The sequence below is a fragment of the Dipteris shenzhenensis genome, chromosome 16 (assembly GCF_047967505.1).
Source record: "Dipteris shenzhenensis isolate YYH24624 ecotype China chromosome 16, Dip_SZ_1.0, whole genome shotgun sequence".
NCBI lineage: Eukaryota > Viridiplantae > Streptophyta > Polypodiopsida > Gleicheniales > Dipteridaceae > Dipteris > Dipteris shenzhenensis.
The window spans coordinates 47921825-47993913 of record NC_141611.1 but is presented as its reverse complement, the minus strand read 5'-3'; the positions used below and the strand labels follow the sequence as shown (position 1 = coordinate 47993913).

Below are 72089 nucleotides of genomic sequence, written 5' to 3'. Positions count from 1 at the left end.
ATGCTCATCATGTATGTGGGCATATGCTATGCAACCAAACACGCAGAGATGCCCAATGTGTGGCTCGTGTCCAATCAATGCTTCATAAGGTGTCATACCCTGAATCAGTTTGGTCGGAAGCCGATTAAGCGAATAGTTTGTAGTGGCTATTGCTTTTGCCCAATATTGATTCAGAAGATGATTCTCACTGAGCATTGCTCTGTCTACTAAAGTACCATTCTTCCTTTCAGCTCTTGCATTCTACTGAGGAGTATTTGCACATGTGGATTGTCTTCAAATGCCATTACTTCTGCAAAAGTTTATGAATGCTAAAGACATGTATTCACCTCCTCTATTTGATCTCATAACTTTGATCTTTCTGCCTATCTGGTTTTCTACTCTAAAAAAAACTTTAGATTTCTCTTTCAAAACTTAGACCCAACAATATCTGCTGTAGTTGTCGATAAAAGTCAAGTAGTAAAGTGAACCATTGATGTTGTGGATCTGGGCACAACCCCATACATCTGTATGAATCAAATCAAGATACATCATGTTCGAGACGTACTTCTACCAAGGTTAATTGGTCCGCTTTTGTTTGCAAAGGAACATTCCCATCAGACACTCACGCATTTGAATGGTGTACCCTGATGTGTGTTTTGTAACCCTCATGCATGAAACTTTTCCAAGAAACTAAAGTTTTGGAATTCCAATTGCCATATTTTGATTTCTGAGCTCTATTAAGCTTTTGAAATTGATAGGTCCATATCTCTTCTGCCATTTTGCAGAAAGTGGCATCTGTTGCAGTTGAGCTGACATGGCAGCCAAATCTGGTACTATAGCTCTAGTATTCTAAACAAGCATCCTTCCTTGATTGCTTTTCCTACTAGTTGATATCTTCTGGATTTGTCTCTGATCATGCATTCATCTCTGTAAAGGATGACTCGATAGTTGTGTTATGCCAGTTGACCTACTGACAAGAGGTTCTTGCTGAGCTTTGAAACATAGAGTACATCTTTCACCAATCCTTTCATACTAGTGAAATTGTTCATAGGGATAGTGCCTATCCCACTTGAACTAAATCTATCTGTCGTGTAGATAACATTCTTCCAAGTTCTTTTCTTCTAATGGTTTCATCTCTGTGAACCATTCCTAATGTTTTGTCATATGAAATGATGCACCGTCATTGACGTACTAAGGATCCTGATCTGGTTGATCGACTTGACAACTAAATTCCTATTTTGAATTGCAAGCAATGTCAAGAAACACTATTTCAGTCTTTTGCATATCCTTGCTTGCAAGAAACAAGTTCTCATGTTCATTGGCATAACGACTGTGACTAGAATGTCCACTCTGCGATCATTTTCTCTTACATGAACAAGTCATCACATAGTCCAAATGTCCCTTGGAGTTAGTCAGCAACTGAGGAACTTACTTCCTCAACAAAAAAATAGCAATTCTAACTAGCGAGTTTATGATCATACATAGGAAGTCAACGCCATACTACCCTAGGGCAAATGGCTTGGCTGAGAGCTCCAACAAAACGTGCTATAAGATCATCACCTGTATAGTAGAGGCCAGTTGTACCGATTGTGAGCTTAAGCTCACAGCCACATTGTGGGCCTACAAAACCTCCTACAAAGTGGCCACACATTCTACCCCCTTCAGCCTAGCCTTCAGGGTGGAGGCAATGATGCCAATGGAGTATGTAGTGCCTAGCCTCCTTCATCTTACTATTAAGGAAATACTTACAGAGAATGCATTAGCAAAATGGCTAAGTGACCTCGAAAAGTTAGAAGAGAGAAGGTTGTGTGCAGCCTACTCTCTCTGGGTAGAAAAGGCCCGACATAAAAACCAAATAGCCACCCTTGATGGGATAGAAATGGATTGCTACCTTAACGGGAGCAAATTAAAAAGATACTACGGGCCACTCACTCTCTCCACCCTTCAAGCCATGCATAAAGAAAAATAACTTAAGGCCGAGGTGGCCAAGATGAAGCACCAGGCCATTGAGGAAGCCAAAGCCCATAATGCTAAGCTCCAATAGCATAAGCAAATGACACTACTTAAGGCAACAACTGAACAGGTGGAACTAACGAATGAGCTAATAATAGAGGCAGCTAGGTTGCTTGTTCAATTGCAGGTTCCATGCATGTGCATCTTCATCTCCCACGAGGTATGGGAAAAGCTAAAGTACCCCTAACCCTCACCATTGCTTCAGTAAGAGCTATAAATGGCCAACTCCTACAAGCCTTGGGTTTTGAAAATTTAAGTCTAATGGTCGGTCACCAGGCAGTGGAAATATGATTTTATGTTCTTCCCACAAAGGCAACTGACGAACAGATTATCTTGGGAAGAACTTGGTGCTACACTATGAACTGTCAAATTGACTGGCGCACCCGATTGCTTCACTTACAAATGGTGGTAGAACAGCGGTAGTCCCGCTGTGTGGACTGAGTCCTGCTTCTTCAATTCCACCCTTGCCGGTCCATGACAAACAAAGCTACACAAGAGGGTGACGGACCAGAAGCCCCATCCATCTCCAACCCCCCAACAAAAGTCCAAACGAGTGGTAAACTGGCGCCATTGCCCATTTCACTGCCACTACGATTCTCCACTCAAGAGATTTGTGAATAGCAAGTACAAGTGGCTATCCTCTATGCCCAACATCATCTCTGGGGCTACAACAATGAGGGCACTTTGTGATCCGGTGATTCTCTCCATAACCATAGCACTTGATTGGTGCTCGATATGTGTTGGCCAAACTTGATTTGCATAGACAAGTATTAAACCTTCTGCTCCTTCCACATAGTACACTGGGTACTTAGCTTCATACTCGAATTGTGAATCTACTTCCTCAGCTTCAGATTGTTGTATTGGAACTACCGGAGGAGCTGGATTTGGCACTCTTGGATATGGTCATGGATTTGGAATCCTGAGCAATTGCAAGACTTGGGTCTCGATGGGAACATGATTATGCCTCGAAGCTGGGGGTGCTTGTGCAAGTGCCAATTGCCTGTACACTAGGATGTGGCATTGTTGAGGTAAAGGCGGGTGGTTGTGCATATTGAAGATGCAACTATTTTCATCATGGGGAACCACGCAACCTTGGTTTCATTTGATTGATCTCCTCCAACTCGCCATGCGGCATCAAAATGCTAGAGGAGTCTTGCTGGATCACCCCAACCATTGTATTTGGGAAGTTCGAGTTTGCCTAGGGGGCACTTGCCTTAATTGTTATTGTTGCGACCAAAATTGTTGCGAGGGTTAAAGAAATTATTCCATCTGCTTCAAGTTCAAGGTCACCATCATCGTGAGATGGCATTTTGCCATGTCATGTCGTGGAGGAGTCAAAGGGATTGTCTGAATTTCAATGGGGGAATTCAGGTCAGAGGGTTATCGGAGGCATTGGCCGAAGCATAGTTGCATGCAAATTTGTCGAGATGTGGATCGCATACCTCCTCCGCAAGTCTAGGTGTGATGTACGAAAGGAATAACTAAGCAAAGTATAACATGGGTTTCAGTAAGTCCTTATACTCAACGAGGGCTTCCCTTGCACGTGCATCACTTTTGATTGCAAGATTCTCATTTCTCCGCACTATCCTTGCTTCCACAATGGTGCCTCCACTCTACTCCACAATATGCCCATCCTCCCTGTTACTCTCTTCTTTTTCTCCTTAAGAGTTTTATGTCTAAGCCCTTGATGGGCAAACCCCCCTCATTGTTTGGCTGTATTGCTCTCTTTTCTCCATTGATTGGGTTCTCTTTTCCCATCTCTGTCTTGGATGCTCGTTCTTAGCTGGGATGATTACTTGTTGGATGGCCGACTAGTTAGTCAAATAGACCTTGCATTTACTAGCACTGGTAGCTATTAGCCGGTGTTGATGGTCACACTTCCCCTGTGAGATTGCACATATTTCTTGTCACTACCATCTCAAGTCAAGCCATTACTTTACTGTTCACATTTTGTGGGACTATACCCCCCGTGTCTTGTCTGCCCTTAGTAGCATATGTTGTGCTAGCTTGCTCCATGCTTGTGCCTTGTACCTTCTGATTTTACTATTGGTTCTAGGTGTACTTCTTTTGTTTAGGTTGTCATTTTCAAAATGGAATTTACTAGACAATATCATATGTGCATGGTGATTCCCTCATACTTCATAGAAACATTAATTGTATAGCAATGTTTAAAAATAAATTACAAGTAGATTGTCTCCATCACTTGTCTTCTAGAAATCATACAGTTTTTTTTAAAAAATAGTTGTAATAACAATAAAGACATAGTTGTCTATGGTTATAGTGTGGCTGTTCTCCACCTATGGACATAAACTGGGACGTATCATTAACATGCATTCATTTTGTCTTTAGAGTATTTTGTTTTGTTGATGTAGCCTTCCACACTACCACTTTCTGCATCACCTATAATCATCCAATGCTCTTCCCGTATTAGTACATTGTGATTGTTGCATACGATTACACTCTAAGTTGTTTGGGAAAAACAAAAGAATCTCGAATGGCTTTCCCATATATATTTGAATTAACCTCTCTTTATTTGCATTGAGTTAACTGTCCATATTTCAAATGATTGTAATGGCTTTGATAGTTATGTTTCTTACGTTGGGATTAATGCAAAGATAATTGATCACTATGAAAAGTAACATTTGAAATTCACTCCCAAGTTTCCCCCTAAAAGAAAAAAGATTTACATGAGAATTATCACGCTATTTTATGGAGAGATGTGCTTACACAAAAAACCAAATATATTATGAGATATTTTACCCATGATAGCTAATTTGTGATATTTTGCTTGGAAGACCCTAGCCATTTGATTGAAAGGTTTGAAATGTCCTAAGATTCACCCTAATTCTTGAAGTGGATTGGAAATCTAGTTAATGAGAGATAAGGATAAGAGAGAGACCAATGCGAGGTTCAAGACAAAGTATATGATATATGAATCAATGGGGATGTCATTTGGTCACTGCAATGCACTGCAACTTTCAATCGACAAGTGAATCATGTATTGAGGACGTTTTTCAGCAAGTATGTTATTGGTTATTTGAATGACATCTTATCAAACTAATAGAGGACAAATTCATAGTTCAACCATGTTCCATCTCCATAATGCAAGTTGTCATGAAAACTTGAAACTTGCAAGATTTGCATAGATACTTGTAAGCTCTCATGGCCTATATTGGGTAATGGATCTTCTTTTAGCACTCACCTTTTATACTCAACACCCTGAGAGTGCTCTCAACGGAAGTAAGAACGGAAGAGGGAGAGAGAAACAGAGAGCCACACAAGTTTTGGTGGGTGCAGAACCACCTTAATCTTCTTTTTCACTCATTTATATATGTGTTTGAGTATTGTACATAACCGGGGTAAAGGCACAGTGACCTTTAACCCCCACAACCTCCCACTTAAAGGACAATGTGCCTTTAAGAGAGAACAACGAGTGAGCATACTATCCAATGCCCATCAATACACGACAATACTCAAACCGCTGACTAGGTAGACTCTTCGTCAGCATATCTGCAGGGTTATCATCTGTATGAACCTTGACAAGCTCTATGCGCTTGTCCTCAAGTACCTCCCTGATGAAATGGTACCTGACCTCAATGTGTTTGGTCTTTGCATGAAAGACTGGATTCCGTGCTAGCCGAATAGCACTCATGGAATCACTATGCAATGTCGGTACACCTGTCTAAATCCCCAAATCTCTCACTAGCCGATCAAGCCATATAGCCTCCTTGCAACCCTCTGTGGCTGCAACATACTCAGCCTCTGTGGTAGACAAAGCAATGCACTTCTGTGCGCGAGACATCCACGACACTGCACCACCTGCAAAGGTGAACACATAACCAGAAGTGGATCTCCTACTATCCACATGCCCTGCATAGTCTGAATCTGTGTACCCAAGTACATGCATGTCTCCTCTACCAAAGCAGATGCACCTCCCAATGCCTCTTTCCTGGATTAGCCATATACCGGCTAACAACTCCCACTGCAAATGCAATGTCTGGTCTAGTAGCTATCATAGCATACATAAGACTCCCAACTGCTAACCGCACCTGGTCAAGGAGGAGGACGGAACATACTGATTTTACCTAACTGATTCTCAACCAAGGCCAGCCATTTCTGAAATACCTGGAACACATCACTTTTCTGAGCTATAGCATAAGCCCACACTTTCCTAGTTGCATCATCAATGAATGTCACATAGTATTCAGCCCCGCCTAATGACCGTGTAGGCATGGAACCACATACGTCTGAATGCACCAAATCAAGCTTTTCAAACTCTTTCTTTCCCCTTCTTTTATGGGCTAATTTAGTCTGCTTCCCATAGAGATAGTGCTCACAAAATTCAAAATCAGAGAAACTCAAATGCGGTACATAACCCAAATGGCATAAGAGTTTCATTCCATTCTGGCTCATGTGGCCCAATGTGCAATGCCACAAAGAAGTGCTTGGCTGCTCGGTTATTGCAACAACATGATCAAATACCCCTGATACATGTAAGGGATACAAAGTCCCACACTTGGCACCCCTGGCCAAAAGCATAGAGCCCTTTTGAAATTTCCAACTTTGAAAGCCAAAAGTGGTGTGAAAACCAGCATCATCTAGCTGACCCACTGAAATAAGACTCTTGGTCAACTTAGGCACATGTCTCACATCTTTCAAAATAAATGCAGACCCATTTGCAAAAGAAAACTTTATGTCACCTACTCCCACTCACCTACTCCCACTATGTCACATGCATAGTCATTTCCAAGATGCACACAACCTGTCTTTCCACTGTCGTAAGTGGAGAACCATTCCCTATGGGGAGTAACATGGAATAAAGCATCAGAATCCAAAATCCAATCCTGGGAATATGCATCATCTGAAGTGGTAAGCAACTCTGCAGATAAACTAGACATGAAGAGAACGTCATTGTCACTATCATGTGTGACTGCATTGATCTCCTCAATCTTCACTTTTCCTTTGTCCTCCCTTGGACTCTCTTCCTTTTGATTTGCACCCCAATTTGCATTCTTTTTCTTATCCTTTTGCTCTCTTTTCAGCTTGTAGCAATCCTTTTTCATATGGCCCTTCTTGCCACAGTGGTAACACTCAATGTTCCGTGCCCTAGATTTGCTACGAGACTTCCGTCTTTCTTGGGACTTCCCCCTAAACTATGATCTGCCCCTTTGCACATTTAAGGCTGCATCCTGCTTGTTGCCGTCCATAGACTTCCGTCTAATCTCCTCGGCCAACAAGCTACCCACAACATCATCAAATTTTAGTACTCCACCAGGTGCAGAGTTACTGACAGCTGTACGGAAGGTATCCCATGAGGATGGCAATGAACATAAGAGAAGTATTGCCTTAGTCTCCGCATCAAAATTCATCTTCTGAGCCTGAAGCTGGCTGAAAATAATATTGAATTCTTTCAAGTGAGAAGCAATGGAGACCCCTTCCTTCATCTGCAACTCAAACAACCTCTTCATGAGGTAAACTTTATTAGAGGCAGTTTCCTTTTCATAAGTGGCACACAGTTTCTTTCACAAATCTTCCGTAGTCTGCTCATTTACTACTGTGAAATAAACTGACTCTGCAAGATGAAGTCTAATAGTAGATTTTGCTAATGCATCCAAATCATTCCAATCATCCTCAGACATATTTGCAAGCTTAGCTTCAATCCCTGCCAAGGGTTTAATGTGCTTCTTTTGAATAAGCACATCCCTTATTTGTTCTTTCCACAAAGAAAAGTTTGTCCCATCAAATTTTTTAATGCTGTAAAACTTCTTTTCAAACATGGAAGAGGATGCCATGATGCAAATAAAGCAAAATCCCAAATGCTAGTGCCTATAAGAGAGAATCACACCAAATACTAGGTGCATCCAAATGTGTATGCCACAATAGAGTGAAATATCACCAAAACTCAAAGCTCAAAGCATCAAAAGATGCATCTGACTCATGTGCATATACTATGCATCCATATGAGCAAATCTGGCCTAAAAGAAAATGCCAACTGCAATGGCAATCCAAAATGCCAATAAGTGCCAAATGACTCAAGCATAAACACCGTCCATTAGCATATGCATCAATAATATCTCATCCAAGAGAGCATAGCACTATCAATGCATCACCTGCAATGTGTCAAAGCTATCCCTCAGCATAAAATAGCATCCATGTGCAAAGCATCCATAAAAATAGCATCCTACAAGGCAATTTGGGCCTATTAGCGCATCCAATAAGGACCGCAATGCATCCAAATGGCCTATAAATCATCCACTGCAACCCAATGCACACCACGAATGAGTGCACACTGCTCAAAGTGCAACCAGAGTGATCTGCATAAGGTATGCTTAAGAAATCATGGTCCCACAGTAATGATCGCTACTAAAAATAGAACCTGAGATGCCTCAAAACATGGGCGCCATTGCATGATCGGACTCAGCAAGAAAATCTGCAAATATCTCTCTTCTTCCAGAACTCCAACATCCCAACCGATGAGTGAGAAATGGGAGTCAACACTTATCCACTGCCATGTGGCATAAATCTAAGTTTTCAAAAGCTTAGAATGAAAAATGCATAACAGAGAGACGAAATCGAATACACAGAGATCTATAACTTTGAAAATCCTCCACCGAATCGTGCCAGGTAGGGGTTTTTGGGCGTCCGAAACGCAATGGGACAGACGGTTTTGGAAACCGTGGTCTCAATCACTGGGCCCAACACGGACTAAAAAACGTTTTTGGAAACAGAGCTGTTTGTAAACTCCACCGGAGTGCGAATAAGGAGCAACATAGAAGTTTTAGAACCTCCTGAGTCCACCGGAACTGACAAAACAAAAGCAAGCAATAATTGCCTCTACAAGTCAATACGGAGTCTCTGTCATCGAACGGAACAGGAAAAAGCTCCAAAAATGACTTTTTCTTTGAAAACACTTAACAGGCTCTCAAAACCACTTCGCAAAACCAAAGTGACTTTTCCAAAGGTTCCTCCAAGGTCTCTGCACACTCGGATGCAAGTAAAGTCACCCACAAAGCTTCCCACAGAGCTTCTCCTTCTCCCACAGAGATGCTAAGCTTTAAGCATTCACGCACGCTCAGCTAGATCACTCGGGCTCTGATACCAGTTGAGAGTGCTCTCAACGGAAGCAAGAACGGAAGAGGGAGAGAGAGAAACAGAGAGCCACACAAGTTTTGGTGGGTGCAGAACCACCCTAATCTTCTTTTTCATTCATTTATATATGTGTTTGAGTATTGTACATAACCGGGGTAAAGGCACAGTGACCTTTAAACCCCACACACCCCAACTATAAGGGCAATGAATCTTCTTCCAAGCTATCATGTATTATAACAGTGGTAACAAAATATAAACAACGGTGCTCTTAGTGTTGCACCTTTATAAGAAGCCCATTGGGTCATTTTTGTTGCTTTTGATTTGAGAGGTAATTTTTCTTAATCCGAACCCATGACCTGGCATAGGGAGTGGTTCTTTGTCCTTGCATTCACAAGGCAAGGAGCTAGATGGAACTACTCTTGAGCTGTAGGTGCCTAAACTCTCTCGAATGCAAAAATGGCTTTTGTCCTTTTTTTCTTTTGCATGCATTCTGTATCACGTAACATGCATGCATTATCTATCATGCACTATATGTTGTATACCACCAATGCTACTAACATGTGTATTGTGTAAATGCAGATATTATAATTTTTTTGTGAGATTGAAGGCTACACTAGCTATAAGCTCAAGTGCATTGTGCTAACAAAGGCACCATAGAAGCTAGTTAACCAAGTGCTAGGTTGCATACTTTGAAGAGCAAAGTTATAGAGAAGTAGCCACCCAAACTCGTGTGTGCTTGCTAGCATTTTGAAATAGGACTTTAATGCATTGCTTTGAATTGAATTGAATCCCTCATTAGCAAAGTCTACACCCGATTTGGGGAACCATGTGCTACAAGGCTACCGGATGTATTGCTTTGGATTGAATCCCTCATTAGCAATGTCTACACACAACTTAGAGAATTATGTGTTGCAAGACCGCCATTTGCCAACAATGTCCGTGCATTGAAGATGGGGAACTATGGGATGCAATACGGGCTTTCCATAAAAGTAAAGTTCTATGATTTGACAAGAAGACCCTCATGATCGAGAGTTGGGAGTGGATTCCATCATTAATACTTGGATGGTAGTGGAGCGATCTAAGCAAGATGAGAAAGGAAGGCACTATCATCTTAAAAGGGAAAGTGTACAGATGTGACTCACAAAAGCTACAACAACAAGCTAGTCACATAAGAAATGTTACTTTTGTGACATTTTATCATAGAGATATTTGGCTTGGTGGAAAGATTGGATCTTGAATGTATGGGGCTATCTATTGGGCTCACCTATTAGGCTATCTTGGCCTATTACAATACATATGGTATGCTAGCAAGTGGTACAAAATGGGCACTCTCGAGACTCGTAGCATGAAGAGAGGCAGCCATGCAAATAGCACACCTTGTCCTTGTACGAATTATTTTTGTGGTCACTCAAGAGGATCCCCTCTGAACCATCACACCAAGCCTTTCCCAAATTTCCTCGAGCTTCCATTTAATCAAGAAACTCTGTAGGCATTAGGTTGATTGACACTTGGAGGGAGAAGCAGAGATGAGGGTGTAAGCAAAAGGCAAACTAGAGGATGCAATCAAAGGAGGACACGTGATATATAGAATTGATTTCTTTTGTGCCAATGTGCACCATTTGATCCACGATCTTCTTGTTGGACTAGGATGCTTGCATCAAGCCCAATGGTTCAATATAGACTTGCACCCTGACAACATCTTGCTTGATTTGACTTCAAATGATGCATGTGAGGTTGGAATCATTGATTTGATAATAGCACAAGATATCTTAGAGGAGTGTAGAGCGGCATGTTATGGGTTTTTGTACCACAAGGGAGATACAATCCACAACCTGACATGTTTGCCCTTGGTTGGTTTATCACTAAAATGGTGCAGTTTTTGTTGATTCCTATAAATATTTCAATGAGTGTTCACATGCTTGTCCAATCACTTTTACAGCTCGATTGTGTTGACATAAGAAAGCCATAGGAGAGGCTTACACTTGACGTGATATGCAACGAATCTAGGTATTTGACTTTAATGGGTAGTTTTCTATGTCGCCCATCGAAGATACCTTGCTCTAAAGCTTGTAGACTAGTTCTTTGTGCATACATGAAGTAATAAAATCAAAATTTAAGTCTCATTTTTAAGCCTCTTAAGTCTATAATTTGCATGTCACAGTGTCAAAGGGTGACCTTCAAAGCCAAGTTCCAAGCGCTCATGGTAAAGATAAGGGCACTACACCACTCGACCATGGCCACATTGCCCATATACTATACAAAGTTATTATGATTATTGGAATAGTTGATGAGTCTGTAGTAACAAAAGCCACAAATATGTGGCATCATTTTATTGGATGTCTCTAGGAATCCCACTAACAAGTGGATAGACCCTCCCTCTCAATTTAAAAGATATAGATTTAAGTTTGAGGAATTCTTGCATGTAGACGCAGATACTGAACTCATAATGGAGCTATGATCAAAATATTGGCTTCAACACCCAGAGGCGAGAGCCAATACCATTGGCTCAATCTATCCTTGCCCACTAGCACCAATTCTTGGGTATCCATAATTCCTATAATGATTAGTTTTGCGTAATGCATCAGAGGGACACGGTCCTTCCACAAACCCTACTCTTCACTGGCTACCTTGTCTCTACGACACAAGTGCCTAGCTCCAAAGTAGTGCAAGAGAACATCCAACCTTCATCATCGAAAGCCCCTCATTTGCCACCAAGTTGTGAATAGAGGCTTGTTTGTGTAGATTTAGAACCGTGAGGACATAGTACAAGTGAAACTAGGGCAAAATGTTGGCCTCAAGCTACTAGTCCAACCCAACTCAAGTCCAAAAAACCAATTATGGGCAATCCAAGAGCTACCGTCGAGAAGCCAAGCGGGGCGACCACGAGCATCAAGGAAGAGACAATATAAGCAATGCCATGGAGCAAGCATTTAGAAGTGATTTTATAGGTTCTAGGTATGAGAATAGAAGGTTTTACGCTTTCTAGGTTTTATGGTTTTACAGGTTCCTATGTTCAGGAACAGAAGGAAGTTCCTAGAACTGACTAGTCTAGGGTTGTAGAGTATTTAGATATGGAGTCCAAGCTTGAATGGGCTCACACCCCTTGCTTTGTCAATTATCTAAGTTTGAGTCGAGTAGGTTAGACAGGGTCAAGCCTTACTTTTAGTCAGTGTTGTGCCTCAAGCCAAGATGAGAGAGAGTGAGATTGAGTCACACATACAATTCCTACTTGCATATTCTACATGCAAGTTTTACATACGATTCCTACATGCAGTTTCTATATGCAAGTTCTACATATGATTCTTACATGTAACTCCTACATGCATGTTCTACATGCAAGTCCTACATGCAACTCCTACATGCATGTTCTTCATGTAAGTCCTACATGCAACTCCTACATGCATGTTCTACATGCAATTCCTACATGCGAGTTCTATATGCAAGTTTTACATGTAGAGAGAGAATGTCTTACAATTCCTACATGTAGAGAGAGAAGCTCTCCAACTTGTATAAATGCCCCATAATGGAATGAAGCCCACACTCTTTGGGGCATTGTATTGAGTTCTACTTTGGTATTCCAAAAAATTGTCTCCAAGTGTTCATGCTTCCTTGCACTTCATGTCCAAAAGCATGTCCTCACCTTGCAACTCCTCCTCTCCTCTCCTCCAACCTTGCAACCCTTCCTCTCCCTCTCCTCCCCCCAACTCCTCTTCCTCCTCCCTCCTCCTCCCTTCTTCTCCCTCCTCCTCCCTTCCCCTCCCTCCTCCTCCTCCCTTCTCCATCCTCTCCTCCCTCCTCCACCTCCGTTCTCCTCCCTCCTCCTCCTCTCTCAGGTAATGAGTAAACATACTCAAGTATGTGTAAAAAAAAAACTACCATGAACTTTCATAAACATAGCACTCAAGGGCAAGGAGAGTAAATAAACATTTCAACTCTAGCAAAAAATATCAACCCCAAGCATCAACCTTGGGTTACTACCTTAAGAAATTTTCTTTATTTCTTAAAAAGAAGCCACTTGAAGAACAAATCAAGCTATCTCATGGACACCAATGTGTAGAGCTTGCAATTTCAAACATTTCACCTTTTTATAGAAGAGCAATCCAAGCAAACAATTAAAAGTTATGGTATGGGAAGGTTCTAGGGTCTAAAGCAAACCCTAAACGCCTCCCCCCTCCATTCCCAACCCACCCCCTCATTCTTCTTCTTCCAAAATTGGCCTCCATCCTCTTCCCGATTCCGAGCCCTATGCAAGACCCTCCTCCCTCTCCATCAACCACCACCCTACTCCCATCCTCATCGATGAGTTGTTTCGAGCTCATTGGAGTAACCTAACCATCGACCCACCATCCATTTGCCCTCAACAATCCCATTACATCGAGAAAGACTTGGGAGAGTGTTGTAGGTGGTCATCTCCTCCTCCCTTTTAATTTTTGCAAAGTTTTTTGTCCATTAAGTTCCCCCCCCCTTCTCCACCCCTCCTCTCTCCACCCCCTCCCCCACCCCTCCTCCCTCTCCTCCACCACCACCCCTCCACCTCCCCCCCCCCTCCCTCTACCCCCTCCCTCCATCACCCCACCCCCCCTCCCATCGCCACCTCCATCCCCACTCCACCCCCCCCCCCCCCCCCCCTCTACCCCTCCTCCCTCCACCCCCCTCGACTAGCACCCCCCCTGCACCCCCCCACCTCATCTCTAAAGGGCCCTTGGGGCCCTGCCTACTTGGCATCTGCCCTACAAGTGGCACCCACGCATAGCGACAGTGCCATGCCAGCTCAAGGTGAAAACTGCTGCCAACGGGTCGCGATGCCTGCCATCACCCGCCCCGCCCTGCCTCCCTCTCTTGCACATGCCCGCAGTGCCCGTTGCCCAACAAGGCTACTCCGTCGACACTCCGATCGGCTCTCGACGACCCTGACCTTTGCGTTGCCATCTAAGCACCCGGTCTCCATTGCACCTCTACCCTGGGCAACCACCTCGCCACCCTCCCATCCCCTCCACCAATCCCCATAGCCCCCTTCCCTTGTAACCACCTCCCCACAACCCCCTTCCCCTCCTCTCTCACCACCCTCCGGTGGTGGCGCAGCCGCCAGTAGATTTCACAAATGGGAAACACCAAACTAAAGGGAAAATTTCCAACCCATTTCACACCATTTAGGCATCCCAAGCACTCGCTAATTTGTGCCCCTGTGTGGGTCCCTTTTCACACTAATTCGCTCATAAATTTCCATCGTGACCTCCGATTGACGATCTGTCTGCACCGACACATTTCCACACTCACGTGGGACAATCCTAGGCACATTATTAACACGATGGTTCCTAATACACTAACCCATTTGTAACCCCCCTAACACACAAAGAAAAGGTCTCCGTCAAATACAAGCGTGAAGGGGACCTTTTCTTTGGGTATGACATCTTCCGTTGAGCCTTATATTCACTGGAGTCTTTCCTTCATCTATTTTTGTCTTTCATGCTGTGTAGGTAGCCCCAAATCTTATACACCCACTTTATTGGAGATAGGGAAGCCAAGCTCAGTTCGCCTAATGGGAGTGTAGATGGGTTGGTGATTGTGTTTCTGTTCCCAAACTAATATGTGCTTCTCCCATCACTCCTATAAGATACTACCAGGACAAAATAATAAACCTGTGCTCAGAACATAGCATTTCACACCTCTAGCCCCATATGCTGAACCTGAGCATATTTATAAATACCACAAAGTTCAAATGGTTCACCAAGTAGACTAAAAATCCAACAACAGAAAGGCAAATCATAACGCCTCAAACATTGGCCGACATAAAAGCCTCAAGGAGCCTGCAGCACCACGCAAGCTAAAACTCTTCGTCTCAAAGACAATCATTATGAAAGTCTTCTATTACTTTTTTAATTTTTATAAGTGTTCTGTTATATGGATATATAGATGCAGACAAGTAAATCACAACCGCACAGATGCATAGATATGGAGTTTTTCTAACATTGAATAAGCCAGAGCAATCACTAATCAAAAAGGACATTCAGAAGGCCAATTTTAGTTTCACTTCTTTTCCTGTATGTTACACAAATGTTTCACAAGAAATTCCTTTATTTACAAATTTAATTTAGTTGGTACATCAAAATGCTGGCCCACATTTGTGAGAATCCATATACAACAATTTCTTAAACAAGAAAGACTATGATTCCATCAAAATGCAAGCAAGAATCATCTAGGTTGATAGGAACCTATTCATGTGGGTCAACATCAGTCAGATCGTCATTTTCTCCAGCACGATGTTCGCTACTATCATCATCTGTATCACTCGGTGCATCTGCAACCTTTCCAAAAGTTTCATTCTCGGTTGTCTTTTTAACATCTGTGACGTGCCCACCCCTGATATCTGTTGCTGGCAGATTTAGATTAGTGGCTGAATGTGGCTCTTTATCATCACAGCCTCTGCCACACCTGCACCATGCACCATTACATGATCAAGAAGCTGCAGAGAGCAGGCAGCAGCACAAAAGGGTTGGGTGGAGGGGACATGGCATTTTCTATGTGATATTTTTCACCTTTGCAACTATTGAATACATCCAAATAAGCTAAAGAGCTCAGACCACAATCCAAAAGCAACAATAACCTTCCCCAAAAGAAAGGAGGGCTTAGAGTGCATATCAAATTCAAAAGAATCTCAAAAAAATGAAGTCTATACTAAATGATTATACAGGCCATGCTACTGTAGATGCTTAAGACCTCCAGATGAGGAATAAAACAGCGTTTCTGGTAGATGACGGCAAGCCTATGACTTTTAGTGCCCCGAAAATATCAAAAGAAAACATTTCATCCGTCATCAAGCAGATCCAGTTCACGAGTTTTTGAATCACTGTAGACTAAACAATAAAAATCAGGAAAACCTGAGGTTTTGAATGAAGTGTCAACTCACGACAATGGGACGACTGTAATCAGCACTGCAATAATGTGTAGCAGTCTTATGGAGGCTCTACAGCGTTCATTAAATAGTCATAAATAAGTGAGGACGACAGACACAAGATAATTTAAGTCTATAGTTAGGCGAGCTGAGAAACTCGAAGGAAAGTTGAAACATATGAGCTCGTTCTACCCTCAGTCCCCTGTAAGGTCAAGTGGGTGCCCTCATATCTGTTAGCAAACCGAGAGTCCGCCGCCTCCTACCACTCAGCCTCTCTATCTCGCAGGAGAGGGGGCACTCTCCCTCTCTAGAAAGCCTACCTACACCTCAGAGCCTAGGCCCGCAACTTAGCAGTGCTCCTCTATACGGGCTTTCACTATCCAAAGAAACATCCACCTTACGGGCAAGCTGATGCTCAGTCAATTCCCCAAAATTATCATCTTGAGGGAAGGCCTACTTCATGATGTTGATCTTGAGGGAAGGTGTTGAGAAACCACGCTCAACAGTATGTGATCATATGTGCATAGCACTAACCCAATAGAGTGCTGCTATAAAGGAAAGGGTTAGATGCCCTAACCCTAACCCTAAAACGGTTTGTATATAATACAGTTAGTCATTTGTGGTGTGCTCTCTGGTTGTGCCCTCTCTCCTCATCTCCACTCTTCTCCTCTCCCCTCTTCATATTTTGTCATGGTATCAAAGCATCATTGCCTTCCGCTGAGGCATTGTGATCCACGCGAGAGAGATTGAGAGAGTGATTGAGGGATCGAGAGATTGAGTGTTCTCTTTTGTTGAGAGAACTTCCGCATTGAGAAAATTTCCGTCATTGATTTCCGTTGATTGAGAGTTCTTTCTTCCATGAGAGAAAGAGAGGTATTCATTCCATTCATTACTTTGCCGATTATTGAAAGAGAAATAGTGAGGCATTCTTCTTGAGAGATCTGTTCTTATGAGAGAGAGAGAGAGAGAGAGAGAGAGAGAGATGCTTTGAGAGCTTTGGGAGAGTTCTAAGAGATGGAGACTCTATGCTCTAAGCATCCCCAACAAAGGGAAGCCTCTACAAACGCCTACCTCGACTAGCTTCAAAGGGTGCGGCCTCTACATACAGCAAAGCCTCCTTCAAAGGCTTCAAAGGCTCCAAGCTCACGTGACATCTCCATCAAGCGGCCCTTCTATTCCAGCCTTACCAAGCCTCCAACAACCTATGGGCTCCTAAGATGCACCATCTTTCACAGCGCACCGACCAAGAGAACCATAGCGAGCAACAATCCACCCCGCACGTAACTGCAAGCTCCTACCTACAACGACCATACAACGTCCAAAGCGGCTCATTGAGAGCAACGAGCAAACGACGACGACCCGGGCCAAATCGCACGAACAACTGCATCTGCAACACGACCAAAGCCTCTGCACAACGTCTACTCCTCTCCATAGCCGCCTCTCTACAACAAAGGCAACTCCTATAGCCCACGAGCCCATTCATCGGCCACGACTCCACGAAGCAAGACGGAGCTCGCTACATCCATCGACCTCGACAACGACCAGTAGCCTCCTAACGAGCACCCGCTCTCCATCAACTCCTTTGAGGCACCCTACGACATCCACGATCTCCAACGCCTTCCAGACAATAGCAGGTAGCTTATGCAAGGCAAGCTCATCGCAGACTAGCAAACACACCTCCAACGCCATAGCCAAGCTCCTCCACCAGCCGGCACTCAGCAACTAAGGCTTCCAACTCACCTTCAACAGAGCTAGGCTCCACCGACTGACCAACTCCTACAAGCAAGCAAAGAAAGGCTCAAGCCGAATGCCACAACACAACCACACCTCCAACAATCCTATGCTCACAGCTTACTACCAGGCGCCATGCACACGTCTCTCCACAACGCATAGCCAGCGAGCTTCTACAACCCTCTCCATCACAGTGGCTCGACGACTTAGCCTCAGCCTCCACGCTTGACTGAGACTCACAGCACACATGCTCCATTGAGTCTCCTCCTCAACAAAGCGTCTCCAACAACGACGACGGAATCTTCAAGGATTTCGTCAAATCTTGAAGACGAAGAGAGCTCCAAAGCAACCAATCGAAGCCATGCTGAAAAATTCATAAATAGTTTCTACTCGGAGTCGGTGCCTACGCTCACATGCGGTTTCACATCATCGCATTACCTGAAACCTGACGTTCCACGGTTCAGTGAGCAGACTTCAGAGTGTTCGAAGGCATTGACCAATTGTTCAGTGGAAAGATAGCACATTATTTGATTTCACACACACATGCCATCATTGTAATACTATTTGGCTATTTCACGGCATTGTGCACTTTATTCAAGCCTTGTAAAGCCTCTTAGCTATACCCGGCATCATTTGCCACAAGCCTTGTAATAGATTGGATTATATATTGCAATTCTATCTTCACTGACAGTTCAGATTTCACTTGACATAGTGAATGTTTTGCAGTTGATTCGGACAATGATTTCACAAACACTTTGAGTACATTTGTTGCACCATGTCTACGACTAACAACTTCAATTTGGAGGCATCTGCTAAGGTAGACAACTCCAACTATAGCACATGGAAATACCGAATGGAGATCATTCTTGTACTTCAAGACAAATGGAAGTATGTCGATGGGTCTATACCTAGACCATTGGACGATCCAACCAGCAGTAGCTCTACTCCACCGATTGTCGTAACACCAGCAGCAGGATCTACAACGGAATCTCCAACTACACCAACAATGACTACACCTGTAGCAGATTCTGCCATTGTCCGAGCACAGGCAGAATGGGACAAGAAAGACAAGTAAGCATATCATCTGATCAAGCACAATGTGCAAGATGTCATGCTAGGACAGCTTAACACAGTCAAGACATCAAAAGAAGCATGGTATATGTTTGCAGCTCTCTACGAGTCTAAGAACACTTCCAGGATTCTCACATTGAGAAACCAAATCAACAAGAGTTTTCGCAACAATAATGAAACCGGTCATCCTTACGTACTCAGGATCAAGGATTACAACAATCAACTCGCAACAACAAGAGAGACCATGAATCCAACAAAAATGGTTCAAGTCATCCTGAATGGACTAGGAGACTAAACTAGGAGACGGAGACAGAATGCAACAAGAAAGACAAGTAAGCATATCATCTGCTCAAGCACAATGTGCAGAATATCATGCTAGGACAGCTTAATACAGTCAAGACATCAAAAGAAGCATGGGATATGTTTGCAGCTCTCTACGAGTCCGAGAACACTTCCAAGATTCTCACACTGAGAAACCAAATCAACAAGAGTTTCCGTAACATAGTGAAACCACTGTAGTCATCATCAACAACAAAGTTAGCATCAAAGTCAGAATCAACATCAACATCAACATCAGCAAAAGGAATGCATCCACCAATGTGTCAAACATTCATTGCAACTACTATCATAAGTTTAGACACTATGAAAGAGATTGCCGCAAGAAGCAGTACGACCAAGGCAGTCAATCCAACAGTAATCGAGAAAATTCTCTGTCTGATCTCATAACTTTGATCTTTCTGCCTGTCTGGTTTTCTACCATGGCTTTGAATTCTTGAAATCTGAAAAAAACTTCAGATTTCTCTTTCAGAAAGTAGACCCAACAATATTTGTTGTAATCATCGATGAAAGTCTAGTAGTAAAGTGAACCATTGATGCTGTGGATCTGGACACAACCCCATACATCTACATGAATCAAATCAAGAATACCTCGTGTGAGAGGTACTTCTGTCAAAGTTGGTCCGCTTTTATTTGCTGAAACGACATGCTTTGCAAACCTTTTCAAGAAACTGAAGATTCGGAATTCCAATTGCCATATTCTGATTTCTGAGCTCTATCAAGCTTTTGAAATTCACATGTCCATATCTCTTCTGCCATTTTGCGAAAAGTGGCATCTGTTGTGATTGAGTTGACATGGCATCCAAATCTGGTATTATAACTAGCATTTTGAACAAGCATCCTTACTCGATTGCCTTTCCTACTAGCTGATATCATGTGGATTTGTCTCTGATCATGCATTCATCTCTGTCGAAGATGACTCGATAGTTGTGTTCTGCCATTTGACCTACTAACAAGAGATTCTTGCTAAGCTTTGGAACATAGAGTACATCTTTCACTAATCCTCTCATATCAGTGAAATTGTTTATAGGAACAATGCCTATCCCTTGAACTAGATTCGGTGTATTATCTGCCGTGTAGATGACATTCTTTTAAGTTCTGCCCTTCTAATGGTTTCATCTCTGCGAATCATTCATGATGTGTTGTCATATGAGATGATGCACTCGATGTACCAAGGATCCTGATCTAGTTAATCGACTTGACAACTAAATTCCTCTTTTGAATTGCAAGCAATGTCAAGAAACATTGTTTCAGTCTTCTGCATATAAGGAACATGTTCTCAGGCTCATTCGCATAACGACTGTGACCAGAATGTCCACCGCAATTATTTTCTCTTCTAACTGCGCTCATCTTGAAGAGACTTGACTAGCATCAAGGAAGGACACTGGCAAGGAGAAAGATAAGAATTCAGAAGCAAGTACAAATCCAGAGCCTTCAAAGGATACTAAGAATACCCCTCTGAATGAATAAGAATTGTTCGTAAGAAAGCCACATATCTGCTACTGCTGCAAGGGACCTGGGCATGTAATCAAAGAGTGCCGCAAAAAGCAAAGAGATGACAAAGAGAAGTCCAGCCATGAAAATGAAGCTAATCTCATGTATTTAAAAAGTCTTCTCTAACCGGCGTGATGCATACCCTTGTATTTAATCAAGAGGGGGTATTAGAAATGATGGTGATCAAACCTTACTCGAGATTAAATTTGTGGTCAAGTAATCTTTTGTGTTAATCGATTTGAAAGGTAACGAGATGTAAGGCACAATGTGTGACGAATTGATGATGGCTACTCATACTCACCGCCCATAAGAATTAAAGTCTTTCTCTCTTTAAAAACCTTTAAGATTAAGGTTCCTAAAACTGAGTGTGAGCTGCGTGGGAAGGTGGCGAAATCAATGGATGATTCCTACCTTGATTGATGGAGGTCACCGCTTGTGGAGCGTGCCTCTCCCTTCAGATATATGTACCTGTGTGAGTGAAATATATCTAGAGTGTCTTCGTGGATATTTGTATTGAGTTGATGCTTGAGAGAGGGAGAGAGTGCTCTACAAGTTTGTGATTACTTTATCTTCAACGTTATGCTCTCTTTGCTTGCTCTCACTGCTTATGTACATAAGGGTCTGCATATCATGGTGACCTAAGGTCGCATATACTTTGTGAGCTTCCAATTTGTTTACATATATATTTAAACACACACACACACACCCAAAAGGGGTCCCATTGTTGCCTGCAAGCTAATGAATAAACTTAAGAAAATACATTTATTTGTATATTTATATTTATATCTATATATGTATGTATGCATGTGCACAAACATCTTCATAACACAGAAAATATCCCAATCTTTAAAATTAAAATTTTTATAAAGCAATCGAAATAATAAAGAAAAAAAGGGAGTTTGTAAGACGCTTTAAACAAACTTATGAGTAAATGACAAAAATATAAACTCAGTAAGCAAAGCTGATATTATGTTCTCATCAGATACAAAGTATAAACTGCCATCTAGGTTTCGAAAGATCCCAGAATCTCTTGGGTAAACCCAATGCTTACTAATCTTTGAAATCGTGCGCGTGCGTGCGTGCGTGCATGTGTGTGTGTGTGTTTGTACATAGAAATGAATTTCACCCAAAAATATTGGGTACATATATTTGTGTGTATATGTATATATGTGCACACACACACATGTAAGTATGTATATGTATGTACGTACACACACTCTTTTTTTTATGAGAAGCACTATCTCATTCATAAAAAGCTACATTCATGGCTCCCTAGAATGGTGTAGCTACTATTCAAACCTAAAACCAATTATAAAACACTTCCATCTGGGCCAGAAGAAAATCTCCAAGAGAATGTGCATCTTGGAGAGTGCGATGCAAAGAGGAACGAAAAAAATGATTAGCATCCACTGAAGAGTCCCTGTACAGTCGATTGTTACGAGTATGATATAAGGACCACAAAGCCCAATAGCGACACCACCAAAGAACTGAACAGAGGCCGGTGTAGAGGCATATCTATCAAACACCAAGAACTGCCCGCCAAAAGAAAGCCTAGGAAAACGAACACGAAGATAAGCTCCCAATCTAGTAAAACGATCACGAGCAATAGGATAGGTCCAGAGAAAATGTAGGACAATCTCCCTCATATGCACATTTTTTTTAATGGTGAAAACTATATTTCTTTCTATTACAAATTCAGTCCCAAAAAAGGGACTTTCAGCTACAACATAACCAAAAAAACTCAATATATGACAAAAAAGCACGATAATCAATATCCTGACCTGCAGACAATCAAAGAACAATTGCTGTAAGGATGCTAGGGAAAAGGTGTACTTGGCAAGAGAGGGACCACCAAAGACCCTATAATTTCGATACTTGCCCAATAGCAAACCCAAGAGAAGAAGAGATCATATCCCTTATATATACCTTTGTAAGACTAGAATAAGTCCAAGAGAAGAAGAGATCATATCCATGCCTAATAGGAGAACCCCAAACAACCGAAAGAGCTTTCCAAAGCAAGTTGTAGAAAAGCACGCCTGTAAATGTTGATGCAAAAGTAACAATAAATCACTAGTTTCTGCGGAATGCTAAAATAGATGACGCATAGCCTCCTGTGGGAACACACATCGTCGACAAAGAGCGGGCGCAACATGACGACATGCAAGATCTGTCAAAGGAAAGAACCCCAAGCAAAACTCACAGGAGGAAAACCAATTGCCGATGAGGAAGTTTACCCTTTCCTCCATCTCATAGTACGAGTCAAAGATCAAATATGATTTGCATGAGTTGAAACCCAAGGAGGCAGGAAAAAAACTTTATACAAGCTTGCAACTGTAACATCTGCCAAGAACAATGAACGACAAGGTGGATCATTCGAAATAAGGGCCCAATCGTTGAGGCAGTGTATTATCTCACGACGAGGCACTGGCTGAAAATCATGTCTCATCTATGAAAGTAAGTGCCAGCGGGATCTATAATGCTGTCCCAAACCAAACCTTGTGGTGTTATCTTTTCCTAGGGTGGTCACACTTTTTTTTTTTTTAAAGTGAAATCTTTATATTTCTGTGTGGGAAACCTCAAAAGAGGTAAAAACACACCAATAAGTACAAGAAAAAAGATTTACAAGTAAAACCTCAGAGCAAAAGTCATGAGGTAGCCAAGTAAAAAGTTACATATCAAGCTGGAGGAGAGTCAAACACAGCATCCTCCAGCTTCAAATTGTTCTGCTGTAAAAACTGATGCAGTGATGAAACCAGACCATCAATAAAAACCAGCTGTTTTTTGCCCTTATGATTCTTCTTGATATAGGCTGGTACCCGAAATTTTTGAATCAGATGGTCAAAAACCTGTTGTAACATGGGATGAAAAGATTCCAGTAAAAAAGGTACTTCTGCATCCCTGACAGAAGAAGGCTCTGGCACAGGCATCAAAGGCGGAGAAGCTAAATCAACATCCATATCTTCCGATGAAAAAGCTGCATCTGATGAAGGAGGGTGCAACATCGGAACTTCATTCGGAGGATCAATCTGAATATGAGCAGGGGCACACACCACACACACACACACTTTTTTTTTTGTGAAAAACACACACACACAAAGAAAGAAAGAAAGATATATTAACGTCTCCAGGAGGCCTCACAGGCTTATGAGACAATACAATCCAAAAAGAATAGCCACTGTATCTAAATAATCAAAGGGACGAGGGAGTGCACAAGGCAACTCTCGACAGTGCATATGGCATCTCCGAAATTATCATAGAGTAGCTACACTCGATTGTAAAGATAATTGACCGATAGGACAACGCACCATTTAAGATAGAAAGAATTATCACAATACCAGCAGGCCGCAACTTGGATGAAAACTTCACAAGGTGAAATTTGCATGTCCGCTAATACGGCAGAAGCATATACCTAGATGAATCCAGGAACATTCCCAAACTCATCCTCTAAAAACACAACATAGTGCAATTTCAATCTCATGATAGTCACTCACAAGCTTGAAAACCATAAACTCCATCATGCATAGCAGGGACTAGCTACTATGACATCCCCACTGACATCATCAGTGCCCAACAGTGGGTGTAGACCATAGTATAAAAATATGCTCTCACACATACAAATCCACACACCCACACATACTTGAGCATCCATTTATACAAAGTCTTCGTACTGAGTTTCTGTCGACACTCCGGAGGTGAAGGACAGACTCAGCCATGACGAAGGCTAGCACTAAAGGAGAAAGGCTAATCAAAAGGTAGTCCAAAATCTCTTCATTCAAGCTACAACTGCTTGTGAAGTCTAAACATTTTCATTGTAGTCTCTCCCCAACGAGCATCTAAATCTAAATCTAGCTGATAGGACAACGCACCATTTAAGATAGAAAGAATTATCACAATACCAGCAGGCCGCAACTTGGACGAAACTTCACAAGGTGAAATTTGCATGTCCGCTAATACGGCAGAAGCATGTACCTAGATGAATCCAAGAACATTCCCAAACTCATCCTCTAAAAACACAACATAGTGCAGTTTCAATCTCATGATAGTCACTCACAAGGTTGAAAACCATAAACTCCATCATGCATAGCAGGGACTAGCTACTATGACATCCCCACTGACATCATGAGCGCCCAACAGTGAGTGTAGACCATAGTATAAAAATATGCTCTCACACATACAAATCCACACACCCACACATACTTGAGCATCCATTTATACAAAGTCTTCGTACTGAGTTTCTGTCAGCACTCCGGAGGTGAAGGGCAGACTCAGCCATGACGAAGGCTAGCACTAAAGGAGAAGGCTAATCAAAAGGTAGTCCAAAATCTCTTCATTCAGGCTACAACTGCTTGTGTAGTCTAAACATTTTCATTTTAGTCTCTCCCCAAGGAGCATCTAAATCTAAATCTAGTTGATAGGGCAACGCACCATTTAAGATAGAAAGAATTATCACAATACCAGCAGGCCGCAACTTGGACGAAAACTTCACAAGGTGAAATTTGCATTTCCGCTAATACGGCAGAAGCATATACCTAGATGAATCCAGGAACATTCCCAAACTCATCCTCTAAAAACACAACATAGTGCAGTTTCAATCTCATGATAGTCACTCACAAGGTTGAAAAACATAAACTCCATCATGCATAGCAAGGACTAGCTATTATGACATCCCCACTGACGTCATCAGCGCCCAACAGTGGGTGTAGACCATAGTATAAAAATATGCTCTCACACATACAAATCCACACACCCACACATACTTGAGCATCGATTTATACAAAGTCTTCGTACTGAGTTTCTGTCGGCACTCCGGAGGTGAAGGGCAGACTCAGCCATGACGAAGGCTAGCACTAAAGGAGAAGGCTAATCAAAAGGTAGTCCAAAATCTCTTCATTCAAGCTACAACTGCTTGTGAAGTCTAAACATTTTCATTGTGGTCTCTCCCCAACGAGCATCTAAATCTAAATCTAGCTGATAGGACAACGCACCATTTAAGATAGAAAGAATTATCACAATACCAGCAGGCCGCAACTTAGACGAAAACTTCACAAGGTGAAATTTGCATGTCCGCTAATACGGCAGAAGCATATACCTAGATGAATCCAAGAACATTCCCAAACTCATCCTCTAAAAACACAACATAGTGCAGTTTCAATCTCATGATAGTCACTCACAAGGTTGAAAACCATAAACTCCATCATGCATAGCAGGGACTAGCTACTATGACATCCCCACTGACGTCATGAGCGCCCAACAGTGAGTGTAGACCATAGTATAAAAATACGCTCTCACACATACAAATCCACACACCCACACATACTTGAGCATCCATTTATACAAAGTCTTCGTACTAAGTTTCTGTCAGCACTCCGGAGGTGAAGGGCAGACTCAGCCATGACGAAGGCTAGCACTAAAGGAGAAGGCTAATCAAAAGGTAGTCCAAAATCTCTTCATTCAAGCTACAACTGCTTGTGAAGTCTAAACATTTTCATTTTAGTCTCTCCCCAATGAGCATCTAAATCTAAATCTAGTTGATAGGGCAACGCACCATTTAAGATAGAAAGAATTATCACAATACCAGCAGGCCGCAACTTGGACGAAAACTTCACAAGGTGAAATTTGCATGTCCGCTAATAGGGCAGAAGCATATACCTAGATGAATCCAGGAACATTCCCAAACTCATCCTCTAAAAGCACTCCAGAGGTGAAGGGCAGACTCAGCCATGACGAAGGCTAGCACTAAAGGAGAAGGCTAATCAAAAGGTAGTCCAAAATCTCTTCATTCAAGCTACAACTGCTTGTGAAGTCTAAACATTTTCATTTTAGTCTCTCCCCAATGAGCATCTAAATCTAAATCTAGTTGATAGGGCAACGCACCATTTAAGATAGAAAGAATTATCACAATACCAGCAGGCCGCAACTTGGACGAAAACTTCACAAGGTGAAATTTGCATGTCCGCTAATAGGGCAGAAGCATATACCTAGATGAATCCAGGAACATTCCCAAACTCATCCTCTAAAAACACAACATAGTGCAGTTTCAATCTCATGATAATCAATCACAAGGTTGAAAACCATAAACTCCATCATGCATAGCAGGGACTAGCTACTATGACATCCCCACTAACGTCATCAGCGCCCAACAGTGGGTGTAGACCATAGTATAAAAATATGCTCTCACACATACAAATCCACACACCCACACATACTTGAGCATCCATTTATACAAAGTCTTCGTACTGAGTTTCTGTCGGCACTCCGGAGGTGAAGGGCAGACTCAGCCATGACGAAGGCTAGCACTAAAGAAGAAGGCTAATCAAAAGGTAGTCCAAAATCTCTTCATTCAAGCTACAACTGCTTGTGAAGTCTAAACATTTTCATTGTAGTCTCTCCCCAACGAGCATCTAAATCTAAATCTAGTTGATAGGACAACGCACCACTTAAGATAGAAAGAATTATCCCAATACCAGCAGGCCGCAACTTGGACGAAAACTTCACAAGGTGAAATTTGCATGTCCGCTAATACGGCAGAAGCATATACCTAGATGAATCCAGGAACATTCCCAAACTCATCCTCTAAAAACACAACATAGTGCAGTTTCAATCTCATGATAGTCACTCACAAGGTTGAAAAACATAAACTCCATCATGCATAGCAAGGACTAGCTACTATGACATCCCCACTGACGTCATCAGCACCCAACAGTGGGTGTAGACCATAGTATAAAAATATGCTCTCACACATACAAATCCACACACCCACACATACTTGAGCATCCATTTATACAAAGTCTTTGTACTGAGTTTCTGTCGGCACTCCGGAGGTGAAGGGCAGACTCAGCCATGACGAAGGCTAGCACTAAAGGAGAAGGCTAATCAAAAGGTAGTCCAAAGCCTACTAGGTAGTCCAAACCCTACTTTCTTATTTCAGTCGGCCGATTGCCTCTCTATCAGCGTGTGCTAGGAGAAAAAGTGCTACTAATTGCATCAATACTCTTCTGCTCGACAAGACGCTGAAAGTGGATCTCTCGAGTTTTCCGTGTCCGTCATTTCTGCACGGGGATCTTCTATGCCACTTGTGTGAGGATTCCATTTTGGAGGCTCCAGATCCAGGTCCGCTGTTGTGTAGGGATCTCCCTCTTCATGGGAAGGATAATGAAGTCGTCTTCATGCCGTGCATGATCATCAGCGACAGTAGTGTTGGAAAGGTCACCTCCCCATCTGTAAGCCCCCAAATGAGGAGAGCATGGGGGGCGGAGACCTAGGGCAAGATCTGCCCGGAGAAGAGAGAGAAAGAGGGGGCTGCCACATGGGCAGCACCTCAGCAAACCGGAGCTTCAGAGGGCGCATCAAAGGATCCGATGTGCAGGAGAGATGGCGGGGCATCAAGCCTTAGATCTGGCTTGGCACGAGGTGAAGGAAGAGCAGCAGAGAAGAAAAGGCATAGGGCCTGGCAGCAGCACAAACAAAGGACCAGGTGTTGCAGGGAAGGGAGGGGCTGCAGTGGGCAGCACCCTGCCCTTATATAGGGCCAGGAGGATGAGCTGGTCGGCCACATAGGCCAGCCCACAGCCCCATTCATAGAGGGTAGTGGGGGGAGCTGGCACACACTACAAAGGGCAGCTGGACCCCCACTTAAAGGTACAGGGCACCACAGCCCAAGAAGAGCTGCCCACAGCCCAATAAATAGGGCTTGGTGGGGGTGGTTTTGGGACAGACTGACTCGACCAGGAGGCCTGCTCAAGTCGGTCATCTCAAAAGGCCTTTGGGCCTATAAAAGGGACGCCTAGTGCCTCATTCATTGCATCCAGAAGCCAGCAGACTTGGGAGCAGTAGGAGCAGCAGTCATAGTGCCCAGAAACGGCGAACGGATCGCCGTTTCGGCACCATTTTTGAAGCCAGAAACAGAATTTCAGGCAGAGCAGTTTTTTTTTAATTTTATTTTTTGCAGTGCCTCTAAAAGCCTAGCCAGGGATAGTATATATAGAGAAGCAATGTAAAAGCTTGTAGACACCAATGCTCAGCTATAGAAGCAAAAGTACTAGCGCACACACACACCCGTCTCAACCACCAAGTAAGAACCCCATTGGCGGGTAGGGCCGTTTTGCTCTCCCTCTCCAGCTGCTCTCCTCTCATCCTACAGCCCCCCTCTCAGCCCGCTGCCCCTCCCCCTTGCTCTCCTCTCCAACATCTCCTCCTTGCTCTCCTTAGCCCTTGCCCTCTACTCTCCTCCTTGCTCCTCTCCAGCCTCTCCTTGCTCTACTCTCCTCTCGTCTCCTCCTTGCTCTCCTCAGCCATTGCCCTCTTATCCTTGCATCCTCACCCCTTGCCCTCTACTCCTCCTTGTTGTCCTCTCAGACCTTGTTGTATGACATATGTATTAATAATTATTATATATATATAATGTATTTTATTAACCTTAAGAACCGAAACTCCGTTTCCACCATTTCTTCTGGTAACCGAAATCTGAAACACCATTTCCCACCCGTTTCCGAAACTCGTGGGAACTATGGCAGCAATGCACACTCCCTCAGGCCTACATCCAGGAGGCAGAGAAGTTCAAGAATAGCTGCAGACTAAGCTCACAGAGGGCTGGGACCTTGGTTGTCTTCTAGGGCATCAAGGAGCTGAGGTCAAAGGACAGAGAGTCTACATACATTCGAGGTGGAGCACGCGGGCTCAAGTTCTAGAGGTATCCAGCAGATAGTAGAAGTACGTGGTGGTAAGATCGAAGGACCACGCTCTGATGGGACTTTGGATCTATCTCTCTTTGTATTGTGTCCATAGCTTTGGACGAAAATATATATTCTTTTGGTAGCTTCTATATCTGGCTGATCATTGTCTATTGATTAGTCTGCACATCTATTTGAAGCATTGTGTGTAACCTTTGTTGGTCGATTTCTAACAAGTAGGTGCGCATCTTGGCAAAGGTTTTCATTATGCACGTCGTGGTGATGTGGATCACGCATCACGACCATTAGATGTCTCATAGATATTGCATCTCACAGCCATCTGGGAATTCACCAACTGGACACTAAGACAAATTTTCTTCACATTGATCTCCTTGAAGAAGTCTGTGTCAGCCAACCTCTAGGTTTTGAGGTTGAAGGTTATTGAGTCTGAACTTCCCAAGATGTAGAGGAGAGGGCCTGAGTGGTAGTAGGAACATTTGTACTGCTAGTGGATGCACCCACTGTGCAAGGCAAGTGCTCATGCTGAGCAGCCTCATCACTGTCATCAAGTGACACTCAAGAGGGGGACGTTGGGGTGCCGTGGTGAATTGCCACGGGAGAGAGAGGAAGCTTGAATGTATGGCTTTCCCTGCGAAGAAATAATTCCCAAACTGATATAGTGTGTAGAACCACGAAAATGTCAATGGAGAAGCTCGAGAGAAAGGTCGATGAAGAAGCTGCCAAATGTGGCCCAAATAAGCCCAAACGGAGCTGGGAAAGGCCCTGAAATGGCTGTGAGAAAGAGGCTGGAAAAAGGGGTTCTCCCTTTTTCTTTTTTCTTTTTTTTTTTTGGGGGGGTGGGGTGGGGGGTTCTCCCTAAGTCACCTAGGACACTTAGGATTCCTAACCTAAAGACTGGTAAGGCAGTTAGGACACTGACTTAGCCTAACCTAACCTAACCCTCTAATTGAACCTAATTAGGTTAACCTAACTGACCAACTAACCTAACCTAGCTAAACCCCACCTAATGTAGAGAAGAGCAGAAGTGTTGGAAATAGAGGATAGAATCACTCACACATCACTTCCTCTCTAACTCATACAACACTCAGAAAACTGAAAGAGAGATAGGCCAAAACTCAGATATATTCCCCCACAATCATGGGCAACAAAAGCTCAAGAAAGAGCGTGTACAAACAGCCCGAGTGCTGTCAAAAGATGCTGAGTCTCTTCCTCTCCCTGTGCGCTTGCCTGTGTGCAAGGCTTGTTAGTGCAGGTGGTGAGGAATGAGGGGGGAAGGGGGGGCTATTTATAGGAGGGCCAGGAGCCCTCAAGAAGTGGCCGACCAGGGGTCTGTCCCCTGCTGCATGCACCGACTGGTAGGGAACCCTAACCAACCAGATCTGGTCGGTTATAGAGGGCAGAAGATGGCCGACCAGATCCGACTCGTCTGGCCTATAAGTAGGCCCCTTTGCGGGGCTCGTGGGCTGCTGCTGCCAGGCCCAAACTCTGCCCTGCATACTTAGATCCAGGCCTTCTTCTGCTGGCGCAAATTCCATGCAAGGTGGTACAGATCCTCAGCCAGAAAGCCAGGTATGTGTGTGCTATACATCTCCCCCATACCCCTATGGTCTCTTGCCCCCTTGTCCCCTCAAATCGGGGGCTCATAGGTGGGGCAGTGACCTTCTAACACCCCCTCTCAATGTCACAACTGTGGGCCGATCCCCATGCGTCGAATGAGGTGCTCCAGCTGCTCCCTGGGAAGTGCCTTCGTGAAGACATCTAAGATGTTGTCATTAATTGGGCAGCATATCAACTCTATGACTTCTTCGTCGATGAGTTCCCATACAAAGTGGTAGTGGACCTTGATGTGCTTCGTCCGTGCCTGGAACACCGGGTTGTTGGCGATCACTATGCAACTCTGGTTGTCGCACATAACTGCAGTCGCATCTTCTTGGGCCATATTCATGTCCTCCAAGATCCACCTGAGCCACAATGCTTCACATGCCGCTGTACAGGCAGCCCTGTACTCCGCCTCTGTAGATGAAAGGGCGACAATAGGTTGTTTCTTACCCAACCATGACATGGCTCTTCATGAGAGTAAAAAGCAGTATCCAGAGGTCGATCTCCGGGTATCAATGTCACCTGCCCAATCACTATCATAGAAACCTCCCAGCTCGATGCCTCTGGTATAAGTGATTCCGTAGGTGCTGGTACCCTTCAAGTACCTTAGCACCCTCGTACCTGCGTCCCAATGAGCCTTCTTGGGTGTGGCGGAGAGCTGACAGAGCAATCCAACTGCGAAGGAGATGTCTGGTCGAGTATTGGTGAGGTAAAGCAAACTCCCCACCAAGCGTCGATATAGTGATGAGTCAATTGGCTAAGATGGATCACGCACACTCAGCTTCAAACCAATCTCCATGGGGGTCATTCCAACTTTGCAATTTTCCATCTCAAAGCGTTTGAGTAGTTCCCTGCAATACTTCTCCTGTGAAATAAAGATATTGGTTTCCCTATTTCCCCTCAATCCCAAGGAAATAGTGAAGTATGCCTAAGTCAGTCATCTCGAACTCCTCCATAAGAAGTCTCTTGACCTAAGCAATCTTCTTCGAATGATCCCCAGTAATGATGAGATCATCCACATATAGAACCAATACCAGCCGCAAATCCCCCTTTGTATCGAGATAGAGATTTGCCTCTGATGGACTCCGTTGAAGCCCGATCTTCTGGAAGAACACATCTATCCGCTGGTACCAAGCTCTGGGGACATGTTTCAGCCTGTATAAGGCCTTCTTCAACTTGCAGATTTTTTATGGGGATCCTGGAATCTGAAATCCTGGTGGCTGTGCCACATATACCTCCTCCTCCAGGTTACCATTCAAAAATGCAGACTTGACGTCCATCTGAAAAATAGGCCAACTGTGATGAGCAACCAAGGCAATGACTATCCGAATAGTCACCATCCTCGCTGTGGGGGCAAAGGTCTCATCTAAGTCAAGCCCTTCAGACTGTGCATAGCCTTTTACCACCAATCTTGCTTTGTATTTGTCCAAGCTCCCATCTGACTTGAACTAAAGCTTGTACACCCATTTAGTCCCGATGACCTTCCGCTTGGTTGGTTTGGGTACTAAATCCCAGGTGTCATTTTTCAAAATGGCTTCCATCTCAGCCTTCATGGCTTCCTGCCATTCTAGTATATCCTTCGCCTCCTGGAAGGAACGGGGCTCAGCAAGTTGAGCTATCAAAGAAAAGTTCATGTTCTTTGAAACCGCCGTGCTCCGGAATTGCTCTCGGGTATGGTGACCCATGAGTCTGCTAATGTCTTCAAATACCATTGAGGTAGCTTCTTCTCAGATGGAGATATTTTGGATGAAGTTCAGTTGGGAGTTGACTTTGGAATGGCATGCTCCTCCTCCTCCTCCGGATCTTCAATTGGCTCCACCTCGCAGATGGTGGCTTTGGGTGGGGGTAACGCTAGTAGTTCTGGAACCTCCTCGGCAGGCTGTGGCTCCGTCTTTTCAAAGATCATATCCTTGCTGATAAGGATCTTCTTCTTGTTCGAGTTGAATAGGCGGTACACCTTGGACTCTTCGCTATATCCCACAAGGATACAACTTTGGCTATGGGGATCTAGCTTTGTTCGCTCATCTTTGTGTACATGCACAAATGCTTTAGAACCAAAAACCCTCAGATGAGAAATGATGGGCTTCTTACCATAATAAGCTTCGTATGGAGTCTTGCCATCAACAGCCTTTGTCTTGGTTCTGTTGAGGATGTGAACGTCAGTGTTCACGGCTTCACCCCAATAGGCTTTCGAGAGATTCCTCCCTCGCAGCATGGTTAACCATGTCTCTGTGACGGTCCTGTGTTTCCTCTCAGCAACTCCATTCTATTGAGATGTGCGAGCTGTCGTGAGCTGTCTCTTGATCCCTTGCTTCTTGCAAAATCCATTGAACTCGGTCGAAGTGAACTCCCTCCCTCTGTCGGTGCAGAAGGCTTTGATTACCTTGTCGCTCTCCTTTTCTACTTGGGCCTTCCACATTTTGAATTTCTTGAAAGCCTGAGTTTTCTTGGCCAGGCAAAATACCCATGTCATGCGACTGATATCATCAACAAGTAAGAGAGAATACCGTGAACCTGCGAATGAATTTGTCGACATTGGGCCGCAGATATCAACGTAAACCAACTCGAGCGGCTTCTTGGCCCATGATGAGGCCTCCTGTGGGAACTTGTCCCTGTGTTGCTTGCCTTCCACACAAGCCCTGCAGACATGATCATTGCCTGCAATCAGTGGAAGTACATCCACCATCTTTGTCTTTTGCATCTCAAAGAGAGTGCCATAGCTGACATGACCAAACCGCTCGTGCCATAATCTGGATCTTCCATGGTCCCCGTGCACCACCAAAGCATTGAGCCGATATAGCCCATGCTCCTCGACACCTTGAGCCACCTCCTGTCCGTTTGCCTTGGATGTGACAGTGACCTTGCCGTTGTCGAATAATACCGACATATTGTGCTTGTCCATCTGACTGACAGACAATAGGTTCTTGCACAGATTCGGTACGTACAACAGTACACCAGAAATCAGCTCCTCGTTTCCAGCAGTCGTAATGAACGGAATACTACCGACACCCTTCATAGGGCATGACCGATTATCCCCAACAGTGACCTTGGAATCGGGATGCGTACCTTCCATGGTTTTGAACCATTCCTTCATATTGGACATGTGCTTTGAAGCTCCACTGTCCACATACCAAATTTCCTCTCCCTCACTGACTGCATACGTGGAGCAGTACTCCGTGATGATGAAGAGAGCACTGGTCGTGACATTTGCTGATTCAGTCTTCGGCTCCTCCTTGGACGTCCTCCTTGGACTTGGACTCCTTCTTGAGGTCCGCCTTCTTCTTACGGCACTCTTTAGCGGAATAACCAAGCTTCTCACAGTAGAAGCACTTCATCTGCCTCTTTTTCTCTGTATCCTCAGTCTTGTTTTTGTTTTTGAAGTCTTTGAACTTACCCTTGCCGGGCTTGTCCCTTGCCACGATAGCCTTCTCATCCGATTGCGAAAACAGCTTTTCCCGAGCCTCTTCCTGCTGCTGCCAGGCCCAAACTCTTCCCTGCATACCTAGATCCAAGCCCTCTTCTGCTGGCGCAATATTCCACGCAAGGTGCTGCTTCCTATTGTCTCAGAACTGGTGCAAATCCTCAACCAGAAAGCCAGGTATGTGTGTGCTATACCTCTCTCCCATACCCCTATGGTCTCCTGCCCCCTTGTCCCCTCAAATCGGGGCAGATTTGGAGATGGGGAGAGAATAGCAGAAGGAAGGGATGAGAAGAGAGAAGGGGAAGGAGAGAGGAAGCTTGAATGTATGGCTTTCCCTGCGAAGAAATTCCCAAACTGATATAATGTGTACAACCACGAAAATGTCAATGGAGAAGCTCGAGAGAAAGGTCGATGAAGAAGCTGCAAAATGTGGCCCAAATAAGCCTGAACGGAGCTGGGAAAGGCCCCAAAATGGCTGTGAGAAAGAGGCTAGAAAAAGGAGTTCTCCCTTTTTTTTTTTTTCTTTTTCTTTTTTTTTTGGGAGGGGGGAAGGGAGGGGGGTGGTTCTCCCTAAGTCACCTAGGACACTAAGGACTCCTTGCCTAAAGACTGGTAAGACAGTTAGGACACTGACTTAGCCTAACCTAACCTAACCCTCTAATTGAACCCTAATTAGGTTAACCTAATTGACCAACTAACCTAACCTAGCACAATATTGCTAACAAAACACCACACTAGGGCCCAGAACTAAGGGCTAGACCCCCCCGAAGGTCTTTATTGCAATAGAATAATCTTTGTACAACTGGCTCTTGCAAGAGCATGGAGCTTAGTACAACTCTGAATACCTCTGGGAGGCCTGGGGCCTTTCTTTTATAGACTTGGCCTAGCAAAAAGCTAGGACCTACTTTGTTTTACATAAAAGCCAAGCTTTTAGGGCTTTCTTCCTAAATTAGAGGCCTTAGGCACCTTTTTAGTCTTGTGGGCCCTCTTTTTAAAGAGGCGTCCCTTGTTCTCTTGCTTTGGAGCCTTTTGGGACCTTCTTTTTATGCTTTTCTCCCCAATCTTTTGAAATGTTGGGAATTTCAAATTTCCCACCTTCAATAGTTCACCTTGCGTTGTAGCACTCTTGAACTTTTTTGAATGATGAGTTTCAGAGTCTACACCTATTTGTATAAGGAAGAGAACTGTTTAGCTTGAATAAATAGTGCTATTTAAAACGGATTTTAAAAAGCAAATACTATTATTTAAAGCTAGACAAGAAACAAAAAACAGTAGGAAATTATGGCCCCTGAAAGGCCCCCTTTAGGGGCAAGGGCCATATTGAAAGGAGTTGTGTTGGAATATGGCCCTTGCCCCTAAAGGGGATCCTTCAAGGAGGGAGGGGAGAGATCCTTTTTGCACTCTCTTGGGTCCTGCACATTGAACAAACAAATTCCAACACTTTAACCCATTAGAGGTTAGCGAAATGCATGCATTCCTAGTTCTTGGACTAATCCTAGTCCCTTGTGGGTGTCCCCACAGTTCTCTTTTACCAATGCAAAGCAAAAGTAAAACAATAAAACTTATTCTTAGTTAACCAAAGTCAACATTCTTTGACCGAAGTCAATTTCTAATAAAGATTATACTTTATTTCTTGAGAGAAGTATCAAATGGTGACATTATCATTGTGTTGTGTATGACAACCGGCATGACAATTGTATAGTACTTACTGGCACACTTTCTAGAAGGCTGTACCACCTTGATCCATATGATAAACAAGCTGTTACAAAAGCAAATGCAGCTGCTGAGTCTATCGTTTCATATACACATTTGTGCCATGAGAGATTGGGACAGCTCAATTATGGTAGTTTGGTGAAAATGTATTCCAAGGATGTGGTGGTAGACCACCCCTACAAAACTTACAAAACATTCTATGAAGGCTGCCTATTAGGCGAAATGCATCAGTTCTCATTTCCAAAAGACATGACTGTTGGTGCATCCAGGAAGTTGCATCTCGTGCATAGTGATGTATGTGGGCCAATGCGGGCATCATCACTTGGAGGCCTATTTATACTTTGTCATCTTTGTGGATGACTTCGTAAGACATACTTAAATTTATCCTTTGGAGTCCAAGTTTGAAGTCTTCTCTTGTTTCAAGAAATGAGAGTGGAAACAAGCTCTTGACCTTCGCACTAACAAGGGAGGGTGAGTATATGTCCCGAGAATTTCCAGACCTCTTAGCAGCCCGGGGCCTAATACATCAGTGCACAGTCCATAATGGAGTTGCAAAGCGAAAGAATAAGACGTGTGCTCAATCGAGCACCCACACGAGCATTGAAGACCATCACTCCTTATGAAGCATGGACAAGCCGAAAAGCCTGGAAATTCACACGTGGGTGTTTGGGTCCTTGGCATAAGCACATGTTCCCTCTCAGCTGAGGCATAAACTGGAAGATAAGGCAGTCAAATGCATTTTTATTGGCTACATCTCACAAAGCAAAGGATACAGATTGTATTAGCCTAGCACATGCAAGTTATTGTCAGTAGACACAAGGTTTCTGCTCAGAATGCAGCTTTACCTTGGCTGTACTGTAAAAAAAGCCACAAGTAGAAGCCTCTAATGTCTTTGATTCCTTGCTGCCCCTCGTTCACTCAAACAAATTTTCAGATGAGATTTCGCAAGGTACAAATCCCAATGCTTCTAGCAGTTCACAGCCTCCTCACAATGCCAATGCTCAGCCTGATTTGTAGCCACTTGACGATCATGCTATTGAGCAAACAATTGTAGAGGAGAGGGTTGTCATTAGACAGTAGATAGCAGTCCCGAGGTGGCTCTTGGAGTCCCTCAAGGACAGCAAGCAAGCTGAGCCCTTGGCTGCCCACACGAGGTGGTCAGAAATGGATGCATGGCACTTTGCCTGATGTTGCATTGATTGCCAGCTTGCAATGAAGAACCCTTATGCCATAAGGATGCATTTGATAGCGGTTAATGGATGGATGCTATGAGAGTCCATTCTTGCAAATGGCACATGGGAGTTGTGTGACTTGCCAAAGGTGAGTGTGCTATCGGCAATAAGTGGGTTTACAAGGTACAACAGAAAGCTGATGGCAGCACAGGGCGCTACAAATCCCGCCTTGTTTGCGAAAGGCTATGTACTGCAACACAGCATTGACTTTGAGGAGACCTTTGCTCCCAGTTCACCATTATGACCATTCGGTGTGTCATTGCCATTGCATCACATAGGCATTGGGAGGTTCATCAGCCTGACATTTTCCTTCTTGGTGATCTACTTGAAGATGTCTATGTCAGCCAACCTCCAGGATTTGACATTGTAGGTTCTGAAAATAAGGTATGCCGGCTCAAAAAGGCCCTCTATGGATTGAAGCAGGCACCCCAAGCATGGTATGCGAAAATACACTCTCATCTATTATGCCTTCGATTTTAACACAGCCCCACAAATACCACTCTTTATGTTCAGAAGAGTGAATCGGATTTTCTGACTTAAATACTTTATGTGGATGACATGCTTATTACTTGGCCAGATACACAGCAAATTGCAGTTTTCAAAGCTGATTTGCAGAAATCACTTGCTATGATAGATATGGGCAGGTTGGAGTACCATCCGGGCATCTAGTTTGCCAGTTTGGAGGGGGGTTTCACGATGGGCCAATCCAAGTACATTGGACAGCTCGTACATTACTTCCAATTCGAGGATTGTAAGCCAGTTTCTACACCATTGAAGCCTGGCTTTCGTTTCTCCTCTGAGGATGGGAGTGACCCATTTGATGCTACCTTTTACCAGCAGGTTGTGGGCTGCCTTATCAATTTCTGTCACACCACGCCTGATCTGCAATATGCAATCTCTCAGTTGAGCAGGTTCATGCACAAGCTTAGTACATAGCATTGGCAGATAGTGAAACGTGTCTTCCAATACTTGAAAGTTACGCAGCATTTGGGACTTTTTATAATAAGTCTTCACTTATTATGCATGCTTTCAAGAATAGCGACTAAGCTGGTTGTTGCGACACCCGTGTGTCTCACAGTGGCAACCATTTCATGCTTGGCTCTTCATGCATTTCTGGTTCAACAAGAAGAAGCCTACAATTGCTACTTTGAGTTGTAAAGATAAGTATAGGGCACCCTTCACAGCCACTGTAGAGTGTGTTTGGTTTCACAAGTTACTTGAAAATCTTGATGTCAACCAAGCTTCTTCTACCATGGCCCTACAGTGATAGCCAAAGTGCTTTGACCGTTGCGCGTAATCCTATCTTTCACGCACGTAGAAAGCAACATTGAGGTGATATACAATTGTCCTACATTCTCACGGAGGTAACATAGCATAACTTTTGACATAGGCTCTAGGCTCTACCATGACCCAAGTTTGAAGGTTTTCGAAAAGCTTTTAGACTTGGTATCATTTTGTTATGTGCTTCTACTTCCCTGTACTATCATAGGTTGCTATATTCATCATGGACGAATATGTGCAAACATGATTTACGTTTAGGTGCATCTGAGATGTATCCAGGATACTTCATCCATATCTTGGAGGGCCTTTTGTTGACAATTAGCCCTAATATGGACTTGTAGGCTGGTTAGGACACTTAGTCCTAGGATACTAGTCCTATTGGGACACCCAATACACTAAGGACGTTTTAGTCCTAGTTGACTTTGGTTGACTTTGGGCTATATATCGGCCATCTCTTGTATTTTCACATCATCCATTTGCAACTACACTTCCGTTCCTTCAGCTTCTTGTCTCCTCCTCGCATTCCAGCTTCCTTCCATTGCTTCTCGTATCCAACACTCATACCAAAGATTGCAGAATCAAAACCCAATTCATAATAAACAAAAACACAGCATTGCTACAAAGTTGGAAATTAAAAGAACTGGATTGACAATTTATACCCACCTCAACAAACAAGGAGAGTGACCAATTAGTCGTTTGGGGTCATGCACTTGCTCTACTATCACAGGCCGCATATAACGATACCACTCTAGAAGCGTCCTCGAGCTTATGTTCTGGTGCCGAAACCAAACCTTCATTCACACAAAATGGAAAGAATACTCATTTTCTTGGACCTCACTTGTGCCTTTATGGATGTGCTACTTGAGGAATTGTTCATGTATTCTGCATATCATTTAAGTTTCAATTTTTAAAGGGATTTGCACATTTAAGAGTTGAAAAGAACCCCACATTTGTTGTTGGCCGTTTAATTGGAGCTAGAAATAGGCGGCGTGGTTCATCTTCCAGTGGCTTGGGGGGCAAGTGCATAAAGTACTTATCCAAACACTCCACTAAGTCATTATCACCACATTGAACAACAAACCGAAATGACCCTTTGCTTTTATATTTTTCTGCCCTCTTTTCATCATACCTGCATTGTCATTACGAAGACAAAATATTGATACATTTCCATGACATCAAATGACAATGTTAGGAAACATGAGGTAAGAGAATGGACCAAAACCGTACAAGAACAAGAAAAGACCAAAATCAAACAATAAACAACATTAAAAGGCAATTAGTCCTTCTGTTAAAACTTTCAACTAAATCAACCAATGTTTTCTTTCTACTGCTACACTGCATATCAGTTTTTGTGAGATATTAAGGTGCAACAAATCATTGATCTTTCATCAACTAAGGAAATGCATATAGGATGACCAATCTGAATCATTCGAGTACCACTATTGGAATGTTGACAAAAGGTAGTTTCAAATGATGCAAGGGCCTTAACTTCTTATAAAACTTTACGGGCAGCCCCCAAATGAGAAACGCAATGAGGCTTGACACTTATACTGCTGGAGAATTTGGGAGGGAAGCATCATATACAGAATCAATAGCAGGAGACATGCAAGGAAGAAAAGCCCATTTACAAATCTGATCACATACCATTTGATAATTTGGACCATTTCAATCTTCATCTCAATAAACATTGCAAACACACTAAAGGCATTGATGTGTGTCAACAAGGCTTGGGAGGTCTATGAAGAAAGAAAGAAAGAAAGAAAGAAATTTTATTAGAGTCTTCGGAAGACCGATGGTAAAGAAAACCTGATACAAATCACAACAAGGGTGGAGCTACTAAATGAGCATCAACACCCGTGCTGAATCCTAAGTCTAATCATACATAATCAAATACATCTGAGTGTGACAATGAAAAGAAAAAAGACAAGAGCGGAGCGGAATCCTCCGTATAGGTCATGTCGCCCTGGCTGGTGCATAGCCAATGATGGGATGCTAGAGTCCGTCAAGAAGTGCCGTGCGTCTTGGTCTCCTGGACGAGGCTCGACGCAAGACCAAAGCCACCGTGACTCCAGTGGGACGTATCCCAGGTCTAAACAATGACAGGAGGTCCCCCAGAGAGAGGAAAAAAATTGCAAGGAAACTAAAGGGGACAGAATCAAGCCGGGAGGAAATATCTACGTAAAGCATGAACCCAAATGCTGAGAAGAAGAAACCAAATGACTAAACAAATGCATATTTGAGGATGTTTTTGAAGAAATAATAAATACCCTGTCTCTTTTTTCCCCTTATATAGTAGAGCTTTGGAGTCTATTACTATCATGAGTATAGTGCTACATAATGCGAAATCTTTGATGATAAGAATGCTTTTGACATTTGATAGGAGATGGATGTCATATGGATACAATATCAGACAATAAGGTTTCTGAGGTGGTGCCAGAAATTGCTTTTTGAGATTTTAGAGGAGATGGATGTTATATGACAAGAAGGTTTCTGAGGTAGACCAGAAATTGGAGTTCAGAAGACCCAAGAACAGCAAATTAGTGATCTGGATAAGGAAATAATGGATGAAAGCAGGGGAATTTCATGATTGTCGATCCAATTCCAAAAAACCATGATAAGCACAACTGCATGAACTTTCCTAGGCAAATTAATGGGCAGAGCCTAAGGAAATAATGGATGAAAGCAGGGGAATTTCATGATTGTCGATCCAATTCCAAAAATACATGATAAGCACAACTGCATGAACTTTCCTAGGCAAATTAATGGGCAGAGCTTAAGAAATCACCTCAGACCTGAAAAGCTTAGAAGGTGGCTGCACTTTTGACTTATTTATTGGCTTTCCATGAGGTCAAGGTTAATAGGGTGAACTTCTTATGCACCTTAAGGTAGGCAAGAACAGAAAATGGTTTTTCATGAAATCACAAAACCAAAGTCTAAGAAATTACTTCATAATATTTTACAATTCCTACACAAGCACCAAGGTCAAAGTAGAATGAGGGAAAAGGCTCATCAGATATATAGCAGCATTGAACCAGCATGTCAATGTATGCAAACATTGAATACAACAGAATCTCAGCAGGTCAAATAAAAGCATTGGGTGATTATATTCATGCAAACTTACTCCCAAATGGCATCTCCTTGCTCATTGACGATCCTCCGAAATTCCACATCAGTAGTGTCATAAAGCTCCATATTACCATTTATACCAAACTTGTGGATAGCATAATAGCAAAGTCTCCTACATAATCCTTGTGGTGTAGTTACTTGGTTTTCAGCACGTGCCAATACATCGTCAGATAGAATTGGCAGTGCTTCATCTGCCTTGCTTCTTTTTTTTGGACTCGCTCCCTGCAAAAGACTATGTTTCATGGCCTCAACACATGATAGACGAGCTTTCTCAAACAGGAGATCTTTTCCTGCATCTACTATTGGCCCATTATAACTGCCTTGCATGGCAAGCTTTTTATAATGCGACTGAATAATGCGGACAAAACCCCTGTACATGGCCTTTAAGCTGCATGGTCAAAATAGCTATTAGTACTTGCTGATCAGTTCCAATGGGCACAACCTAATCCCCACTTGAAATAAGAAAATTTCACCTTTCTGATGGGAAAAGGTCTCCATTGTGCTTTTTCACCATGCAAAAGAATCTGACCAGACTTTCAGCAAATTCTGGCAAAGTTAACTCCTCAATCTCTCTTTCTGGCAGACCGCTGTTTTTCCGCCACTCTGCATAATGCCGCCTGACCATGCGTACATTATCTCTTGATACACACAAAAACAAAAGCAAAAAAGGAACACAACATGTGCAAAGGCTGCATAAGCCAATCAATAGAGAGAGCCTCCTAACATGTAAGGCAATTTACATGATACCTCACCCAAGCGTCAGTCTTTGCACTTCTGTTTTCTCCACCAGATTCTATTTTAGAAAGAAGATCATCGTTTAACTCTCGGTACTTCCTCTTCTCGATTCCTAAAGGGGAGGGCTCAGGACCTTCACTGCAAGCTCTTGTTTCATAAATCTCAGATGCTGGTAACACTTCATGGTCAGTGACATCACCCTCCATAATGCTTTCTGCCAATTTTGCTGGCAAAACAGAGTGCCAACAACACACAGCTTTACATCTCAATATGCAGTACAGAGCAGACACTTATATAAGACAGAGCAGACACTTGCACAGTCCAAAAAAGAAATCCAACATGGAAGGAAATGAGAACAGATGTGGTGTGACCACCTGTTTTTTTAAGAGTTCTCGAGTAACTGTTTTCCTCTGAGAGCTTTAAAGCAGAATTGCAAGAACTTCCCCGCTTCTTGTGAACAGCACTTGCCGATGACTTGTATGGCTTGGCACCAGGTGCAAGATTACGTACCGGCAAGTAGACACTGTATCCTGGAGCCATAGATGAAGGTATGGAAGGAGATAGATAGGAGTTCAAGCTGACAGAAGGAACAGGTGACTCAGTAGGCATCAATATGGTTGGGGATGAGTCATTGGACCATGAAGCCTGTACTTCATTGTGTACCACATTTGGAAGTGTACTTGGCCTAAAGTGGATCGTATCAGCCTTCCCTTGAAGTACAGCATTCAGAACATTTGCACTCCTTTGCTGTAAATGCAGAGGAAGGGGAAACACAATTCATGCATGAGACTAGGGGACTTTTAAGCAAATAATATGTGCATTTACCACCTTAACCTTTAATATGTTTTGCAGAACTCATTAGAGAAAGCCAGTACCTTCTCTTCTTTAACATTAGCCTCCAGCTCTGAAATTCGACTTTGTGCTGAAGAATGCCCAATCAACCAAAAAAAGAATGGTTCAGAAGTAAGAAGCCTGTATTGTGATGTGAAAAAAATATCAAATCAAAAAAATAGTATCCCGTGATATAGGACCCAATATCGAAGAGGGAAAAAATATTTGTACTACAAAGAAGTCATATAGGTGAGTAAATCCTCGTTGTAATTTGTGATTCCATGGTAAGCTTTTTAAGTGCCCAGTACGGCTATAGCACAGTTGTGTCTCTGCCAAAGCAGGTCAACCCTTCTAAGGTATACAACATACAATTGCAACATTTTCAATCTTTCGTAAGACAAATTACTTTATTTCTCTTATAGAAACCAGCCCTAGAGGAGACCATAGCCAGCTTGCGTCCTTTCCGCGTTCTGTTTGGATGAACACCTGCCCGGCTGCTTGAAAACAAACTGGCAGTGCCTCTGTGAGTCTTTGACGCTTGAGAGGTTTACATAAAATTCAAAGCACAATTCCGATAGCTCAACCAGAACTCAGGTTAAAAGATGTCTGATTTACATGGAGCGTCCTTAACATGGTGCTTTGAATCACAAACAGTGCTGCTTCTGCTCAATTGCATCCAATAGTGCTTGAGCCAAAAACTGGCAGGGTTTATATTGAGTGTCAGGGTGATATCTCAGTAATCCAAGTGTCCACTGAGCAAAATTCCCTTCTTCCTTACCCCACTCATTAGGCCTCTGAATTAGATGACCTCCTTCAGTCTATTCGGACACATTCATATTTTACAAATATCCTCTCTGTCTAAAGTGACCAAAACCAATGATCGCTGCCACAGGTACTTCTTATTTTGAATTCCATAACTTGCCCAAGATATCTATGGTATGCTGAAACAATGAATACAAAGCTAAAAACCCATTAAATGGCTTACAATTTAGAGCCAAACACTAACCTGCGTACACCTGGTGAGACCTTAATACTAACTTATTCTAACATTTCCCATTTAGTTGAAGGTCTCATCTCTATGGTAAATATATTTCCTTTTAAGCCTGGAAATCTTGGCAATGCCTTGGCAAATAGTTATGCCAATCGTTCTTCAAACATAAATTGGAGGATTAAATTTCTCCCTCTTTGGTTTGATACCAATGGATAGGCGACAGCATTCTATTGCTGACCTCATGCCTCCACTTCCACAGCCTCATCCATCCTGATGCCCTGTAGCTAACGATGATGATGATGATGATGGTTATGATGATGCCGACGATGATGCTGAGATTGATATATATATATAGTCGGGATATGACTATGCTGTACTTAGGACTTAGTACTGCCATTTTGCATTTTTTTGCATTCTGCATTGGTGTGGATGCTCGTTTAGTAGCTCCACTACCACAGCTCATTGTATCAGTTTTTTCACAGTCTCATAGACCCATCGGTCTTCCGAAGACTTTAATAAACTTTCTTTCTTTCTTTCTTTCTTTCTCTCTTGTGAACTCCTCTCTCTCTCTCTAACCCTCCGCTCAGCCTCGCCAACCCTCCGCTCCCCCTCGCTAGCCTCACCAGCTCTCCGCTAATTTTCACCCCAAAAAAAAGTATGTGCGCGCGCACGCCTATTTTGTGTGAGAGATCAATGAGGATTTGAGATCATTCTGCTGTGTAGGGTTACTATTCAGCAGTCCCTTCAATTCTAACACAACAAGCCCTCCTTTTCTTCTTGAGTTGCTCTCGCAGTTCAAGTTGTGTTCTCCATTTTGCTTCAAAAAGCTTGTCATTTGGATTCTTGAAGCGGAAGTTATGGCCTTTTGAAGGTTCATGTCCTTCTCGTTCCTTTGTGTGAGGAAGAAAGTAAATTAAAGTCTTCGGAAGACCGATGGGTCTATGAGACTATGAAAAAACTGATACAACAATCAGCTGGTAGAGTGGCGCTACTAATCGGGCGTCCAAACCCATACAAAGCAAGAAATGCATATCACTACATGACCAAATACAAAGAAAAACAATCATGTACAGCCTCAATATCACTGTGGTCTCTCAACTCCCCCGTCAAGGGTGAGGAAGCAATGTCATGAAATCTTATATAGAATGCTGCTGTCCCCCTGTGGCTGTCGCTATGTGCTGTCTCCAGGCCCTAATCCTACGTCTAACAAGGGCAACAATCACTCCGGTCGGTCGTGTACCCACCCTGAACATGGACGAGATGTCACCAAGTGTAATATGAGTATCTCCCCTCTGCCTAAGCTGTCGTGTCATTGGCTTGGGATCCTGGTCACGCCTAGAGCCAGTAGGGGGAGTAGCAGGAAGAAATCTAGCTCAGTCGGCTCCAACCAGGTACGAAAAGTGTGCAGCTGTAGAAAATCCTCACGTATGACCTGGTTGAACTCATGAGCCCGAACCGGGGAAAAAGGGGCATCTATACTGTACTGGAAAAGAGGAAGTCTATCCATATGGAGCCCCAATCGCTCGAACCACCGCAATGTATGTGCATATCAACATCTCACATCCCGTGCCTTTGATAGTTCATTCATTGTGTAAGTTCCTCAAATATCCATATCTTAGTCCCTTTCAATTTATAAGATTGTCGGCGAAGCTTGATACGTAGATCGCGAGAGTTGAGCATAATGATAGCATGACCTTGAGACTGTGAGATTTAAGTTGGTCTGGCTTCATCATCATCATTGACATCATCACCCTTGTCAACCGTCCAATCAATGTTAGGCATGGCTGCTTTGACATGTGCTATAGTGTCACCGAAAGACTCCTCTTCTTTGTACCATCCTTCAAGAAGTCCCCCTACTCTTATCTTCAAGGCATTATCACGTCTAGCTGTGTGTTCTTTAATCTCTTCCTCAATGTCAGCTTTATTTACTTTGGTATCAAACTCCACAATCACTTCCTTTTTAGCGGTCTGTACTTTAGTGTGAACCAGATCTTTGACTGTAGAGACTAGCTGAGGGGTAGGGAGGGAAGCCTTGCAAGACTTTATAGCCTCATCAATTACTGCCTGCTGGCCAGGTCCTTCAAGAACCCTAATTCTAGCTATTGCATCTTTAACTATGTTACCTGCTGCTGCAGATAAAAATCTATTCATGGTGCCCAATTATGGGTCGATCCAAAGCTCCTCGTACGTATGCGTGAGCATACAAAGAGGGTGTCTTGGCTGTGCCATATCGGGACTGCGCATACGAAGAGGGTGTCATCGTTACAACAGTGGCATATTGGGCCTTGCTGGCTGATGCTACTGGGGTTGAGGGAGGGGATTTCCAGGAGAGGCTAGGCCATTCCTTGCTGGCCATGTCTGCTACTACCCCGGGCTAAGCTAAGGGTTCAGCCTAGCTAGGGGTTAGAGGCCTCCCGGAACTACTGGCTGCTGCAACCAGTTAGGTGTACGGAGGATTAACTAATGGATGGAGAAGAAGGTATGTACGGGCTGTACAGGGGTCTGAAGGGGGGTGTATGGAGGTCTGATGGGGATGTACGACGAACCGTACGGAAGCTATACGGACGATGGGCTGTGAGTTGTACGGACAAGGAGCTGTACATGCGACAAGTCGAGTTGGTGTACGGACGACAGGCTGTGAGGTACGGACGATGGGCTGAGGTACAAACTACGGGGTGGGGTACGTCCAATGGGCTGAGTACTGACGATGACGATGACTGAGAGGAACTGCAGGGAGAGAGAGAGAGAAAGAGATAGAGACAGACAGAGACAGAGAGTCTGAGAGAATATGTTCCTCTTTAAGGTTTTTTTTAACACTCATGTAGGAATGAAAGAAAGAATATACAAAATAAATCATTTATTTTTCTGCTCCCCAGCCCCCTGTTTCTGCCTTGCAGCCTGTCGCCCACCCCTAGCCCTTCTGTACCCACCCCCTCTGTCCCCATCTCCAGTGGTATGCCTGTACGGAGCTCGTAGAGACACATCATTCAAACTTTGGAAGATATGATGCATGCTTATGTTAGAAGAAGGCAGACAAATTAGGAAGCGTATGTTCCAATTTTGGTGTTGCCCATAATAGTGCGTAACACTCTGCTACAGGCTGCATCCATTCATGTTTATGTATGGATTTCAGCTAGACTCCAGCATCTGTAAGGCTTCAAAAGGAAAGGGTACAAGCAGCCAAAGACTTGCTCCAGAACATGCAATAGATGTTCAAGCCTCGTAATAGGGGATGTAAAATTACGAATTGTAGTAGCTTTCAGGCCACTACCAAGGGCCTTTTCGGCTCAGGACACACAATGCTTTTCTCCTAGCTGGAGGAAACATGCTGAAGAAGATATCGATGCCAAGCAAGAAAAACTTGTCATACTTTACCCTTTTTACAGTTCCAAACACCAAGTGTTAAAAATATGTCTCATTTGCGACACAATGATTGCCAAGAGTGATGGTGGGCCCAATTGGCCCTCCACCTAGGAGTCACCATAAGTGTTCCCAATCTTCGCATTTACAATCTAAGATTTTTTAATGCAGTCAGAGATTCGGAACTACCTATGGCATCCAAATGCATCAAGTGAAATCACAGAAGAAACAGACTCCCTTGTCAATTATTTTGAGGAACTGAAGTATGTTCGTCCTCTAATAGCATCACTTTGTGCAAATAACCAATTGGGATCCTTTTAGTCTAATCGAGCTCATAAGATGCATCCTCAGAACCTGTATTTGATTTATCCATCTCTCTCAAAGAGAAGTTAATATACCTTTGTAAGACTAGAATATATACAATCGTACAAATTTAGAATTTTTGTTGTTAAAATAATACAAATGATAAGTTAGATTTTTTGTTCAAAGAGAAATTAAGCCCATTTATGGACAGTCTCCTGTAAAAAGGCTCTAACCTGCTCTGAATGCGTCGTAGAGATCTAAAGCCAGTGCGCCAATGGCATCATTCGCATTGCGGCCCTTGAAATACTCAAGAGGAAGAACTAAATCCTTTGAAATCCCAATGACATTAAAGATAGCCTTCAACTTTGCAGAAGTGGCACCTGTCTTGCAAATAAATTTGGCAAGTTAATTGCTCTTCACATGTCGGAAAATATATGTTCGTTAGTTTAAGTGGAATCCTTGTAAAAATCTGATCTTTTCACCTTTGCCCCCGACAGCACTTGCAGGGCCCCCAAGCTCAACCTTGACTTCGTCAGAAGATAGCGCCTCATGGAAACCCTGTAGGAAAGCTGAAAACGCCTCTCTAAATTCCAGTTTCCCCTTCTGTTGGAAACAAAAAATATACGGTCAGTTTCAGAAACTATAACATTTTTTAGGACCTTGATATCTTCGATTGCAAACAGTAACCTCGTTTCAGTGTCACAAAAGAGACCCTACTTGGCCCCCAGCTGGTTAACCGATTATACGACAATGATGCAAGCAAACCCACTCCAGAACATAGAGCAGCACGTCGGAATGACCGCGTTACCAATTCTTTAAGACGTTCATAGCTGAGTCGGGCATGCCAGGTGTTTGCATGGAAGTCTGACGTAAGGATTTGCAGGTGCCCAGATTCGGAGACATAAACGTGGAGGAGGAATGGAAACAAAGCGGCATTGCGGGCATGAGGGGAGCATGGGTCGAGAATTCCACGCCCCCTATTGAATATGGGCTTAAAACGGGTGAGGACTTCTTCCGATCCAAGCTCCATACTGTAAGTGGAAACGTCAGTTAATTTCAAAACCATGAAGAGCGACACCTACCCACAGCAAGAATCCAAAGGAGCAAAACTGGAGACCATAGCCTCCTGCAAACGAACCTTTTCTGTAGTTTCGATCCAACCTCCACGAAAGTTGCCTAAAGGGCATTGCTGAATGGCAGCTACTCCCCAGTCTTTGGCTGGATGGTGGATGGCTCCATCAAAAAGGTTGGCGGAGTCCTTTCCCGGGAGGGAAGCTGCAGGAATGCGGCGAGCGGCCAGAAGGCCGCGAGCCTATTTCCCGACGGCTTCCCTCCCGAGAAAGGGCAACCGGAGCACTTTGAGATGGTTTAACCGGCACGTGGCGTTAATGCTCACGTTTGGGCGGTGGCAGCTTTTGTTTGCCTTGGACGGAGTGTAGTCGTTGGAGACAGTCTCGTGACTCGTCTCTTTTTTGACTGGTTCCCGTAGCCTGCAGCTCAGGTGGCAAACAGATGCCAACTGCCTGATACAGAGACTATTAAGAGCATGTTTTATTTTGATTTATGTAAATGTTATAGACAGAAGCAAGTCTAATGGCTTAAGCACAAAGTGATTTGCTTATAACAAATACCAATTTAAATTTAACACATAGCACTTTGCTTTTATTTTGCATATAGCAAATCGGATTTGGTTAATAACTCTTTGCATTTTACGCATAACAATTTGCATTTAATCTTTGCACATAGCACTTAGCACTTTGCATTTAGCAAATAACCACATATATAGTGTGGGGGGGCACAGCTGTCTGATTACTGTGTTTAATGTTTGGCATGTCATCATTGAGATCTCATCAATTATTATGGTTTCTGCATTTTGCAATTCTATGCATCGTTCGTCTGACACTGGTAAAGAGGCACGAAACATATCATGTCTCTTTGGTAGAGCAAACTGATGATGGGCAGTAGTTATTATTGGAATTGTTATAAATGGAGTTATATATCAATAAAAACATGATGCTTTTGTAAGCATTTTTTAATACTGGTTATACATGAATTATTTTATGTGTATTGAAAAAAAGTAGTAATGCTTTGAAAACCCAAAAAAATGAGTAATATATGTTATGAATTAAGAGTCCTTCAAGAGTATGATATAACTATAGTTTGAAATAGGAAGTCCTTTACATGTATTGAAAATGGGCTTCTACTTAAATATACTAGATTATGTCTCTATTTTTGAGAAAGTAAAATTTTTTTGTAAATGCTGGATTTCCACTGAGGTTATTGTATCCATATTTCGAGTCGGTTGTGTTTAGTTCTCTTATGTATTTCTCTTCGAGTGTATCAGCTATGCTTTTAAAGTTTGTGGTGGCTAGGATTTCTGTTTTGAAGTTCGAGTCGAACGGTTTGTACCTGTTATCATGTTTCAATTTTAATAGAGGATTGGTTTGGTGTTGTGCTATCCGTTTTTCAAGATTTCTAGTTTGTCCAATATATATTTTTTCTGTAGCAATACATAGAATAGAATATATGTAATATGGGCCTTTTGTGCCTTTTTCTTTGTCTTCTTTGCGATTTCCTATTTGAAATAGCAAAATGAAGTACGATGAGTTTTTCTTGTATGTTAGAAGATGAAGTTTGTATGTATTTTAAGATATGGAGTCAAGAATGTACCTGTAGGGGGCTGAAATATATTGTTCTTTGTTGGAGTCGGGAAAAACTCAAAATGTTCACCATATGCTTCTTTTGCAAAATTTAAATCAATAATGGAAGTTATACCTTCTATGGTAAATGGCAACTCTTTTGCTTTTTTTTTATCATCTGTTTGGAACATGTTGTTGAACTCCGCTAGTATGACATTTCCAGTCTTACGATCTATTTTGAGGAGTTTGACTAAGCTTACATTGTAGCCAAAGTGTAGAAGTTCAAGGCAATAAGCTGAAATTCCTTCTGAGTGCTTATCTATTATAGCTTGTGCTTTTGTTCTCAACATCATTGGAGTAATGATATCGTCCTCTTTTATGATTTTTCGAATTATGTACTTAGTTAGACCTGCATTATGTTTGAATTGATATTATTTATATGTTATTTATTGTATTTTTAAATTTTAATCATTTTTTATAAATAAAATTGGGTTACTAACCGTTTGCTCTCATTTCTTTGTCCCCATGTTCTGCCTTCCATTGTTGTACTTCATGTTGATTGTTATCCATGAAATTCCTAAGGTCTTGCAGTGTGCTCCATCCATAAATGTATTCATTTGGTTCCTTTCCAGCCATGTTTGCAAGATGCATTTGAGCTGTATACAAGAAGTAATTTTGTCCCTTTGTTATAAATTAGAATATAAACTAATGTGAAGAAATACTACAATGCTTAATATTGAAAACGTACCTCATATGATGTTGCCATATTTTATTGTTGGTTGTTCTTCAAATAAGTTTTTTGATAGATCCTGCATATTAGTTTGTATATCAAAAGTTTCTTTTCTCTTAAATGATGAATATTTAATAAAAGGATTTTCTATTGATTACTATTTTTTTAAAGTTCATGTAAGCATTGGAATGAAGTTAGATGGATTGATTTTATTTAAGATTCTTAAGTTCTTTCGAGTGGTGACTCGTGAAAGCATGACATATGTTAGTCCTGGTGCAAATGATTTTTGTATTACTACAAGAGCCTTTCCTTTGAGTGTGCATCCTTGTGACTTGTGTCCCGTAATTGCATATGCTAGTGTGATTGGAAAGGTTGTTTTGTGATACCATATTGAGTTTAATACCTTCCGTTTATGTTTTGATCGTCTTAGTGTGATTTTTTCATTTGTTGATAAGATCTTGGCATGAATTTTTAAAATGTTGTTTGTGTTATTATCTATTTCTAGTGATATGACACTTGCAATAGCGCCATTTGTAGCTCCGATAGTGAGATCTATATTTTATGTGGTCATCACTTTTGCTCCTATTGTTATTTGTTGTATGGAGTGGAAATTTGGATCCATTATCCATTCTTTTAATTCTAAGATTTGATCTGCATTGGTGGATGTTACAGTGACACTTTTAATTTGATGCTCTTTGAATTTCTTATGTAGTATGAGCTCATTATAGTATCGTGTGTCTTTTTGATGGGTGCACAATATAGTTGTGTCCTTGTCAATGAAATCGTTTGCTTCACTATCACTTATGATTAAATTACCTAGGTAATATTGAATCTCTTCTATCGTTGGTTGTCTTATTCTAATTATGTTTAAGAATTCTATGTATGTTGGATCTTCTAGGTGACGTATTGATGTGTGAAGGAATGAAAAGGTTGCAGTTGTCCAGAAACCCGAGTTTCCAATGTAGCATTTTCTACAGAATTCATTTTCTTGCACCCTGCATTTGCATACTGGAGGTAACTGGGACATATCTCCGAATAAGAGCATCTTTTTATTTTCAAAAGGATGCAAGATTGTTTGCTTGCAAGTTTCGCACAGTTGTCTGATTACTATGTTTAATGTTTGGCATGTCATCATTGAGATCTCATCAATTATTATGATTTCTGCATTTTGCAATTCTATGTATCGTTCATCTGACACTGGTAAGGAGGCACGAGACATATCGTGTCTCTTTAGTAGAGCAAATTGATGATGGACAGTAGTTGCTAATCGACTTAGTCTCATTGCAGCAGCTCCTGTTGTTGCTGCTAGAACAATCGATTTTCCTTGTTTTACATAATTATAAGTAATGTACTTGATCATAAATGTCTTTCCTGAACCAGGAGTACCACAAATGACATGAAGTTCTGTGGGTGATCTATTTATCTTTTCGTAAATTTCTTGTTGTTTAGAAGAAAGAGTTGCATATTCGAAATCCTTGAACTCGTTCATCATTTGAAGTAATTTTGTGCTTGTTGTGTTATGTATATTGGTATCTTCATGAAGGTCGGTTGAAGCCATGAAGGAGTTCTGAATAACATGTTAGTTGGTGGCGATTTTGATCTATTAGCAAGTGCACTTTGCAATATTGATCGATAAGAGTTTTGATGTCTTCTTTTGTTTTTACGAGGTCTCGGATATGGCATTCTAAGAAGTAAGATTTTGTATGATTGTTTTCAGAAATGAGCTCATTCTCATTTCTAAAATTTACGTTCTTTAGTAGAAGGTTGTAAAAAAATCCTTCAAAATGATGAGTAGGGTGGTAACTGTGAAACATACGATCCGTGTTGATGGATACACAATTTTCGAAAGAATCTACAGTACTTATGTTATCGTTGTTTTTTTTCTTTGACTTTTGGACATTGTATTTTTTCCAGAATTCATAGAAGGTCAAGTTCTCCATGACACTTGGACGACCACAATATGTATCTATAGGATGCATTACAGAAACACAATGTTCACGAAGGTATTTTTGGCGCATAGATGGGGGAGAGGAGTCAATGAAATGTACAGATTCGCTTCTTTGAATGGTAGATATTTGTAGGCATGACAATGCTGCCTCTGTTGGAGATGTTGGCTTTGAAAGAATGTATGCAGATATCATTTTTAATTTAATTGGATCTAGATTATCTAGTCCTAGAAGTTTCACATCACCAGGATTCAAGTTCATGTGTCCGATGGTTTCGGTTTTCATAGCATATTTTAGAAGGTAATATGAGAGGCATGTGTTTGTTATTTTCTGAATATTCATATGTGCTTGCCACAAGAGTAATATTCATGCATGGTATGGAATGACATTACGATGTTCTAGTGATGGATGGAAGTAGATCCATCTTTGTGTGAGAGGATCTATAGTAGGTTTAGTATCTAAATGTATTGGATATGGAAATCCGTATTTGCATTTGTGGTTTGTGGTTGAGTCAAATAGATTGCATGTTGGCCTACATGTGTGGATTTGTTTTCTCTTTACCATATAGTTAAGTTTTCTTTGAATTGAATTCTTTGGCCAGTTATTAAAATCATTAATGTAAGGGATATGTGCATCTATTTGGTTTGATACAATATCTATGTCTTGTGCATCTATTCATAGCATCATGTTTGCATGCATAGATCCTCTATTTGGTACCTCATATCTTATGATGTGATGGTTGACTCTACCTAGTAGTCCTTTATCACACAAAATATATCTTGCTAAGCATTGTTGCAATCTAACATGGAAGAGCACTGCGCATTCAACTGGACAATCTCTCCATGTGAAGTTTTTATTGAATTGTTTAGCAATGGTTTCTATTTGATCGATTTCACACCATCTTGTGGTTGATACCTCATGATCTGCAGTAAGTGTAAGGAACATATTGGGAAGGCCCCATGTGTCAACCATTGCCATTAGATCTTTTAAGTTTCTACGATGCCATGAAGGAGATCCAGGAATAGAATTTGGTATCTGAAACTTAAGAATACATCTAATTATCTCTTGTTCACATATTCTTGGATCTTGTCGTCTTTGTTGGTCAATATCTCTTTGTAATATTGTAGTTTGAGTAGAGTTTGCTATTAAAATAGATTGACGTATTTGGTACATCAATAACAAGTATGGTTTGTAAAGAGTGAACACGGAGAACAATGTTGATATTCTCATTTTTAAATATACATTGAAGAACATATTGCCGTCATGAGCACCATATCCGAAAGGATAGAGGAATGGGAATAATGCATACTCTATTGTTAATTCGTCACATTGTGACAGACCTTCCATAGATGTTATGAGTTGACGCTCAATAATTCTTGTTGAATCACGAAGTACAATTGTCCCGACTTCATGTGATGTATTTTTTTTTAAATTGATGAGTTGTAGGTAGCATGTTGATTTGTTCTAGTAATGACAAGTAGTTGTCCTCATGTGCAATTTTCATAAGATCGAATGGTGAGTCAACAGAGTGTCTTTCAAGAATATCAGAAATAACTTCTAAAGAAAGAACACTTACTCCTAGTTTTGGATGCGGTCGTTCACACGTTGTTAAGTATTTTTTAAATATGGGGTTTGTTCTAGAGTTGAACGCTAGAACGTGTTTTGTTGTTGATAGTAAGTTTGTTGAGTTACAATAGAATCTTTGTTGGCGATTCCAACATATTAGTGGATTATCCAACATCGATCTCCTTTGTAGTATACCTGTTGCTAAAGATGTAATACCTTTAGAAATGTTTAGGGATATATCGATTATAGAAAGCATTTGCATTTGAAATATGTCCGCACCTAATACATTATGTAAACAGTCTGGATCATAGGGAACCAAGTACAACTTTCTGAATGGACTATCTATGCATGCTTTACAAGCCATTTTTGATCTATGTCCTGGGCCATTTTCTACATGCAAACTTATGAAGGTATTGGATAAGTCATATGGTGTTATACTTGATTCTAGTACTGATATTACTGATTTTAACTTTGTAAAAGAACCTGTGTTAAATTCTATTCTACCACAATATACACAATATTGCATCTTTGAAATATATTGAGAAGTGATTTGGTTCCATTCTTTTAGAAAATTATTGATGAATAACCATAAGGAGAAACTTGGTTGTAAGCGTCTTTTCTTGTTTTCTATGCTAATGTAGGAAGCACGTTCTCTCCTTTCAATAAGAGACCTTTTCATATTTGTAAAGTAGATTATATGTTGAAGTAGAAGCACCTACTTTATTTTCCCGTTGTGGATGAGAGCATTAAAAATTACTTGAAATTCACCAATTCGAATAATCTGCAAACAAAATATCAAGGTTGTTAATACTATTATTTTCACTCAAAATTTATAACGTCTCTAGTTTATGTTGATACCAATTTGAATATAGCATATAGGAATTTGAATGTAGCATATAGCATTTCGAATATAGAACATGGTAAATAGATCTTTCTTTTTGCACATAGGAGTTCGTGTTTAGCATATATTTTTTTGCATATATTTGTAGCTATTTGAATTTGGGATATAGCAATTTTCATTTATCAGTTTGTATATATTTGGTAGCAATTTGAATTTGAGAAATAGCACTCTAAATTTTGTACATATCATTTTGCATTTAGAATTAGCACTTAGCATTGATCAACTAGCATTTTTGTGTTTAAAAAATAGCACTTTGTATCCAACACATAAACAAATAAACTTAACCACACATTCGTGTGGGGGGAGAGTCGGCACATTTCCTCTCCAAAAATTATAAGACCAAGGAACGTGCCCTTCCTTGGGTTCATACGATTTTGCATTTTGCACATAGCATTTTGCATATAGTATGTAGCAATTTGAGTTTGGGATATAGAACATAGCACTTTGCATTTTGTACATCGTACTTTGTTTTTAGAAATGTATGATTTTGTATTTTGTACATAGTATTTTTCATTTTTAAAAATTTAATGGATCAATTCTGTAGTACAAAAAACTTTGAGGTTGTTGGCAATCACCCATGCGTAGCAGCTCAAATTGCAAGCATCAATAGCATGGCCATCGAAGCAACAAGGACGAGCTAGAAGAACGTCAAGCTAATGCCAATTGAAAACTTTGAATCATCAAGCTGCCTCTACAAGGTTTTCAAGCGCAAGTAACTTTAGGAGCAACTTGGCGCACAAGAGCTACTTGACTATACTCGAAGCTACATCAGCTTGAAGAGATCAAGAACAATCAATGCATAGATTGGAGCTCCCCCATTGTGCAGACTGAGACCGATGGAGGACTGGTGCTAGCAGAGGAAGGTGAGCTAGCCAAAAGGTTCGGACAAGAGTGGCTCCTAAACGTTCTATCACCAGATCTCTTCAACCAAGATCTGGGATCCTCTAGACACTTTAAAAGAAGATCTGGGATCCACAGATTTGTGGAATACTTGTCAATGACAACATTGCTGCTGTTTCTTGGTCTCCTGCATGGGCTTGGCATTGCTATTCTTGTTCTGTTGGCTACTTTCTTCCTATGCTCCTTGGCATGGGTCCTCATCTTGTTTTGTAGAAGCACTTGAGCTTTTCTAATTGGAATATGAAGATCTATCTTCTTGCCTGTCGTCCTTTTCTAAAGATCCCTATTTTCCTTTAGCCTTGCCCTTTGCATAATCATTGCGAGCTTTGTCAGTATTTGTGCCATCATACTCTTCATCCAAAGCTCTTCCTCAAGGATCATGTCCCCGAGCTTCTGAAAGGTAATTGGGCTACTCCCTAACCCACTTGTCGGTGCTGTAATATAGCCTTGTTACCTACAAGGTAGCTTAATCAATCCAAGCCAAGCGAAGGTTCATGCATCCAAGTTTCACCCACTAAGGCTAACAAATCTCGAACCACCTTGATTTATTGAAAAACTCTTCACTTTGTCTAAGTTTTAGGGCATATAGTCGAGTCTGAAGGTTCAAGATCCTGATAGAGTTGTCGGTCTCATACTGAGTCTTGAGAATATCCCACATAGCATGGGCATTGGTCACCAAGTGGACCAATGGAATGAGATTGTCCTTCGAGGTCTAAATGAGCACTACAAATGCTTCTAGATCCTACTCTTCCCATATCTGCACCAATGCGAGATTGGGAGGTACTGTTGTTGCACCTGTCCCTGTAGCCTGGGGTTTTGGAAAGGACCCATCTGTCACCTTCCAGAATGAGGCCTGAGGGCCCTTGTATAGCCAAATGCTTCCCTAGATCTGGCCAACCAATAGGCAGATGGCCAAGACCACTAGATTGTCATCACATCTCTAGGCGGCCGACTCAGTCTATGGCAGCCCCAGCCAGGTTTATGAACACCCCAACCTGGGCCTGCTGTCCGCGACCAGAAGACGCAGGAGCCTAGAAAACCATCGTGATCTATCCACGATGCGTGCGGGTGTACACAGTGGACGCGCGAATGCGCGCGTAGGAGCTCAACCTTCTTGCTATGCTCTATTTTGTCGTCCACCCTACTAGATTTCCTTCTTTTGAAATTTCATGTCGTTGTGATCATCAAAGCTTGCTATTGTTCCTGTTTCACCATCGCCATAGTAGCAGCAGCTGCTCCTAGTGCTGTTTTTTCTATCGCCATCGCCTGCCATTGTGCTTGGTGCTGTTCTCTCAATCGTCTTTGCCTGGTAAGTCTTGGTAGCCCTGTGTAATATTCATCTTCCAAATGCAAAATCCGGAATAATAATAAAGGAAGCTCTGCCAGATGGACTGAACGTAGAAGCTCTGCCATATGGATTCGAATGCAAAATCTGGAACAATAAAGGAAGCTCTACTAGATGGGCTAAACATAGAAGGGCAAGGGATGATAATACGCTGGGCACCCCAATTGCGAGTAGCTACTTTTGTTGATCACACTTCTATATGCTTAGCTTTGGAAAGATCTCAATTTTCTGAACTGAATTGGAGAGTTTTTGCAAACAAGCTTGGAAAGATCTGCTCAATTTTGTGAATTGATAAGATGTGTGAATTGAGTGTAGAAGTTTTGCAAGTTATGAGCTTTGTTCACAATTCTGCATGCTAAGTCAACTGTACTTTCTCAAAATCCAGATTTTTTGTTGGGCAAAATCTAGATTCTGGAGGGAAAATTTGTTCCGTTAAGTACAATAGTGCATTTAGGAAGGGGACCAAAAGAGAGTTGTGAGCCACTATGGCAAGTGCAGCCTGAACGTATCCTGAGCATCCTGCCTGAGGAAAGTAATATTCATGAGGAGACAAAGCTGCTGAGATAAGAGGAACACACTTCATGCTTCCAAATATGTCTGCCAGCTAGTGATGTCCATCTATTGAGGCTCAACGTTTCATCCTAAGGAAAGGTCCCGCTGTTTTCTATAGAATCTGTATTTAGCTCGCTCTCCAAATGTGTGAGCTCATGAGCCACATAGGAGGCTTATGATGAGCCCACTCTATCAAAATGTTTCATGTGCTTGCTTTTGTTAGAGCACTGCCATATCTCCTCTAGCAACATTCTACATGAGAACCAGGCCACCTTCAAAACATGGGCGAATGGTGCTGCCATGCCAAAGAGGCCCATGGCTGGATTATCTACAAGAAATGCTACTGGGTCTCCAGCTGACCTTCATATATCATGAGACAAACAGTCAATGCCTATAGCATCCTATCATTCTCGTAGGTAGTTTGCCATTTCCTTTACTTTTTTTGATATCAGGAAACAAACAGTCAATGCCTATAGTATCCTGTCATTGTCCCATGGGTAGTTTGCCATGCCTTATGAGCCAGAAATAAACAAAATCCTCACCCTCCCGAAATCCAAGTTTGTATATACAGCTTCTATGTGACTTTGCCATATTTTGGCTCCTTTCCTTGCAGTCTGAGATTCCATGAACAACGTTGTACTACTCTATTCTCAAAATCCAGAGGAACACACTTCATGCTTCTAAATATGTCTGCCAGCTAGTGATGTCCATCTATTGAGGCTCAAGGTTTCATCCTAAGGAAAGGTCCCGCTGTTTTCTATAGAATTTGTGTTTAGCTGGCTCTCCAAATGTGTGAGCTCATGAGCCACATAGGAGGCTTATGGTGAGCCCACTCTATCAAAATGTTTCATGTGCTTGCTTTTGTTAGAGCATTGCCATATCTCCTCCAACAACATTCTACATGAGAACCAGGCCACCTTCAGAACATGGACGAATGGTGCTGCCATGCCGAAGAGAACCATGGCTGGATTATCTACAAGCGATGCTACTAGCTCTCCAGTTGACCTTCATATATCATGAGATAAACACTAGTCAATGCCTATAGCATCGTATCATTCTTGTAGGTAGTTTGCCATTTCCTTTACTTTTTTTGATATTAGGAAACAAACAGTCAATGCCTATAGTATCCTGTCATTGTCCCATGGGTAGTTTGCCATGCCTTATGAGCCAGAAGTAAACAAAATCATCACCCTCCCCTTCCAGTTTTTCTTTTTTCCTCGAGGTCTCGCAAGTGGCAGACTGTCCTATTATAGCCTTCAATTTGGCCTTTGGTTTCAGATGACGAATGGCTTTCCATTCATCCAATCACTCTTCCGCTTATTTGGCCGTGAGAACATGTCTATTTTCTAAAGACGAGTTGTTGTTACTCAAGAAGGATCTTGAAGTTGAGAGTCCAAGCTCGAGATTGGATGTCGGTAGCCCTTCACCCCGAACTTTCTCAAAATCCAGATTTTTTTTTGGGCAAAATCCAGTTTCTGGAGGGAAAATTTGTTCCGTTAAGTACAATAGTGCATTTAGGAAGGGGACCAAAAGAGTGCTGTGAGACACTGTGGCAAGTGCAACCTGAATGTATCCTAAGCATCCTACCTAAGGAAAGTAATATTTATGAGGAGACAAAGCTACTGAGATAAGAGGAACACACTTCATGCTTCCAAATATGTCTGCCAGCTAGTGATGTCCATCTATTGAGGCTCAACGTTTCATCCTAAGGAAAGGTCCCACTGTTTTCTATAGAATCTGTATTTAGTTAGAACATGGACGAATGGTGCTGCCATGACAAGGACATCTTCGACTCCAAGGATCCGGTGTCGCCTGCTGCCTAGACCCTCTCTGCCATGAGGCACCTCTGGCCAGGCCTAGACCCAGGAGCTGTTGCCCTTGCCATCAATCCTACACAATCTTGCCATCTGAGGCAGCCTCTGAAGCTCTTCTAGGTATGTCTTGAATAGTGCTGCCCACATGATAGCCTTGTTGCTATCCATGTTGCAGCCACCTCTTCTTTCTTGGCTGTGAGGTGCTGCACATGTGGCAGCCCCTTCCCTCTCTCTTTTCTTTTGCCCACATGGCAGCCATGCTGCTGCTCATGTGTTAGTCTCTCAAATCCTAGGTTCACCCCCCCCATGCTCTCCCCATATGGGGCTTACAGATGGGGAGGTGACCTTTCCAACATAATCATGTTGTGTTTAGACATATAATGTCGGGCTTACATTTGAGTTATGATCTAGTGGTTTTGACATTGTGCTTTATTTGGAATAGATATTGCAAAGCAAGACAAAGGCTTCAAGTGCCGATACTAAAATCTCAAAAGTAGACTATAGATGTTGCCAAAGGCAAGAGAGTGACTTCAAGTGGTGGTGGTCATAGCACATCCAACAAAAAAAGTAAAGCCACTAAAGAAGTGTTCAATGGATGCAAAGTCCCAAAATGGCAGTGGTAGCTTGAGAAGTGGTAGATAATATAAGAAGATCCATCTATTTGTGAGATGGTACTACAACATTCAAAGATGTAGGTGCAATGACTAGAATGACAAAAGATGGAGTTAATATGGAAAGTGATAAAGCCGTGTTTGTTAAAATGTGATTTACAGTGTATCACCTATCACCTCTTTCCTATGAAGATCCAAGACACACAAAGGGAAAAAAAAATTCAATGGTGGATAAATCAGAGTGGAATGTTGTTTTGAGCTCCATACCAGTAATTATCTATCTACCAAGTGGCTCCCAATCTTCACCTTACATAGCAAATAATTACTCCCATCTAACTTGCCTCCCTGGCGAAGTTGGCAATTCAAATCATGAAGCCATGGATCTGAAGAAACTGGGAGTAACAAATTAAAATGACACCACACACTGTAACCAAACTCAACAAGTCACACCTGACTGAATTGGAATCGGCTTTCTTTTTGCAAAGCAACTTCTTCCTTCAAGTGTAGTAAATAACTAACATAGATCCCTTGGGCTCCAAATATCATGTCAGAGATACTAGGTCTGCATATACCAACACTGTCCCTGAAATGGAATGAAAGGTTCCCATACTTCATGACTGTAATCTAAATGTGTGAAACATCAATGTTGAGCTCCAAGTGGACAGTCAGAGCTAGCCAAAAGTTCTGTTCTAATTGAGTACCGAAAGTGGAATATGGTCTAGCCCCTATGTAACATGTTTCCTCCCTTTTCCACGTGCCTCTAGAGGACTTCAGTGGCTTGAGCCTCCATAATAGATGAAGTGAATGGGAGAAATTGTCCCCTTTGTAAGTGAGGAACCTTCCCATCCTGTATTTGGCCACCTGATCCTCCAAACAGGGCCAACCTTTGTCCTCATATGCCAACCTACCTGCTCCCCCAGACCGACCTGGATATGGCTAACCCAAAGTGGCTCTTCCACAAGGGCTTTGATGCCCTATTTAAGCGCCATTTGGCCCTCGCATGCACACACCCCCTTCGAAATAGGGGTTTGGCCACCTGGTCCTCCAAACAGGGCCAACCAAGCCTCTAGCTGGGCCAACCTTTGTCCCCATATGCCAACCTACCTGCTCCCCTAGACCGAGCTGGATATGGCCGACCCAAAGTGGCTCTTCCATAAGGGCTTCGATGCCCTACTTAAGTCCCATTTGGCCCTCGCATGCACACACCCCCTTCCAAATAGGGGTACAATTGCTTCGTCTTTCCCCTTCTAGAATGGAAATCGTACCTTGTCGTCCTCATCAAGCAACTTTGTTGAGACTTTCTAGGCGAAGGGCTGGTAATATATACTGAGATACAGTAGAGCCTAGAGAGAAGGCTATCCATTATACATGGGTACACTTGGATGTCAACATACTAGTTAGAGCCTGCATAGATGGAAGAGTGCTAGGGTCAGGTGGGGTGGCAGTTCTTCTCTGCTCACACAAGGCTGGTAGATATGCCTATGTGGCAGCCAGATCTGTAACAGGTCTCCCTCCCCATGGCCGCCTACGGAGCTGCACATATGGCACGCACCTATGCATGTAGATCTGCCCATGTGGCAGCTTGATCTACTACGTGGCAGTCCATGTGCTTCCTAATTGGCAACCCCAAACTCTTAGCTAGGATTTGGCAGGGGTCGAGCCTCTTTGTCTTGACAACCTTATTGCAGACCATGTTTGCAAACTTCTCTTGACAACCTAGAACAAACCAAGAAGCCTATAAAATCCCTTCTATTGGCCCCATTTCAGCTGGGTATTGCACTAGCTCATGTGCCATGCCCTCAACAAGGTCTATTGCCACATTCTGAGCTACTCCCGCATCTTCCTCAACAATGTCACGCCAGGCGGCTGTGGGAACGTCGGTCATCCTACTCTCGAGCAACTCCCTGATCGGCTTCAATCAGCATCACAGTTACGACGAGTGCATGCTCGCCTCGCACGGGTTGCAGCATGGCATGGAGAAGCTCGAATAGAAGGACCACAAGGGCTACAAGGACATCTTCGACTCCAAGGATCTGGTCGTCATTGTCATAGCCAGGGAATTGTTCAAGTCTGCGGTCCAAATCGGGTAGGAGATGATCAATACCTCTAAGGACTTGGCCCTTGCTTCGGGCGGGGATTGGCGCAACTTCGTGGAGAAAAATCGGGCAGGAGATCTTCGAGGACTTGACCCTCACTTCGGGTGGGGATTGGTGCAACTTCGTGGAGCAATGGTTCAAATAAGAGAATATCTTGTCTTTGTCTGAATTGAATGTACGTAACGTTGAACACAATGTTGATTGTCATATGAAATTTTCGATCGCGTGAAATAAAGAAACTCTTACTTGGTGCTTCATCACCTGCACACTTTTAACCAACATATATCGAGATGTAATCTTCGCGAAGCGGAGTCCTTCTTTTGAAAAATGATTGCACAGAGGTCTGCAAAGAACTTCAGCTATGGAGGTATGCAAAGAACTTCATATGTGTCGAACAAAAGAATCGATGACGGGATGAAGAGACCAGACTCGATGAGGAAAATCTAGAACAAAAAGGCACTCATATTTCAATCGATGAGGGGATGAGTAGAAAGGAATCGATGAGGAAACTTTCAATGAAAATCTCAAAAGAAAAGGCACTCAGATTGAAAGGACAATCTGCGATGAGGAAAGACAAGAGTGGAAGAGAAGAGGAGAACGAGGAAGTTAGATTGGAGTTACGTTGAAAGGATTTCTTGCCAAACTATAAAATAAATAATACATCGAATACATCGTTTCATGAAATGACACGATGCTACCTACCTAAACAAAGCTCCAATTTCTGCCTGACTTGCAAATAGAGTGCATAGGCACATAAGGCCAACAATGCTCTGATAACCAATGAGGATCTGCCACAGCAGCTGTTCTTGCCGGTTGGGTAACCTACAAGCATGTGCCCCTGATTTTGATACGTTCCAGCAGACTCTAACACAGTTGAGGTAGGCATGTGCCCATGATTCTGATAAGCTCCAACAAGCAGCTTTAGAAACAAAACTTGAAATGGAACTACTCATGTGCCCAGGCTATATGATGTGAGCTTGTCTGATTCATGTGAGTGTCTTCTATTGATTTCTACACAAGTGGTGCAATTGCCCCCGGTTCCCGTGCTTGCTTGGTGTGTGTTGGAGGGACTTGAGACCATCTTGGTTCGCATGGTGTGGGTAGTGTTGTGTCATTTTCTGCAGGTTTGAGGGATTGAGGTGTTGCTGAGTGTTGATGTGCTGGCGGGTGGGGCTTCATTTGCTGTGGGTTTCATTTGGTACGAGTTGATTTGCTCCCGATTTCGTTTGCTAGGGGTTCGACAGAAGTTGAGGTGAGTCTGAGAGTTGTGTTCCAAGAACTTTGAGAGTGTAGGCAAAAGCCAGAACCATTTAAGAGTTTCATAGGGTTTGGTAGGCCTCTGTCTAGTTGTATATAATCAAAACTTGTATAAGGAGTGAGCAATCTCGGCATAGCTATAAATGAACATTCTATAATAGCTTATGTGCTTTCCACCTCATATGATCCCATTTTAGGGTTCGTCTAAAACAAAATTTTATAAACCCTATTTTCCAACCCTTCAATCCACCCTTGCACTCTAATGTACTCAAAACAAGGGATATTTAGAGGCCAAGATGACCTTCAATAGGGTGAAAGCACATTGATGCCAAAGAGCACTTCATCAGAGAAAGAGTGTTACTTGGTGACATCACACTACAACATTGTGATAGCAAAGAAAATGTTGCAGACATCTTTACCAAACCACTCGGTAAAGAGCTTTTCGAGAAACACTGACAAGCTCTTGGTTTGACGTAGAGGAAGGACATTCCCATTAAAGGGGTGTGATGGAATGTAATGCTCAGTTCTTCTTCGATTCCCCAGAATCATCATCTTGAGGGAAGGCCTACTTCATGATGTTGTGACATGAAGTTGGGGGTAATAAACTTCACGCACCTCTTCACTTCCTGCTGCTTTCGAACTGACTAACAAAGATATTCATCATTGAGAATGGGACATTAGAAAGAAGCTTTTATGCCAAGATACCACACCATACTTTCCTCCCTCATATGAGAATGAAGATGGTAACATCCCAAGTGATGTTGTAATCAAGCATAGGGAGAAGGAAAGGATCAGCAGAGGCCATAATCTCAGCGCGCCGGTCTGTGCCAAAGAGAAGAGTGATACGTTGTTGAAAGAAGATCTTGTGGCTCAACATGACATGAATTGATATATATCAAGGAGTTTGAAGGGGCTGATTAGGTTGGATGGGTAGATTCTGAGGAAACATTGCACCTCCTTCATAGACACCTTTACACAGCTCAAAACACTCTACAAACTATTATTAGACATAAAGGCCTATAACTTTCAGTAGAGACATGATATCAGAGATTTAAGAAACAAAGAGATGCGCCTTAATATGCGCTTCGCGCTGATATAAGTTTCATTGAAAATAGACAAACGGTTGAAGAGATATGGACAGTTTACTGGAAGGTGGTAAAAACTATCATGAAAACAGATTGTCAGACACAAAGACTCATAACATTTTGCAGCAATATCTGATTCAAGATCTAAGAACCTAGAGACATGCACCCTAAAGAGAGCTTCGCGTTGATATATGTTTCATAAGAAACAAAGAAGTGGCCAAAAAATTATGGCCACTTTACTAGATAGGGGTAAAAACTATCATGAAAACAGACTATCAGACACAAAGAATCATAACTTTTTGCAGCAATATCTGATTCAAGATCTGATCACATACAAACATGCGCCTCAAAGAGAGCTTCACACTGATATAAATTTCATAAAAATTGGACTATTGAACAGAAAGTTATGAGCAAAATACTAACAGGGGGTCAAACTATCATGAAAACTGTCCTCCACCCATGCTAATTTCGCCTGAGCAGGATGCTCCCTCAAGACTTCACCTTCATCAACGATCCACCCCTCATAGATTTCACCTAGAAGAGGGGAAGAAGTTTGCATGGTGGTTCGGGAAACAGATGGACCATGTATGCACAGTGAGCAACCGAATAGAAAGAACTTTTAAGGCTTTGAAAGAAAGAAAAGGGAAGAGACACTCAAGAGAGAGAGAACCTGAAGTGACCTTCATTACAAATAGAGTGAAAATCCAATCCAACACTACAAACACAAGGGAGAAGAAGAGGTTTCATACATACAAGAGGGAGCGAAAGCTCCAAGACTACTCATAGAGAGAGAATAAACTAGAGAGAGATGGACTCAAGAGTCTACATAAGAGAATATCTACAAGAGGGAGAGAAGGCTCATGGAAGAGGCTTAGGGAGACTAGAGCTATAGCAATATGAGGCCTAATGGTGGAAGAGATTGATGAACAAGGGAGAGGAGGGCTCCTTTTATAGAGATTTTGTTACCCTCCTTCACCCATTTACAATTGCTGCCTGTAGATTCCTTTCCCCATCAATCATATAAGCACGTATGTCACCATCCATGTCCTTTTTGGCTACTCTTGCCATGTGTCCCATCACAAGATGCTCAAGACTCTTAAAATATTGAGAAAGTCAAGAGTCTCCTCACATGGAGCCCATAGGGACCCTCTCTTTTCCACATGTCCACATCCTCCTTATTCCACATAGGAATTCTAGAAGGATTCCTCTTGACTTCACACTCCTCCACATGCCTTCCACATGCTTGGCATGTGGCCTCTCTTATATTATTGGAACACATGGACATGAGCCCACCTCTTTATATGACTCACTCTTCCTATTTTCTAAAAAACTCCATAATATCCCATACACAAATAACTCTCACCCCATACCAAGGTATTTATAATACATACCTATGGTATTTACAATGAGCCATTCCACTCATCCTCTCCATCCCATACAATATCATAGAAAATAGAAATAAGTGAGAGCTGCTAGGCTATCACTTGATACTCAAACTCTTATCAAACATAGAGAAAAACAATACCAATGCCAAATTAAAAATATCAATTTTTGGCATCACAATGTTGATCTTGAGGGAAGGTGTTGAGAAACCATGCTCAACATCATGTGATCATATGTGCATAGCACTAACCCAATAGAATGCTATAAAGGAAAGGATTGGATGCCCTATGTGGGGGTTAAAGGTCACTGTGCCTTTACCCTGGTTATGTACAATACTCAAACACATATATATAAATGAATGAAAAAGAAGATTAGGGTGGTTCTACACCCACCAAAACTTGTGTGGCTCTCTATCTCTCTCTCTCCTTCTTCTGTTCTTGCTTCCGTTGAGAGCACTCTCAACTGGTATCAGAGCCCGGGTGATCTAGCTAAGCGTGCGTGAATGCTTGAAGCTCAGCAACTCTGTGGGAGGAAGGAGAAGCTCTATGGGAAGCTTTGTGGGTGACTTTACTTGCATCCGAGTGTGTAGAGACCTTGGAGGAACCTTTGGAAAAGTCACTTTGGTTTTGCGAAGTGGTTTTGAGAGCCTGTTAAGAGTTTTAAAAAAAAAAGTCGTTTTTTGACTTTTCCCTGTTTCGTTCGATGACAGAGACTCCGTATTGACTTGTAGAGGCAACTATTGCTTGCTTTTGGTGTCCACTTCACTTCAGGAGCTTGGAAACACCTTCATTCTTGAATCTGGGATCATTTCATTGGATTTCTGACTCACTGTGTCAGTTTCTGCGTTTTTTGCCTGGGTGTTGGAACTCAAGTTTGGAGCAACCATTTGTAGATCTGTCAGTTCCGATGGACTCAGGAGGTTCTAAAGCTTCTATGTTGCTCATCATTCGCACTCCGGTGGAGTTTACAAACAGCTGTGTTTCCAAAAACGTTTTTCAGTCCGTGTGTTGGACCCAGTGATTGAGACCACGGTTTCCAAAACCGTCTGTCCCATTGCATTTCGGACGCCCAAAAACCCCTACCTGTCAGTTCTTGCACGATTTGGTGGAGGATTTTCAGAGTTATAGATCTCTGTGTATTCGATTTCGTCTCTCTGTTATGCATTTTTCATTCTAAGGTTTTGAAACCTTAGATTTATGCCACATGGCAGTGGATAAGTGTTGACTCCCATTTCTCACTCATCGGTTGGGATTTTGGAGTTCTGGCAGAAGAGAGATATTTGCATATTTTCTTGTTGAGTCCGATTATGCAATGGCACCCATGTTTTGAGGCATCTCAGGTTCTATTTTTAGTAGCGGTCATTATCGTGGGACTATGATTTCTTGAGCATACCTTATGCAGATCACTCTGGTTGTAGTTTGAGCAGTGTGCGCTCATTCGTGGTATGCATTGGGTTGCAGTGGATGATTTATAGGCCATTTGGATGCATTACGGTCCTTATTGGATGCGCTGATAGGCCCAAATTGCCTTGTGGGATGCTATTTTTTATGGACGCTTTGCACATGGATGCTATTTTATGCTGAGGGACAGCTTTGACACATTGCAGATGATGCACTGATAGTGCTATGCTCTCTTGGATGAGATATTATTGATGCATATGCCAGTGGACAGTGTTTATGCTTGAGTCATTTGGCACTTATTGGCATTTTCTTTTGGACCAGATTTGCTCATATGGATGCATAGTATATGCACATGAGTCAAATGCATCTTTTGATGCTTTGAGCTTTGAGTTTTGGTGATATTTCAGCCTATTGTGGCATACACATTTGGGTGCACCTGGTATTTGGTGTGATTCTCTCTTGAGGCACTAGCATTTGGGATTTTGTTTCATTTACATCATGGCATCCTCTTCCATGTCTGAAAAGGAGTTTTTCAGCATTAAAAAGTTTGATGGGACAAACTTTTCTTTGTGGAAAGAACAAATAAGGGATGTGCTTATTCAAAAGAAGCAGATTAAACCCTTGGCAGGTATTGAAGCTAAGCCTGCAAATATGTCTGAGGATGACTGGAATGAGTTGGATGCATTAGCAAAGTCTACTATTAGACTTCATCTTGCAGAGTCAGTTTATTTTACAATAGTAAATGAGCAGACTACGGAAGATTTGTGGAAGAAACTATGTGCCACTTATGAGAAGGAAACTGCCTCTAATAAAGTTTACCTCATGAAGAGGTTGTTTGAGCTACAGATGAAGGAAGGGGTCTCCATTGCTTCTCACTTAAATGAATTCAATATTATTTTCAGCCAGCTTCAGGCTCAGAAGATGAATTTTGATGTGGAGACTAAGGCAATATTTCTCTTATGTTCATTGCCATCCTCATGGGATACCTTCTGTACAACTGTCAGTAACTTTGCATCTGGTGGAGTACTGAAATTTGATGATGTTGTGGGTAGCTTGTTGGTCGAGGAGATTAGATGGAAGTCTATGGATGGCAACAAGTAGGATGCAGCCTTAAATGTGCAAAGGGGCAGATCACAGTTCAGGGGGAAGTCCCAAGAAATAGGGAAGTCTCGTAGCAAATCCAAGGCACGAAACATTGAGTGTTACCATTGTGGCAAGAAGGGCCCTATGAAAAAGGATTGCTACAAGCTGAAAAGAGAGCAAAAGGATAAGAAAAAGAATGCAAATTGGGGTGCAAATCAGAAGGAAGAGAGTCCAAGGGAGGACAAAGGAAAAGTGAAGATCGACGAGATCAATGCAGTCACACATGATAGTGACAATGACGTTCTCTTCATGTCTCGTTTATCTGCAGAGTTGCTTACCACTTCAGCTGATGCATATTCCCAGGATTGGATTTTGGATTCTGGTGCTTCATTCCATGTTACTCCCCATAGGGAATGGTTCTCCACTTATGACAGTGGAAAGATAGGTTGTGTGCATCTTGGAAATGACTATGCATGTGACATAGTGGGAGCAGGTGACATAAAGTTTTCTTTGGCAAATGGGTGTGCATTTGTTTTGAAACATGTGAGACATGTGCCTAAGCTGACCAAGAGTCTTATTTCAGTGGGTCAGCTAGATGATGCTGGTTTTCACACCACTTTTGGCTTTCAGAGTTGGAAAATTCAGAAGGGCTCTATGCTTTTGGCCAAGGGTGCCAAGTGTGGGACTTTGTATCCCTTATATGTATCAGGGGTATTTGATCATGTTGTTGCAATAACCGAGCAGCCAAGCACTTCTTTGTGGCATTGCAGGTTGGGGCACATGAGCCAGAATGGAATGAAACTCTTATGCCATTTGGGTTATGTACCGCATCTGAGTTTCTCTCATTTTGAATTTTGTGAGCATTGTCTCTATGGGAAGCAGACTAAATCAGCCCATAAAAGAAGGGGAAAGAAAGAGTTTGAAAAGCTTGATTTGGTGCATTCAGACATATGTGGTCCCATGCCTACACGGTCATTAGGCGGGGCTGAATACTATGTGATATTCATTGATGATGCAACTAGGAAAGTGTGGGCTTATGCTATAGCTCGGAAGAGTGATGTGTTCCATGTATTTCAGAAATGGCTAGCCTTGGTTAAGAATCAGTCAGGTAGAACGCTTAAATGCCTACGGACTGACAATGGTGGAGAGTATCTCTCTCATGACTTTCAGCATTTCTATGATACACGTGGGATTAAGAGGGAGCTCACATCCCCTCGTACTCCAGAGCAAAATCCAGTTGCAGAAAAGATGAACTGTACCATTGAAGAAATGTTGCAATGCATGCTTTCCAATGCAAGTCTTTCTGGTGGTTTTTGGGCTGAGGCAATGAAGACTGCAGTGCATGTGATCAATAGATCACCTAGTAAGAGTTTGGATGGTGGTATTCCTGAAGAGGCATGGAGTGGCAAGAAGCCCTCTTACTCTCATTTGCGTATATTTGGGTGTGAGGCATATGCACATGTGCCAAAAGAGCTTCGAAAGAAGCTAGATCCTAAGTCTAGGAAATGCATCTTTCTGGGTTATGGTGAAAGTGGAGAGATGGGCTATCATCTCTGGGATCCAGAAGCAAAGAATATCATACGCAGCCATGATGTAGTCTTCAATGAGAAGAAGATGCATAAGGCACCCATGAGGGATGTGGAAATGAGGAGAATCACTTTCCAGGATGTGAATCCACCTGCATATGTTGATAGACAGCAAGCTGTCCATGCACCAAATGTGCAAGAAATGGTACCACCAAGTACTCCCACAGGTATACAATCAAGGGTAGATGATGAATCATCTATTGGTGGAAATAATGAGCCAAATGTGGCTGATATGCAAATGGGACAGCAAGCTGAAATGCCTTTGAGAAGATCATCTAGAGTGTCTAGACCGCCTGATAAGTTTGTTCCAGGGGTAGACTATGTGATGCTTACTGATTGCGGGGAGCCTTCTTGCTACAGAGAGGCTATGATGTGTGAGGATCAACGCAAGTGGGAGTATGCTATGCAATCAGAGATGAGTTCACTTATGAAGAATAAGACTTGGGACTTGGTTTCTTTGCCACATGGAAAGAAAGCATTGCCATGTAAATGGGTCTACAAAATGAAGGTCACAGGTGATGATGTGCCTAGGTACAAGGCTCGTTTGGTTGCTAAAGGGTTCAAGCAAGAGAAGAGTGTGGACTTTGATGAGATATTCTCTCCAGTTGTGAAGAGACCACACTTAGATGCATGCTTGGACTAGTGGCATTAGAGGATATGGAGCTTATGCAGATGGATGTCAAGACAGCTTTCTTGCATGGGGATTTGCATGAGGAAATTTACATGGTGCAGCCGGAAGGCTTTGAAGAAAAGGGTAAAGAGCATTTAGTTTGCAAGCTAAAGAAGAGTCTCTATGGTCTTAAGCAAGCCCCTAGAGAATGGTATCAAAAGTTTGATGCTTTCATTCGGTCTCAGGGTTTTAGAAGGAGTGAAATTGATCACTGCCTCTACACTAAAAGGGCTAAGGATAATAGCCTGATAATCCTGGCACTATATGTGGATGATATGCTATTGGCTAGCAAGAATAATTATGAGCTAGATGCATTAAAGGCCACGTTGCATGAGGCCTTTGATAAGAAGGATTTGGGACTTGCAGGTCATATTCTTGGTATGCGCATCACGCGTGATCGGAGTAGGAAACTCCTTTGGCTTTCATAGAAGGAGTATGTTACAAAAGTATTACAGCGTTTCAATATGGAGGGGGGGAAGGCAATGAGTACTCCATTGCCTCCATATGTGAAACTGAGTCATACAGATAGTCCCAAATCAGATGAGGAAAGGGCCATGATGGCCAAGGTTCCTTATGCATCAACAGTTGGGAGTCTTATGTATGCTATGATAGCTACTAGACCAGACATTGTATTTGCA

At 42.4% G+C, this 72089-nt stretch overlaps 1 protein-coding gene across 1 annotated transcript; it reads right to left on the bottom strand.

Annotated features, from left to right (window-relative positions):
• Positions 1-15113: 15113 nt before the first annotated feature.
• LOC147893061 (uncharacterized) lies at positions 15114-49240 on the bottom strand. Its single transcript, XM_087387454.1, has 12 exons — positions 49026-49240; positions 48696-48918; positions 48370-48490; positions 48121-48267; positions 43278-43324; positions 42777-43149; positions 42415-42628; positions 42141-42284; positions 41663-42055; positions 39490-39670; positions 39205-39332; positions 15114-15513 (listed from the first exon to the last, which is right to left on the bottom strand). The coding sequence occupies exons 2-12, from the start codon at positions 48915-48917 to the stop codon at positions 15294-15296; spliced, it is 2190 nt and encodes a 729-aa protein (XP_087243580.1). The 5' UTR covers position 48918; positions 49026-49240; the 3' UTR covers positions 15114-15293.
• Positions 49241-72089: the final 22849 nt, after the last annotated feature.

Excerpts from the sequence above, each read along its gene's own strand:
- LOC147893061 (XM_087387454.1), bottom strand. The coding sequence starts at position 48,917 with ATGGAGCTTGGATCGGAAGAAGTCCTCACCCGTTTTAAGCCCATATTC. Across the intron at positions 43,325-48,120 it reads CTACGACGCATTCAGAGCAG|CACAAAGTCGAATTTCAGAG; the intron begins GTTAGAGCCTTT and ends GGCATTCTTCAG. Across the intron at positions 39,671-41,662 it reads CAAGGAGATGCCATTTGGGA|GTATGATGAAAAGAGGGCAG; the intron begins GTAAGTTTGCAT and ends ATGACAATGCAG.